Source organism: Centroberyx gerrardi, chromosome 9, assembly GCF_048128805.1.
Source record: "Centroberyx gerrardi isolate f3 chromosome 9, fCenGer3.hap1.cur.20231027, whole genome shotgun sequence".
In the NCBI taxonomy this organism is placed as follows: domain Eukaryota; kingdom Metazoa; phylum Chordata; class Actinopteri; order Beryciformes; family Berycidae; genus Centroberyx; species Centroberyx gerrardi.
In genome coordinates, this window is record NC_136005.1 from 12,940,700 (window position 1) to 13,012,637 (window position 71,938).

A 71,938-nucleotide genomic window follows, 5' to 3' on the forward strand; every position below is an offset into this window, starting at 1 on the left:
ATATTTTGATAGTCATTTTGTGCTAATTTATTACTGCCATATTGTTCCAGTGTAGTGTAAATAACGGTACAAACACATTGTACTCAGGAAATAACACAAAATCACAATAATGCATTTTTTTTCAGCATATTTATCAAATGGTAGCGCTCTGACACTTAGAGTATCACACTTTCCTCAGCATGGCTTGTTATTACCCACTGCCAAGTGGTAGATCTTGACAATGCGGAGGGGAGAGGACAGTAACCAACTGTGAGACGATGTGCAACTGAAAATAAACTTACATGTTCAGGGGAAAAAAGCACAGCTCTCATTCAGGTGCATAAAATCTCTTATTTACTTTTTGGCCTTGTGGCCTTCATCAGAATTATATAGATATAGGCAATGCAAAAATAAATTAACTCATGACTACTTGAAGGTTAACATTAGGAAGTATTTACATTACAGTATTTAAAAGTATTACATTTCATCATAGCATTTCTATGTAAATGCCTAGCAAATAACAAGCATTGAAATAAACTAGGGCAAGCCTTTTTGGCAACTGATTAGTAGCCACAAATTATCTAATTTTGTCCTGTTTAGGCTTATTTGAACTATTTTACAGTACAGTATACAGCCTCCACTCCACTTCACCAGGCTTAGATTGGAATTTCACAACTTCTCACAAAAGCCGTTTATTTTCAACAATGCTGCCAAGCTTTCAGTGTGTGTACTTACAAGAAGGTGGGGCTCTGAGGTTATGAAATGGGTCGAAGGGGATTCTCAATGAACATGCTTGTTCTTCTCTGTCACCCATAAAGCTGTACAGTGAAGTAGGCAGTCTGCATGTATGAGGTGGCATTGACACACTGACAGGCAGCAGTCCAAAACTCTGCTTTGGCATGCTGAAAAGTGAGAAAATAAGGCACAGACTGTGTCCAAATGTGCTCCGAATGATCTAGTTTTCAGAGAAGGGGAGAAAGAAAATGATGACAGAAATGAAAAAGATGCATTGTGGAAAAATGGAATCAGCAGGCCGGATGGGAACAATAAAAACAAATAAAGCTGCAGAGAGCAAGCAAAAAGTCCAAAGTGATCACAAGAGTATAGCACTGTCCATAAATTTCTTTGGCTATTTGTTGCAATATTCCTACCACTGGACAGTGTAACTGTTTGCACAGGGCAAAATTTGGCTTGGAGAAAGCCTGGCTCAGATGACATATTTGGCTACTAGTGAAGCCCAAACTCATCCATCATTAGCCTCCTCTTGTTCCTCAAAACATTGTCCTCAACCCAGCAACCACCCTCAAAAGTCTACTAACTCATCGGCCAAGGCTAGATGGAAGACCAGCTCTCCAGCCAATGTGGTTTTCATTAGCTCAGCAAATGCATCGGCCAAGCTCGGAATGCCACTACCTGCTCCGTCCACAAATCCCACTGCCTTGCTCCGAGCTCTGATAGCTGCTGTCATTCAAGCGCCGGTGTGAGAACGGCAGGATTTACAGCTCCCACTCTGTGATAACACTATTTTGATGTGTGTGATCGGTACTTGCTGTCCTCCAGAACTAAATATCCATCATGATGTTATGTCACTAATAATGCTAAGCCAGACTCAACCTCAATGTTCTGGGGATTGAACAGGAAACTGAACCCAGGACTGAACTCCTCCTGTAGCCAGTCTCCTGGTCCGCTGGAAACAGCAGCAGGTCCTCAGAGAGAGCATTGATTAGGGTTCAACTGCAGTCCACACAATAGTTTCCTGGTTTCAAAGTCTTAGGTACAGAGGTTGGACACAATAATAAAAACGGCTAACAAAATACGAACATCAAGTACCTAATAAGAAGGGCCACACTTTGCTTTCAGAACTGCTTCAGTCCTCATTGGGAGGCTGTTGTACAAGTCCTGACCTGTGTGTAGAAAGATATTGGACCATTACTCAAGGAAAAAGCATCCAGTTCTCTGACGGATGAAGGAGGTGGAAAGCTATTTCACACTCCAGAATGTCCCATAAAGGTTCAGGGATGTTTAGATCTGGTGATTGGGGAGGCCATGGAAGGCATTTTGTCATCCTGTGTTCATGAAACCACCCGTGAATTTGTTTAGCAGTGTGTTTGGAAGCATTATCATCTTGGAATATGGGAACATCATGAGCGAACAGTGTTTGCACCACATGGCCCTGTAAAATGCTTCATATTCCTTGGCTGTTATACGACCGTGCAGAGCAATCATCACACCTAATGACCATACCATTACAGATCCACCACATGTTTAACAGTGGGCAACAGACATTGTGGGCGTAAGGCATCCTTTGGCATTCTCCAAACATAAATCTGTCTGGACTCAGGAAAAAGGATGAAAGACGACTCATCAGACCATATAACTCTTTTCCATTGCACAGTGATCCAGGTTTTATGCTCCTTATACCAAGTTATTCATCTCTGTGTGTTGGCCTTGTATATAAGCAGGTTCGGAAAATAGCAGCCATGCGTTGTGAAGCTTAAAGCAGAGTTTTTGGGACTGTGCCACAGAAGTGTTGATTCAATTCTATGGTCATTTCTGAAGCGGTATTTTTGTTAAGTGTCTTATGTATTCCTTCTAGTGAGCCTCGATTTGCGACCACTGTTCCTCATTGACAACGCAATTTGTCCCATTTTGGCCATGATTTTCAAGACTGTTCCCCTCGCCACATTAAATAATGCTACAATTTTTGCAACCGATGCGCCTGCAATTCAGACATCGACTAGTCGGCCACTTAGGAACTCTTGGTTGGCTCACGCTGCTTTGAAAAATGTGCCTTTAAAGCTGAGGGTTGACAGACCTCTTTTTAAAGCAGACACATGCTGCTAATTGGCAATCAGCTTAATATGACTCACCTGTGTCGCTGCCTTTGTAATTGTGAATTAGTTACTTCAAAGTTAAAGTCATTTTTCACATGGCACTTTCTGTTATTTTTTCCACTGCCGTGTATCTCAAATAACAGCAAAGACTGGAAATTTGTGGATCGGTAATGAAGCAGAAGTGAAGAAAAAAAAAGCTTGAAATGTTGAATAATGGCCTCATGTTTGCCTCTCTCCTTAGTCATGCTAGAGGACTGGGCTTTGTCAGTTCAATCACATTGGTGCAATTGATGGTGTTGAAAAGCAAGTGAGCGCACGCACTTCCTATCTCCTCTCTCTGTCCACATCTCCTCCATCTACCTACTCAACCTGTCAACACACTTCTCTCCGCAAAATCACACTGACGTTCTAAATCTTCACTACCAGTGTAATTTCTCATGTGTAAATATTAGTGGTGAAATGTGGAGATACAGTAAGTTGTATTCCTGGACCTGTAACCTGACAGGATAAAATAATGCGATCTGAAGTGATGTTATACAGCATAATTGCCAAAGGCGTACTGCTAAGATATAGAGTCTGACAAGAGCAGTAGGTATGAGAGATTGAGAGCCAGATTCAGACCCATTCGCCCAGAAGTATTACTCAAGCTGAAACATTAAAGTGCACCTGACTTGACCTGCATGCCTGCTGCATCCTAAAACATATCACGCTCTTCTCTAACCACTCTGTAGAGGAAAGACATCATTTCATTGCACCTATGAGACAGAGAGGGCATGACGTCAAGCAACTGAGTCACTCTGCGTGAAGCCTGCTGTGATCTGTGTCCCCCTCTCCACCTTTACGGCACGCGGGTCTGCAGGAGAGATCAGACTATGCTACATTCCTGTCTTCATGTCTTCACTCCTCCTGATTGTATCCAGACACAATACGTCTTGTTCTCCAAGGTTCTGTGCGAGCCCAGCAGACGGACAGGGAGGGGAAATCGGGGCTGAGGAATCGACGAGGCAGGAATTCACCATCTGAAAACGCAGACGAGGACGAGGAGCGGGTGGAGGGATGGAGGGGTTGTACTTCTGTGTCTGTCTCTGATGATGGTTTTACGGTGTGCCATATGGATCATGTTGGGTGCTGTTGATATATTGTGGTGATTGGAGGAAAAATGATCAGGCATATACTGCTGATGATGCACTGTGTAGGTGTGTGATGAGGGGTTCTCAGGAAAAGTAATCTGTCGGCATAAGGCTAGACGGGCACTATACACCAGTGCTACTTCATGAATATTAGTACACTATATAACCGTAACCTGCAAAGTATGTCAATGAAAAGTTATAGAGCCACTAAATGCATGTAGCGCTGCCACACGCCATTTCATGGGCTTTATAATGGGCTCCAAATCACATGGTGCTCATGGAACGTCAACGTTCTCGTCTAAGCAACATTTGGCGGGCATGCGTGAAATTATTTCTTTCTGCTCCTCCTTAATTCATAAAACATGAAACTTGTCACTTTCCCCTGCTTAATGCCACTTTTCCTTGAGGAGCTGAAGGTTTCTGTGAAGTTCATTAAATGAAAGAGAAGGAGAAAGATAGAGAGAGTGAGAGAGAGGGATGGGGAGACAGGGAGAGAGACCTTCAAGAGAGACAGGGAGGAAGAGAGAGCTGGGTCTCTTGGCAGCAAGGCACCTGTTGTTGGAAGGTTGCATTTGAAAGTGGCCCATGGAGAGGTGTTAAGCCTGTTCCAGTCTGTTGCGACCAGCGAGTCTGACTGCTGCTGCTGCAGATTCCATCCCCGACTCAAACCAGTTCCTTGTCTTCCTCACAGGGCGACTTCACACATCTCTCAGGCTTGCTGCACCGTGTCAGGAGCTCCACAAATCAACAGCCCTCCATGCCTCAATAACCTGCATGTGTCCCATAACAGCACTCTTCAAGGGACATTAATACCTCCTGGCCCTTGAAGAAGAGAGAGGATATATTATAAAGGAATATTGCAGTCTGGAGCTAGATAGATGAGAGTCTGGATAAATGGAGGCCTATGGCTCTCTCACAAAGTAAACAAAAATTAACAATGAGCTCTGTGTGAATGTGTGTGTGTGTGTGTCTACCCTTGTTTGACACAGATTATAAAACAAGTATGTCCTCAGTACATTTGGTTGACTATTTTGCTCACGGGACCAACAGAAACAAAGAACAATGCACTCGGGCTGAATTACATTACAGTATCAACAGATCTCACATGTTCTCCAGTTTCCAGACGGCATAACGAAGCACACATAGCAGCCAGACCTCCATTAATATGGCCAGGAGAGAGGCGAGAGATAGGTAAAATCACTCCAGCATGGAGATGTCAGATCAATCTTGTATTTTAGCTGGTGACACTGAGAGTAAGGCTTCGAGGAGAGTAAGCTGAGCTGTACCGAGGGCCACTTGAGAGACCACGCAGGGGAGGATGAAATCTGCATTGGCCCACAGAGTCAAACCACATCACAGCACAGTGTCAAACAGCCTCTCCAGCCAGGCAGACTCAATGGGGATGAGAGCATGTTGGAGTCACGGGGGAGGGATAGGGGTTTGAGGGGGACCCCTCCATCTGGGAAAGTGAACATTCAGAAACAAAGGTCTCACGGAGTGAAACCCAGCATGTGGGCTGTTTTTGTACCAACCTCAGGCAGAGTGAGTAGCAAAGAAGCAATTTATTTTCTGCTCTAATATTAGCACTCAGTGTAAGAGAGATACGTGCTCCAGCAAAAAGAGACCAAGTGCTACCTTAAATGTAAAAATGCATGCTAGGATAGGAAGGCACAAATCTCTCTCAAAATCCAGAAATACTATCTCTATCTCTATTTCAAGGACCACAATGGAAATAAGTCTGTGACTTTACTGTGTTATTCTTGACAAACAAACTGTAAGGTTCTGCTGCTTCTTGTCTTTGTTGAATAAACTAAACTAAACTAAACTAAACTAAACTATTTATTAGTAAAGATGTATTAGAGATGTATTTCTGGATATTGAGAGAGTGCTGTACCTTCCTATCCTAATACTAGCACTCTATAGCACCAGCAGCACTATCCTTTACCAGCTGTAAACACTAATTGTGTTGCACCATGTTGTTTTCCCATCACAAAATATAACAACTGTTCAAACCTGTGGTACCGGGCTTCTGAGGTCTTGCTGCAATGCATGTCTTCATTGCAAAATGCACCAATCGGTAAGCAACTTGCTAGACTGCTTATCAGTCACATCTTGGCGTGATCGAGAAGCGGTCGTGAGATAGCAGAGCGTAACTGCCGGAGAAGTTCCCAGAAGACAAGCCACACAAGCAACCAAGATGTCTGATTGGGAAAGCTCGACTAAATGAAACACTGATGCTGTCAACAAATGATTCATCCTCATCAACACAGTTCAGCTTGTACTATTTACAGTATATGTAGAGTTCTTTTCACCCAATGACAAAAATACCACATGGATATTTTTAAGGGTTGCTGAATGGTAAATCTGGCACATGTGTACACATATCACTTCAGATCTGCCCGCTATAAGTTGTACTTGCTGAAACTAGGTCAGGGCCGGAGCTAGCTGGTTGGAAATAGCCAGCATATTGCCCGGAGAATCCTCCATGTCTACCTGACATTCCTCTAAAAGACCTTGGAGCAGCAGAGTCACATTGGCGCACTTAATGAGGTGCTGAGTGTCTTTCCAGGCTCAGATTTGGAGGGCCCAGGGTCCATGCAGGGCCCAGTTCATTACCTCCATAGGAAACTGTGGGGAATCGGATCCAATAATTCAGTCGCCCCATTGCCAGTGTTCAGAGCATCCCAATTTCTATCACTGTGTTAATGATCCCTCAAAGAACAAGAGATGATCAAGGAGAGATGTTCAGGCTGTTCACACCTTCTTAGGAGTTTTTATATTTTAATACTATTTTGAAATTATAATGATACTTGTTTTAAAGTATTTGTTTTGATGTCTTATGCATCTGTATTGCTGTGATGTCTTGTTTTTAACTTTGGATTGCTTAATCTCCCGTGTGCACAACAAATTTACCCTTGGGAACTAATAAAGAAACCTTGACCTTGATCTCAGGAAGAGGTAGTGGTTTATGATATGGATCTACGCTTCCTGTACTCCCTCCCCTACAAAGAAGATGAACCACGCAAGTGCAGCTACAGCCAAGGGACACCTTCTCAGGTTTTCATCTATTTTTGTTGCTCCAGGGCTCGGGTTGGACCACAGATAATTGCTGCAGCTGCTCTGACACTTAACATGGCCTCGTACTTTTTGCCTACACTTCTTTTTTTTTTCTCACATTTTTTTTTTGGGGGGGGGGGGGGGTTGGTAGGTTCTGGAAGAATGGAAAAGAAGAGCGAATGTGCAAAACACTGAAATGACTTAAACAAATGTGGATAATATGAAATTTCCACTTCCCCCAAGTTATAAATGAATTCCTATATGGGTTTGCTGAATCTGTACTTCTTACACACAGTTGTTTGAAATTACAACTGTGCATATTTTTTTTTAAAGAAATGCATTCAATAATATTCCTGGTATATATTTAACTGGTGTGTAGACAGCTGACCTAAGTTGTAACTGCATGTAGAGGACAAAGATCACAGATGCCTTCTCCTATCCTCCTTTGTGAAAACAAATATAAATCTGGAATTGGTTGCATAACTTTCAAACTGAAGACAGCAGTGAGCAAACAGCCTGATGGTCTGAACACAGTGGCTGAAACCAAACCCCTTAATCTTATCCCTGAAATGTGCTTAATTTCTCATTACATAAACATTAATTATCCATTAAAAATAACATATAAAAAGTAAGGTTAGTATCATGAGTTCATAAGGGATTTATTCATGGGTTGGTTCGTGGAGAAACTAGAAATTAAGGGATTTTTCATGCCATTTGTGCATGGTGAGTTATTAATGGAAAGCCCCAGTCTCCCTGAATTTTACATTAAATTAGAAAGTAAGTAGTCAAACATTAAGGGGTGTTTAAGGGGGTTTTGATGGGGTCTCCTCCATTAATAACTCCCTTCACTTCATTTTAAGAGGAGTAAATGTAAGGTTATTTTAAGGGATTACTGGTTCGTAGTGATATATAGCTCTAGAGGGCAGGAGTGCTTGTAACTAGCTAATTGTCTACTCATCAGCTGCTGAGATGCTTAACTGATCACTGGTGATGCTGTGATGATTAAATAATTAGTATGACTCATTTGGGTGTAATTGAAACTCACACCCTTAAAACGCCTCTTCAAAGAAGTTTCTATATCTGTCATACTGGAGGCAGCTGAAGGCCGCCCAGCTGATCATGATGGTGTTCCATCATCCTGGCAAGGAGTTAAAATCATCAGTGTCTGCAGTGTGAGATTACCGAACACAAGCTCTTTCTTCCCAAATACCATCCCTCAATCCTGACTGCTTTCTTATCTTTTCCACAGTTTGCCTTGTATGTGTGCAGCTACACCGCTCCTGCAGTAGTGATGAAAAATTGGGTTCTTCTTTAGGAATCAGCCCTTTCAAACTACTTATTTTTGTTTGTTTTTGTAATGTGCAAGAGCCGAACAGCGGTATTTGTGAGTCACAAACTCCCTAAAGAGATCTTTTGTAGTGAGGTACAGCTGTGTGTTTGCCTTGTGTGAGCTGGTAGAAAAACCATGAGTGACCTGTAAAACCATGACCATGAAAACCCCCTGTCCTGGATAGGCATATGGTACTGGGGCTGCTGCTGAAGGCCAGAAGTTTGAGACATGAATCATTGTGGCAAAACAGGTGGTTGTTCACCCCTTAACCTCTTAAGCATACGAAAATAAAACAATAAACAGGCTAAACAATGTTCTTTCTTTCCAAAGGTCATAGGTTTCGTTCTGAGCATGAGGCTTTTCTGTTTCAAAACAACATCAAATATGAATGGATACCGCTCAGAGAACATGTATTATTTGGTTACAGCCTTGGGCGTTAAATGGAAGAGAGGTCATGAACAAGGGGGATCAAAATTGAAATTGAAATTGAATCCTGGGTCATTTAAGCAAGACGCCAGTAGTGACGAGCCAAAATGACTCGCAACAATATGACTTCAGTTGATCCCCACTTCCACAAACAGCACTTGACGCGCAAGTCCATTTCCTCTCTGTCATAAAACTGCATTTACATTTTCAATTTGCTGACTGCACTGTGACAGCACTGTGGGTCTAGCCAATTATTTCAAGGAAATACTTCCACTGTGGCGGTTATTCTGGAACCAAATGAATATAGAACACCCTCAATTTCACTGAAATATTTCCATGAAAAAATGTAAATGCTTTTTATACCGTGTTACCTTGCCATTTCCATTTCACTTTGCCTAACCTTGTCACTGAGAACAAAATCAAATGATGTTGCATAGTTTCTCTGGAGTGGAAACTGATGAACATCTGTTTGGGCCGGTCTTAGTCAAAGAATGCACTGTCTTCAAGTTAAATTATAAGAGATGTCTATGTCGTAGTGGGAGAAGGTGAACAGGTAGCAGACCAGGGTACAGAGACTGCTGTTTCTTTCCAAAGAGAGTGAATGAAGTGAAATGCAACTGTGCAATATGTTCTTCATTCAGAAATCAGGAACACATCAGAAACAGCTTCCTGTGTGTTTGAAATGATGGGAATGAGATACCTATTATAAAGTCATCACCAGCACCTCAGGTATCCCATCCCCTCACACTTCCGTCTGCCATCCCATCATCCCGCTTTCCATCAACCGAAAGCCTCTATCCCACCATCTCCTCATACCCCCACCCATTCCTTTGCGGCTCCTTCTCCAATTCGTCTTCTCTATTTGTCCATTTCTTTTTTCAACAATCATTCTAAATGGCTCTGATTTACCCAGCCGGGTCAGAGCCGGGTCAGTAAACAGCATGTGTGGCAGTGAAAAATAGCAGTCATTATGAAAGCTACTGAACTGTTGATGTCACGTCATTCAATCACCAGATCACAAGGAGGAAGGGCGGGCTACAACAAAAAAAAATAAAAAATAAATAAGAACAATTGGCAGGCAAGTAACCAGAAAACCTATTGGCTACTCCTCAGCAAATAAACAACTGTGACTAATGAGTGTAGTACATTTCACTGGATTATTATGGTGCAGGGTCAGCTGTACAGAGCTTATTACAGTGTTATGGTAGTAACTGCTACCTTCAATCAAAAGCTAGCAGGAAGCTTAGAGCACATTTGCAGTAGTGAGGGAGGTCACACGCACACACACACACACACACACACACACACACACACACTGATCCACGTCCTCCCCTATCACAGCTGTTCGCTGAGGGAGTCTTCAGATAAAAACTGTTCATCTGTTTTCTCCATTGAAAAAGCTCCTATAATGACAAACACAGACTGTCTGACTCGTCTTCCACCCCAAGCAAGCGGTTTTAAAGATATACTGTCTATTGTTCTCTCTCTCATCCTCTCTATCCGCCTCCTGTCTGTCCGCTCTGTATCCAAATACCTCCAAATACCCACCTTTCATCTCTCAGTGGCTGCCAAATACCCAGAATACCAGTGTCTGCTTACTGAGTCCCTGGGACTGTTCTACTCAAGGTTTCATGTGTAAAGGTGAACCCGGGAGAATCGGCTGCTGAGAAGCTGAGCCTCAGTAAAAGACATCCACATTGCATTGCAGGCATTTTGATTTGCACGTAGAGATGATAGATATTTCTATATGGTATATATTTCTGTAAAAACCCCATATTGTACAATGCAGTGAGGAAACCTTGAGAGCAAAGTGGAGGAGGGGAAGTCATAAATGTGACACAATTCATATCTCCTCTTAGGAAATGAAAATAGATACATAGTCAAACTAATATTGAGGGGAACTTTTACATTCACACACATGCACACACACACACACACACACACACTTCACTCACACTTCACTTACTTGTCAAATGGATAACGCATAGTGAACATAGAAGGACATATTTCGATTAGATTTATCTGGAGGTAACGTTGGCAAAGCAACCAGAAGCAGAAATGAAAAATGTTGCAAAATGGTGGCAGTTGTCATCTTGTGAAATTCAATTTAGACCCTCAGAGCCTTGCAGGCGGGAAGGGTGTAACATGTCATGGCTACCTGTCTGCCTGCATGGCACCGGGGATCCTGTCTGTGTTAATGACGACTTTGCCAATCCTGCCCTTCTCGCTGCAAAGCTAGGTACCAAAAAAATAGATTTCTACTCACTAAGCCCGCCACAGAAATGAATCCTGCACTGAACAAGCTCATGGTGGATTCCATGACCCAATATGACATTGTCCAAACTGGGACTAACTACCACATCTGGATCTTCCATCATCCCCACTCAGCTCTACCGGGGATAACGGAAATGTCTAAATATAGGTATCAGCTTACAATACCTATTAATTACATCTGACCTTTATTTTGCCCTCCATGAAAAGGGCTGATGTATTAGAGTCTTATGTTGCCTACTTACAGACCTCCTTAGCACCAAGTGAAAACCTATACAATACCCCTTCAAAGGTCTGTTTTCGTTTCCACTCTGCTTTTTCTTTCAAAGCCCTTCGCTGTGGTCAGAACACTGGATCAGACGGGCTGACGAGGAGACACTGCACTCTGCAAAGGTATTCTGTGTGTGTGTGTGTGTGTGTGTGGTGTGTGTGTGTGTGTGTGTGTGTGTGAAGGAGTTTTCACCCTGGGTCTGTATCCCATGATTCCCTGAGGGTTTGTATCCTTCAGTCAGACCTGACATGAAAGAAGATTCTATTTCTGACCCGTTTATGTGGTGTGTGTGTGTGTGTGCGTGTGTGTGTGTGTGTGTGTGTGTGTGTGTGTGTTTGGTGATGAGGAATAAGAGCGAAGGCAGCTGTCCAGCCATAATCATTATCTTTGTGTGTGAACATGATGTTTAATTTAGCTTTTTTGCTTTATATCACGTCAAAGTGAAATCAAATCTTCACTGTTCGAATTTTTCTACATTCTCACTCAACAGGCTGTGAGTCTGCTAGAACAGTTCAGCACATAATTCCTGTGCGAACATGCTGTTTACATGGCTAATGAGAGGTGGTTTAATGCCATTTCCTGATTTGAAAGAGGTCATCTTCAGAAACCTGATCAATTGCAAGCGTTAAGACACACAAAGCCTTTAGCTACTGGTATCACTTTTCTCACAAAAAAATGAGGTCTAACTAGCTCGTTGGAAAAGTTTCATTCTTTAAAAAAAAATGAAAAAAGAAGAGAGAGAAGAAAATTCCCATCCTCTTATTATATTGGTGTAAACCTGATACATCTAAATATGAATTCCATGTCTAAAGCGGATAGACACCATATGTTTTTTGGATTGAAATGATTCAGGCAGAACAGAAAAACATCCATAGGGCTGACATAATTTATGTCCTTCAAGGCTCAGACGAATCATTTGTCCCTCTTTTCTCTCTGCTTTTAGCCTGGCACGTTACTTCAGTACAGACTCGATTTTGGCAGGAAGACTGCGGCTGTGGTTTTCTTAGTTAATTTTCTGTGATCGTTCATCCTCCGACTATTAATATTTCCATTGTTTAGGTCAATATTGTCATTGGGAATGATGCCGCTGGTTGCACGACCGCGCTGACCAGCTGTGATGTATGTAAGAACGGAGGCAGGAAATTGAAGATGTGCCCCTGATGTAGTTAGCTTGTGGTTCAGCTCTGCAGGAAGCCTGATTTTATGAAATGGAAACAAACAGAGCTCATAGTGATGGAGAGGAAGAGCCAGCTCGTGTGCTGTGCTGGAGTTCAGCTGCTTGAGGATGACATTCTTCACTGAAAGCAGTCAAACAAGCAGAGGCAAGAGAGTTCAAAAAATGACTTAAGGCCCCATATCTTCTATCCATCTCAATACAGCCTCCCAGTGCCAAAGGGTTGAATCATTTGGTGGAAGATCTGATTTTAATCCAATTGAAAACTCTCTCCGTTAAGTTTGGTTAGTGTGGCAGGACTGACAGATGAGACGCCAAGATCTGCAATCAGAAGTCTTTTCAGAAAGCAGTGAGTCCATCAGGAGAGAGCGAACTGTCTCAGATGCTGTTTCACCATCCAGTGTCAATGATATGTGAATTATAGGCCGACACTCTTTTACACGCACACACACACACACACACACACACACACACAAACCCTATTTCCTCAGAAGCGTTTTTTGCAAACAGATGCTTTCTTCATACAGCTATGTTTTCTTTGCCATGGAGATAAGTCTTTGGAAGTATGAAAACTTTCTCATAGAAAAGTTCACCAAAACATATTTTCCTGTGTGTTTCACAACATTACTGTTGCACATACACATAGTATCATATGAATTTCATTCCCAAAATGAGATATCCACCACTGAAAGTGTTGATGCCTACTCTTATAAAATTATTGCTGTCATTAAATTAAAGCACATGACAGGGTGCCATTGAAGTTATGAGCCATCCTAAGAGCTTTGCTTGCCAGATACTTACATTCATAAGGATAGAATAATCTGTTTTTAAAATATTGACTGAATGACTATTGAATTGTTGCATTTTTTCCAAAATGGATGCCTAGCATTTTTGAATGAAACGCTCATACTTAACAACTCACAGCAGTCTACAGATATATGAACAGAAACAGTGAGGTGCTAAAATTAAAATCTGTCAGTCATTACTTAAACTGAAAGCTGCACTGTGGAGACACACAAAAAAACACATTGACTGACAGGAGGCCTACTCACTTTAAGCTACTGTCCAAAAAAATTAAATTACTCTTCACTTCTATATCCTTTTCCAATTTATTTGATGTTTTCATTATGCACTGTCTGTCAGAGCTCATTTGAACGGCACGTACCTGAATTTAATTCAGTATAAACAGTCGAAGGCCTGACTTGGAAGGGATCGTTTTATTGAAATCACAGGTGCACCTGGGTCTGCTCTCCCCCTCCCTGTCTTCTTGTGGTATCTCTCAGTACATCAAGAGCCAGCCCGAGCTATCTGGGTAGCTCCACATTTCCAGCTGTGAAAATATCGCCCAGAGAACTTTAGCATGAATTGTTATTCATTCAGACTTAAAATAAGTAGCTGAAGCTGGAGGGCGTCATTTGATACGCTCTCAGCACCTTGGTAACCTCTGGCTGTTGTCTTGATGGCAGGCAGACATCTTGTGGACTCTGCTGGCAGGTGGATAAGGCTGATCACACACCTTTAGGAGACGTTGTTTTCCAGCCACTGTGTTAACACTATGAGAGGTAGGCCATGAAGCCATCATGATGAACGCTACAATGAGCTTGAGGTCAAATCTGTTGTTTTTTTTTGCATCTATTTAAGCACAAGATCTGATGGAGGGAAGAGCGTTTGAATTTTTCTCTCTGTCAGCAAAAAAAGCGTAGTAGCAGTGCGCCAAACCTCTTGATTGTGAGGAAGGAAATGTGCAAGTTATGATCAGATTAGGCCCTGAGTAACCACAAGCCTTAAAGCTAACATGATAAACATTGTAATAAGCCTTACTTCCTTAACAAGGCTGAGATATAATGAGGCCATAATAATGTGGTTCTGTAACCATCCGTAAAGACACAAACAAATTCTGAAAGGTACGACAAACTGCTGTATCTGTCTCCTTCATCAGTGTTATGCATATGCACATGTTCACTGATCCACTGCTTCTAACCTCTGTTTTTCCAGTAAAGGTTTTTTGGGCAACAGTCTGCTTTGCATTCAGACTGGTGAGCTGCCTAGTCTTCTGCTGTTGGCCACTGAGCTGCAGCAGGTGGGGATTAAGTGCCTTGCTTAAGGGCTCCTTGATAGTAGAAGTTGAGGAGGGAGAGAGCATTATTCTTTCACTTTCCCACCAACCGAACTGACAACCTTCCAGTCACAGGCTTGCTTCTCTAATGGCGCATATCTGAACTAAAGCACGTCCACCTTGAGTTCTTCATTCAGAGCTGAAATACCAATTTATGAGGTTCAATGCTAAATATTCACTGTGGAAATATGAAATTCACATCATTTTTTCCTAAATGTAGATGATTCGCTCCACAAAAACATTACTATTTTCTAAGTAAAAGTCTTAAGATGTCTCATAACTTCAGAAACTAACCAATAATAGGCTTCACTGTTATGTCATCAATCATTTTGTGAGAGTATGTGTTAGTTTTTTCAAACGGTGGATATCTCATTTTGGAATTAAACTCTTCATTCACTGAGGGAGTCCCAACACATCCAGTAGATATGTCTTTGTAGACCTATTCTGGCTGTAAATGATCTTAAATAATGACTGATATAGTATATTTGAAAATAAACCGCGTTATCTCAGTGTGAGGCAGAGGTGTGAATGCGTAAATGTGAAACATAGTTCAAATTTGCTTTGCCATATCTCTTTTCAAGTAAACGACAAAAATCTTGTACCGGGGAGGATAGAAGAACTTTCTGTTCCTGTGTCAGAACGACAGTGAAATAGTGTGACAACTCTCTTTATCTTGAGAAAGGAAATGTTCAAGTTGTGATCAGATATGAAGTTAATTCGTTAACCTAGGTTCGGGAGCAGGGCCACGCCTCAACCACACCTCTAATCACCTGCCCAGCCTACTTACACCTGGTCAACCCATCCTGCCCTGTTTGTCACAGATCTCTCGACCCACCCTCCCTTTCCCTTCCTTTCATCCATCCACCTTCCTACCTCGTCCCTACCCCATCCCTCCCTCCGCTCATCCCTACCCACATCCCTTCATCCTCTCTTACCTCCTCCCCTCATCCCTTCTTGCTCAATCCGGTGCATACCTCTCCCACGTGTCATTCTAGGTACAGTCTGGGGGCCTGTAATCAGCTCGGGTGGAAACGGATCCCTCCGCCCGGTCTCCAGTACGTCCTCCCAGACCAGCCCAACAGACGACATCCTCCTTCCACCTTCACCCCTCCCCTTTACATCCATTCACCTGTCCTCAACATCCAATACCTCCGAATTTCCATTAAACCTTTAAATGACATATTGTTGTGGCGTGGTCCCGGCTAGTGAAACCTGTCTTGTGTTCTGCAGTTTTCATTTGAGCAGGAGGCAAAAACATCAACATCATGATAGAGGTGAGGACAGGGGTTTTACCCAGCTTATATCTTAGCCTTGATGGGACACTGGGAACAGATAATCTACCAAACAACATTGCACAAGCATCCTCTTGGCAAATTTTTGTTTTGGTCTCTTGGGTCACAATGAAACTACTGATAAAAGTATCAGATGAGGTCATACATAAACAGAGGTTTGCCAAGCAGGTTTACAGCGTTTCTTTGGCATCATATTAAGCATTTGAAGAGTAATGATGCTGTCAATAAATAGAGATTACATATGAGTTCATGGAAGTAGATCATATCCATCTTGTGAGGCCAGCAATACTTCAGCCCTACTGTCTGAATGGTTTTGCAATAGCTAAGGTGTGTGTGTATGAGAAAGAGAGAGAATGTGTGTGTGTGTATGGAGACCATTTGGGAACACTGTCCTACTTTTTGTCTGAGCACAGTCTTTTTCCTCCTGACAGTGGTCACGTCTTCCCATGGCGGAGGCTGAGCCACAGTCTTGGAATCCAGACTTGTCCTCTCCTTTCCTGTGGACAGGAGCTTCTGTTTGGCAGAGTCCATCTCCAGACCGTTGGGCCACACCAGCCTTAGTGAGCTTTAATTCTGCAGAGCTCAGAGAGCAAAGGAACGGCAATGCATGGTTCTTGGACAAACACACACACTCACACATTCGTACCTGCATGTACACCACACACACACACACACACAAGCACACTGTACATATAGGTTCCTATCAAGTTCTCACAGTTACAGCTATTTGAACTGGAATTTGTATGTGCTTCTTGCTGACAGATATGACACTGCAGCATGCTAAACTGTGGTTTACTTTGCTGTGTTATGTATATACTGTATAATATGTTCTCTATATACTGAATATTACAGCCATAATTGTATTGTATGTAGTTGTAGTAATATTGACCTGCCAATAAAACCAACTTCAATTGAATTGAAATTGAATGCCATATTGCTTTATTTTGGAAAAAAAACAATATATTTACTCTTTTATACATTTCAGTCAGGCTGTGTTAAGGTCAGTGGATGCAACTGACTGGACCACTGACTTGATGAAACGACCTGAAAGAAAACCAGTTATGAGGGAACAACTTTTATACTAAAGGATAATGTGAGCATAAAGTTGAATGTATACAATTATTTCCAACCATATTTGTGCAAAATATATAGTTTGTGGGAAGATCACAGACATGAGTCACCTAATATGATGATAATTGTTGAACACAGACACTGACACATCAGTGTGGCTTAGGGATCATGAACCTCTGTTCCCATATGTGATTTCAGTTAAGGCCCATGGTCCGATCTATCGTGACTGCTCCAGGAATGTCCGTTTGCCTGTCCATTGGCTTTTATTGTTGTCATTTTCCTTTCTTCTTAATAAACATGTAATTTGCGCTGTGATTGATGGCCTTTTTATGACTGTTATTACTTTCCCTCTTTCCTTGTTGCCGTGTCCAATGGCTAAACCAGCCAGCGCTCTCAGCCCCCGAGGTCCCCATAAAAGTGATGGGCTAACGGTAAAGGCCCTCTTCCACCAGGCCAGCTCCTCTCTGCCTCTCCTCCTGTAATTCCCATTACAGCCTTGGGCTCCAGGAGCTCACATCCCAAAACCTGTTCTCTCTTTTCCTTCTCCTGCTCTCCCACCACCTCTTTTTCCTTCTTCAGCGACACACGAAAAAACCCTGTTGTCCGCCATTCAAAACAATTACAATAAAGTTTGTGGCTCAGGTATGAGAGGCGCATACTTGAGTCCAGACTCAGGAAGTGATGTAATAGACATACCTGTGCTGTGTGGTCAGTTTATTTGCATACCGTTAGGGTAGGCTATGCTGTGAGCAAAGGGAAATGACCACCATTATTTTTAACGGTGTAGATGGAGAGTTTTACATACTTTGCATAAAAAAGTTCTGTAATAGAGGTTTCAGTTTATCTTGCATTGATTTGTACCAGATGCTATTGATTTGCACTTTTCTTAAAAATTGGGTGAAATATCAATTTAAATCTTTTCAGGACGTAGCTACATTAAAGTGAGAACAATTTTGAGTATCTGATCCAGTCACTGGTCAGTGGGATACATTTAAACACAAATGTACTTTTCATCATCATCATTGCTAAAAAGCAATATACATATAATACATTACAGTAGCGAGGACCTCTTAAGTGAATTTTCCTTTATTTTTGCCAAACTAAAACAAATAGGCCTACAGAGCCTACAAGCTATGAACAGACCTTATGAACTGTGTTTGATTTATGCAATACATAAATATTTCTAATAGTGAAATAATTTTATTTTGGCTCCATACCTGAAGGAAAAAGAGTGACCAAACTATTCTTGAACCTCTGTAATGCAGGTTTATAAAGAAGAAGTCTGCTGATTGATCTCCTTTCCCTTCCAAGGGAATCTAATGACTTCTTCATACCTTTGGAAGCCCACTGGTCACATTTCACTTCAAGTTCAGTGAGCCACGCTTTCAAACAAATCCTATTTTTATTCACTGTCTTATGACGTGATAACATCAGAATACCGTAATGTTACCTCGGGGGCCAAGCGACAGACATAGAGGCTCCTCAGAGAAAGCCATGGCTTTGAACAAGGAATGCCAATAGAGATCTCCAAGGCTCTGCGCCGTTACCACAGAGGCATCAGTGGGAATTATTATTACCAATTTATGTGTATCACAGGCCACTAAATAAGTCTGATTTATGCTGAAGGGTGCACCAGTTGACTCAATTAGAAGTCAACCTGCGGTCACAGATCTTCTTCAGAAGTGGCTTCTCACATGATGAAAATTCATGGGAATATAAATCCAGAAAAGATATGTAAAGAGTGTCCACAGTTAACTACAGTCTAGACTTGCTCCTGATTGACGTCTCAGCAGAATTGCAAATGCACTTTATCAGTGTTTGCATCATGGTTACACACGGTCCCTCCATACATATGTTCATTCCAGCTGAAATTAAGAATGTAGTATAATGAAAAACTGGAATGTAAATACTCTATGAGGAGGCATTAAGACACTAAGTAAACACTATCTAAAATAGTCAGAAAAGACAGTTGCATCGTGTGACAAACAAGTTTTTTCTTCGTGCTCTGAGGGTGATGTTATCAGTGATGTTACTAGATCTTCCTCCTCACATGATTGTGGTTCCGAAGCCACATCTTATGCATATGTGATGAGTGCTTCCTTGTCTTGCTCTTTATAAGACTGAAAAGGTGAGTGGTGTGTGCCACTGATCTTCAGTAGCTCAACTGGACTCAGATCTCACCATGCACCTCCAACATACACTGGTAATGCTGGTACTTGTGCTGTGTCTTGATGGTCAAGGTAAGCTACAGCAGAACATTACAGCTGTATCTATGTTTTTTTTTTCACAGAAAACATGATTGCATGCAGTCGCAGTACACGAGGAACTGCAGTCCATTCTGTTTTTTGTGATATACAGTACAAGAGCATATGATGTCTGATCTTAGTCTTGTAGGTTGAAAGTATGACATGTTATTATTATGTTTCTTTCTAATATTTTATCACCAGTTCACACAGTGGAAATCATTGGAGGCCACGAGGCTGTCCCACATAGCAGACCATACATGGTGCTTTTGGTGCGGCGGTTTCATTCCACCATAAGACATTGTGATGGCTTTCTCCTGAATGAGGACTTTGTGATTACTGCCGCCCACTGCCAAGCCAGGTAAGTTCAGTTCAGTTTATGTTTACCTGCTGACAGGGGTGCTGCTAGGAATTCTGGGTCCCCTGATAAGATTTGAGACTGGGCCTCTCCCCACCCAGATGGTCTAACTTAGTACAATATCACCTCAACTCTCTGAGGGAGCACCTCCAGGTTGGGGCCCCCTGAAAGTTAGCTACTTTTTCCCTCTACTACTGCCTCCCTGCCTGCTGATGTAACAGCAGTATAAAAATACACAGCAAAAAGAATCAGCTGATTGTAAATTCCACATGTGTATTTGAGGTGCAACTGGTCCAAAGCAACTGTCTGTGCTATAAAATTATAATTTCCTTAATATATACCGCATTATGGCTTTTATTATCAGATAGAAAAATGGCTTCATATAGTGTAACATCTATTTTACAATACAATATTTCATTCAACATCATTTTGTGGATAGAATGCTCTAATATACAAACCAATCAGTTCAATACAATTACTGCACCCATTTAATTTTGCCGTTTCAGCTCCTATGAGGCCTTATTAGGAGTTCACAATTTTCACAAGCATGGACAGCAGAAGATATCCATTGAACAAGAATTTCCACATAAAGACTTCAACAAGACTGGAAGAATGACAAATGATATAATGCTACTTAAGGTAAAGGGAAAAAAGATGATTCACTTTAAAGTCCTTGTAGTTAGTAATGGAACGTTCTATATAGTCTTTGCAAGTGCTCTATTTGAATACATTCATAAAAAATAAGCCTAATATATAATAAACATCGCTGAACAATAATCAGGGAATATCTTAGGCATCTGAGCATTGGAGGAATCTGAATTGATATTTTGGCTTGATGTTTGTATTTTCTATCTCTCCCTCTTCCTCAAGTTGAGCTCAAAAGCAAATGTCACCGACTTTGTGAAACCCATCGGCCTTGCAGGCCCCGGCGATCGCATTCTACCACAACACTGTCTGGTCTCCGGCTGGGGCACTTCAAACAGCACAACAAACAAAATGACTACCAACCTCATGGAAGTGAACGTAACACTGGTAGACGAAACTATTTGCAATCGGGACCACTTGTACTGCTCTGAGGGAGACACTGGACCTGCCCCTGTAAGTATATTTGTCAGTTAACATGGAGAGCTAAACTAGACTCAGTCATGATACTAGACTGTTGTTGAAGCAATGTGTCAGTCACTGCGTATATGTGCTTCCAGGGAGACTCTGGCGGTCCACTGGTCTGTGGAGATGGCAAGGCGTACGGTGTGGTGTCCTTCACCTATAAACCACATCCACCCTCAAATCGCAAACCAATCCATGGTTTCACTAAGATTACTGACTACAAAGCCTGGATTGATTGGACCATCGCCTTTAAAGGAAAAATCAACCACAAATGAAATTAAGATTGACACTTCTGGTTGCTTGACCAACTCACAACATATCACTATTGTGAATTTGAATTAACTGTAGCAATTTTGCACTTTGACCCATCCCACGTAGCCACATCCAAATTCCCTTCTACTGGTTCTGATTCAAAGGCAAAATCCAAATTGAGAATTTAAATGTCAATTAGATGACTTATGCTTTATTTGAAATAAATTAATAGATAAAAATAAAAAGCATTACTTAGAAGTGGGACTGTCAAAAAAAAAAAAAAATTTAGACTTTTTGGCTTGCTGATGATCAATACGCTTTTCAACATATTTAGGCTAATTAAAAATCCAATGTTTACTTCATTGTTTACAAATGATACAAATGTAAATCACCCATTCACATTTGTATCATTCGAGCTTCACAGTTAAACCTCATATTTAGCAACTTGGGTCAAAAACTGAAAGTATGTCGATGAGTTGGTAATTTTGAGAAAAAAAAAAAAAATAACAGCGCTATGTCTTGGCTTTTCTGTGCTATAGGGCTGCTGTTTTATAGCTCTGTTAAATTGGAATTAAGTGTGCTATTAACTCTTTAAGTAGGCTTTCAATCTTAAACTTTCAGTCAATGTAATGATGGGCAAATTTAAAATATAGACCAAGAGTAAACAGGTTTTTCAAGGCTAGACCTACATAAGCTCTGTTGCCAGCCAGGACACACGTTTCAAATCAGGCCCATTGGTTAGAAACAAGTGTACGCACTCTTAGAAATAATCTTTTCTGAATTTATATTCTCATGATGACATGTCTTGTTATGTACTTATGAATTATACTCGAATATACTGAATGAATGAATTACTTATGAATTATACTGAATTTCTATTTGTCTCTAAAGGCTTTCCTGCTCTGTATACCCACTTTTAGATCTCATCATAACACAGGATCCTTTAAGTTTTCTTTACACCATCTCTTGACTGTATAATAAACTGTTGCTTTCTTATGTTGGCGTGATCAGTGCTCATGTACATTTTTCCTTTTACAATGTGGATTAAAGCAACAATTAAGGCAACACTGCCCCCTTGTGACGAAAATGCATTCAAACAGCGAAACAATGTTCAAAATGGACTTCTTGAGCTCAAATGGAGAACTCACATAATCTGTTATCTTTGACAGTTCAGAAGTTTCTAGCATGACAAAGTGTCTATCCAGCCAGAACCTAGACAGAACCTGGAGCTGCATCACTGACAAAAACACTGACAGCACCTGGGGTTGCTTTCCAAGGATATGAGCACATTATCTGGTTCAGAACCACACCTGTATGAGATAAGAGCTTATTTAGGTGTAAAAGCACCTTCCCTTTGCAAACAGCACATATGAGACAGCAGCTGGTATAGGGATTGAATGTGTGATCTCTTGGTTATGGGATGGGCCCTTTAACAACTAGGCCATCCTACCTCATTAATGCTTAAGGCGCCTCACCAATATTTAAACTCAAACTTATTCTACATGGCCATGAGTTTACTAATCTTAAATGTCATTTGATATCCTGAAAATAGTAATCATCATGCTCCCATTGATACACAAAAAAAGAGGGTGCAGTTAGTTGTTTTTCCTATCCTCTTTAAATCACAGCCTCATTTAGCATATTGGGACAAGAGGGTGAGGATTTGTAGTTTCCTTGAAACATATTGTACTGGATTGGAAGACATTCGCCAGTGAACCACATACCCAAAAGCCAACTATTATAAAGACGGCTCGGAAAAATCTTTCAGGAGTAAAGCTGTACCTGTAGGAGTGACAATAATATTCATTTATTCTGGTTGAAAGGCCCCTTAATAGTTTAGTCTTAAATTACTGCAACTACTTGGATTATTTTACGACATTCTGAGTAAAATGTGTACAGTATATGAAGGCTATTAACTAAAACCGGGGATTTGTAAAGACTTTTTTTATTTCAGAAAAATACAAACATGAAATTATAGCATGCTTTAAAAAACAAAAACATACAAAATCAATATGATGCTTTTAATGAGAACTCCATTTGTATTGTCAGAACACTTTTGCCGAGAAAAACTTGAGGACAGATCTGGCCTGCTTTACAGTCATCTATCACAGTGCTTAAAACGTGGGTAGCATCTAATTTCAAAACCAAAAGTACCATTTCTTGATGTCCAGATGATTAAGCAAACAAAGTCTCTGTTGAAACCAAATGGCTTGAGGAGGAAGCATTGTGTTTATCGCTTGAAGAGGCTTAAGATAATTAACGGCCTATGATCCATTGAACAATGACTGTATATTTATTTAGCAGAATATCAACTGTGTATTTACTCCTTATCCTATTTTCCTTTACACAGAATGCTCAAACAAGAACGGCAATATGCTCCCTTCGCATCAGAATCACCACTGCACAGGGTACAGCGGCTTCAAACTTCAAAAGGTGTATCCATTTTCTAGTTATACATTCCCTGCCTTCTTGGCCCTGTCTGAATGTGTGTGTGCAGAGCTCAAAGTGAGACAAAGTGCACTTAGTGTAGCGGAAATCAAAATTTGTTCTCTTCAGATCAATTACAAAATGAGAAGGCTTGATGGAAAACAAAAGCTAAATCAAAAATAAAACTTGGAAAAAGACCAGCGAAGACGGCTTGGCGTGCAAGCCGGCCCTCCCCTGAACTTATCCAGGACTGCTCTTATCTATATAAATGGTTTAACATAATGATTTTTCAACGTTTGGTGCAGTAGGTTCTGCACTACAATGAATTCCAGCGAGGTCTGCTGTCATCACAATGGGCTGCGTATCAGGGGGGTAATAAGGGTGCTGCCTGGATAACAGACATCCACCAAGCCAGGCTACCAACCACCGTCGTCGCCTATGGGGAAGAAATTGGAGAGATGCAATAGGTTACTTGGACTCCATGGAAAGGTGGGGAGTTTCTCGAAGAGGCCTTGCTATTAAAAACACTTTGTCACTTCAGATGGTCACTTCTTTTTGGTAGCAAGTCGCCTGGATAATTTGAAGTCAAAGTGAGAACTACTCCATGATACAAATACCAATGTTAGAGAAATTGATGAAAATCAATTGCTCAAAGGATCCAAATCATTTCTACTAAGCTAGCACTAATGTTTAGAGACTCTTTACACACTTATGTGTGGAAATTGAGACTTTCAGTGCTGCGAGACTAACATTTACAAAGAAGTATTTTTGTAATGCATCTGACATAACAGTCAACTATAGACTATCAGAAACAAATATTTAAATCAATAAGGTGATGTGGTTCCATTGTGTGCACATGTTCTTGTCTTGTAATAGTAAAAAGCAAATTGTTCCTAGTTAGACAACCAAGCCCCAAAAGAGAAGGAAAAAAAAACATACCGGCTTCAGGGCAACACTGCCACCAGTGCCAAGAATGAGCTTCTATGGTCGATCGTAAAAATTGAGCACAATTGGCTAAACAATGTTATTTTGATTATTTACACTACATGTAGTACATTTACCAACAACCAAGCTTGACCGCACTGGTTAGGGAGAAAAAAAAAATAAAGGCACCACTACACACCATTTCCCATGATGATACCAAAAGCTTTTGGATTTGGTTATCCATCACCATAGGGGGAACCTGGGGAAAGGCTCAACATGGAGTTTTTGCAGACTGTAGTCAGCCTACCTTTGAACCCACACTGCAGTAGAGTGCTAAACTGGACTATCAACATATTGTTTCGTCCAACATATTTCAACTACAGGGGGCCTTACTGGGCGTCAATGAGCACATCACCACCTCCTGTTCAAAGAAGAAAAAGCCCTTTGATTAATCAGGTCCCATGCAGGCTCTGCACCCAGGCACAGGGTGGAGGAAGGAGGTCCAACATCACCCAGCATGGGATAAATAAAAATCCTGCAAAACCTGCCCTAGTTTGAGGCAATTGTTTGGATGCCGATACCGTTTTTAGAACTCAATATTGACCAACTTGCAAGAGACTGTTGATTAAAATATGCCCCGTCAAGGCAGATGAACCCTAGATCTTTCACTTAGTGCAACCACGCTCAAGACCATGCATGGGGGGAAAGCTGGCCTGATGATGAAGCCACTCCAATTAAAATACTGAGAGAGCCGTCTCTGGACTGAAAACAATGCATGGGCTGAATCCAATCAGCAGGATGTGGCTTGACACGCACCAGGTTAGCTGCCTATTGCTAACTAATGGTGTTCATGCTCAATTAAGAAGCCTCACCATAACTACCATGGCTGTCTCTGTACGAACCTCCTGAACGCTCTCCATATCCTGTTCCTTGGGTTCTGTAAAGCCAAAAAAGAGAAAAGGGCTCAGTAAAGGAAATAAAGACTCAAGTGAGTCAACTACAATTTATGAACAATTAAAACAACTATTTATGCTTTGTAGAACAAGCTAGCAACTTATTGGTCTTATCAAAATACATTAATTGATGACGAATCTTGCAACTTGAGCCTGAGTGACCACAGGAATTATTTTGAGATTCAGTATTCACCTGTCTCTGTTGTAGTAACCTCGGTCCTGGTAGCCACCTCCACTTCTGTTGTCATACCTTCCCCCACCACCTGAAATCACAAATATTCCCAATAAGTACACAATTACATGAGACAAATTCGTACCCTTACGTTCATTTTACAATGTTACAAGAAAAGCCAACAATAACTTGCCTTGTGAGAAGCCACGGCCTCTTCCACCACCGCCTCGTCCCCTGCCGCCAAAATATCCACCTCCTCCGCCTCCACTGGAACCTCCTCGGAAGCCTCCACCAGAACGACCCCCACCGCTCGACTTGCCGGCCTGGTCCACACGGATCTGCCTGCCATCGAGAGACTATAGAAAAGACAGGGGATTAAATGAGCAGGGAAAACGCAGGGGGAACATGTATGCGGGGTTTCTGTCAGACATTTTTTATTTGCCACAGGATTCCAGACAAGTAGAACATTTGCCTGACATGTTTTAAATTGGCTAGAATACATTTAAATGGTAATAAACAATGCAAACCAAATGCAATGAGCCAACAAGTGCATTTTATTAACAGTGGAGTCAACAGAAAGGGAACTGTATTGTTTGTGGGCCTTTTGGTTTATAGTAGGCTATGAATGATTTGCAATTTAGAAAAACAGGTTTGCAATTGCATATTAACTTAGGCAAAATTAATATATTTGTATTCCAGGGCCATCAGAAAAAGCTATGTTCTATTAACTGAAAATTAATAAAATAGCAATTATGAAAAAAAAATGAGGCTAAATGATCAATAGGTCCAAAACTGATGCTAAATTCCCCTCTTATTTTCACTGTGACTTCATATGATGACGTCCTACAGCAATCTGGTGGAGTCTTGCTGCCTTCATGTGTTCCTTGTAGCTTGTACTTACAAGTTTGACATTTCATTCAAGTACTTTTTACTGAGGTAAACTACATTGTGCTCAAGTACTTTTAAGTCAGGAAAAAAAAAAAAAAAAAAAAAAAAAAAAAGGACACTGAAACAAAAGTAGGTTTTTAGTGACTATTTTAGAAACCAAGTACTACAGAGCTACTTTGTGCTGTAACAGCATAACGAAGAAGAGAATATTCACATCCATTTTGTAATTGATAATTTAATACATTTATTGGCTAAAAGTTGTTGTATGAGTATGACCTAAATGTTCAACAAAGTGAGAATGGGTATCATGTAAAATTCAATTTTCCCTGTTTGTATTTACCACTTTTCTGGGTTGTTCAAGCATGCTCTACCCGTGATCACAATATTTCTGATAGCATCTGAAGGCAGCATCTGCTTGCTATCCATGTGCCGGTCTGCATGGTGCAGAACACGTGCACTTCTGGACCCATAGTGCAATTGTTTGACTAAAGTACACTTAAGATTATGCTGCATAGCTGATTGGAATAATTTTATGACCTTTTTCCCCCCTCTTCAGAGCAGCCTTGATCAGACAGGATGCGTGTTGTAGGCTTGAAAACTCGAGCAGCACCGCTCTGCCTTGATTTTGTGAGGCCTGCACATAAACGGCATAGGCGCTGGATGCGTCCTTTTCCTATCACTGGGCAACCGCAAAGTCAGCTACGTTAATTAGATAATGCAGATAATAGCATTAGCTAATGTCGCTAGCTAACTAAAGAAGAAAAAACAAAAAAAACTTACCATCCATTTCAATCGCGGTACTAATTTGTCTCCAAGCCTGGTGGCGTTTATTTCATCATGATTATGCTCGTGAAAACGTGTGATTCAGGGTGGGCAAAAACAGCTACTACAAACTTGTCCTCCATTTTCTGAGATTACAACGGACCTAACGGCAGAATCAAGACCCCTCCTCTTTTTTCCTCCGATTGGACAGCAGAGAAAAAAGCGACAGTGACGTAGGCGCTTTTCTGTTCGGAGCGCATCAAAATAGCATCCTTTTCAAATCGGAGCAGCACACTACCCGCTTCCTCCAAAAAAAAAAAAAAAAAAAAAAAAAAAAAAAAGCGAGCCGCGTGTAGCGCAAACGCTTCAAACACATTGAAAACAATTAGGGAATGGCGCCCCTTCTTGCCAAAAGTGCGGCCCGTTTCGTCAACGCATAAACCCATGTTTTATAGGTTACGCATTGATGTGTCACATTTCCCGCCCGACATTTTGGCCGACTATATCTTTATTTGTCGGACAACGGTTTACCAGCCAAAAATAGGCATATACCGGCTAACGGAGACCCTGCATGTACCATCAAAACCAAAATTTCAGGGTTTCACCATTTCCCCACACCGTAGAAAAATAGGAGGCATTATATTCACAATTTATTTAGGGTTATACCAATGATTTACCTTGCCATTCATAGCCATCATGGCATCCTTGGCTTCATCTGGATTCTCGAAGGTGACGAAACCAAAGCCGCGGGACCTCTGGGTCTCCCTGTCTTTGATAACGACAACTGAAGAAGAAACTTTAGTGAGTGTGTGAACTCGTTAACAGTAACTTAAGACCTACGCAGTGATAATTACATACATTTTTCCAATGAGCCAAAAATTATTCAACTTGCCTTCAGATATCTGCCCATATTTGGAGAACACATCCTCCAGAGACTGTTCAGTGGTGTCAAAGCTGAGGCCACCCACAAATAACTTCCCCTCGTCAGAAGACATGATTAATTTCACCTGTAGAAAGAAAGGGAAAAAATAAGAGTATAATGCAAGGAAGATGGCTAGCAGGCCTACTTATCAGCAGGCAGGATTAGCTCCTCGCGCTCTCGTTACGTGCTAGGCCGAGATTCAACCCCCTTTGTTCCCATATTATCTATCTTCACCACGGCGAATAACGATGCTAACGACGATCCATCCTATCATCATTCCTGGTTGAATTAACTTTAGTTCCAAAACAGTAACAAGAAGCTAAATGAAATATTTACTTAACTAACGATATAGACGATGCGGTCCGTTACAGCTAGTCACGAGGTAGCTAGCTAGCTCTAGCCGCCAGGACGGTCCCGTTACAAGGATGCTATGTTAGCTAGCACCTGGCCTTCTCTAGGCTTCCCGCGGGTTCTAACCAACCGCTTACATCTCCAAAGACTTTGTGCATTTTTCTTTTACCATTGAGAATTATATAGCTAAGAAAATATTCTAGCAACATAAATGTAATGTAAAGCTCAAAATTACCCCCGGGAAAACTCCGTTGAAATTACTCGGCGCACACTACCTGACTGAGGCCAGAGCGCAGACAGGAAGAAGACCCTTATCCGAGGCCGTTTCCGATCTCCAGACACGCCTACCAGATTGGATTTGAGCAGATTCAAAAAAATAAAAGCCTCTGGTTAATGCTGTGAGTTTGAATTTAAAAGCCGGCTAACTCGAAGTTGTATCGAATTTTTAATATCTCTTGTAACATCACGGACAGAAACTAACGTTAGACTTAGTGACGTTGCCAAAAATATACAATTACGCTTGTGGTAGGCCTAGTACTGCAATTCATATCCCACCATGTGCACGAGCCACAATAAAACAAATGCAAATAAGTCAACCAACAGTCTGAATTCATATTTTACTTTATTGATCACTGGTACAATTTACAATTCATTTTGATCAGTTTATTAATCAGTAGCACCATGTGTACCATTTCCGTTACAGTGCCTAATATAACCCGCAACATTATATTGTCAGGGAGTAATTTGGCACAGTGAATGGGACTACGACATTAAGGCATCTGCAGCCTACAGTTTTATTCCATTTATTTTCACACTGAAGTGATACTACAAGGCTTTATCCAACACAAACCATATACAATCATTTGGTTTAGACATTCATTAGAGCTAAGAGCTTTTTTGTCAGACAAAATTTAAAATCTGAGTTTGAGTTTAAAAAGGTTTGACTATGAAAAGTTGTAAAAGACACACCGAATTACAAATTTAGTTCAGGTGACTGCACACAAGATGAGCATCTTGCCATATCCAAGGAAGACCTCCAGTTCCAGCTCCAGACTTAATTTCATCACCTACCAGACTCGTGGACGGACCAAAGAAAGATTTGACTGTAAAAGGTTGTAAAAGGAAGTGCTCTCTCTAATTGAATGACAGGTCACTCCTTTTGATTTGCTGCTGAACTACTTATGATTTTAATGCAATTTTAATGCCTCATTACCCTCCACAGTAGTTCACAACAGTTTCATCTGATGCAGAATTAAGCCTATCTGATGCAATTAGATTTACCCATATACAAATAAAGACAACCACACAGATGATCTTCTCAAGTGTTTGCCTCTTCGCTTTGCAAGCCTTGACTGATGAATCTGAGCAGTCCCTCTTCCATTCTTTAGGCCTAGCCATCCTTTGCAGAATCTGTAGGAGAGATATCAAATTAGTGACAATCAATTCTTCTGGTAAATTGGTTATTCTGCAACACTTTATCGCCCTGCAACCAATACGGCCTATCAACATCTGCGTTCTGCATTAGGTTTGAATACTATCAAAACCAGACTAGACACTCAAATGGGTGAGATCAACTCAATCTCCGCTGGCACCAGTTTGAGGACTCGTACTAACCTGGTCCTGGATGTAAAAGGATCAAGGGCACTGAAGTAACCCTGCAGACCCAAGGGAGAATCATCCTCATCCAAGTCTTGGTTTCAACCTGAGTAAGTGACAGGAAAGAGCAGTTAGTTTTAAACACACCAACTCAGGTGAATGAAATGGCACAAAACAGGCATGCAGTTGAATATCAGTATTAATCTACAGTATCAAGACAAAGTATAGAGTAATGGTCAAGAGTTTGTTTTAAGGATAAAAAGACCAAAACAAGTATTCTTCCAAATTATTTTTTTTAAAGCTAAAACACTTTGAAACCAAACAAATTACAGTGCACCAAAGGGATACATTTGACACGCAAAGCAAAAAAAAATGTGAGATCATTCTACACGTTACGATGAAGACAACTTTGGAATCAATAGGACAACCATTAAGTTAGGTGAGTTTCAGAGATGAGGTGGGGTCAAAAGTTGTGGAAGATAGCAGGTTTTACACTATGGGTATTTGAGCAAATTGCAGATAGTGGAATTTTCCAAAGCTCCTTGTCATTTTTAAAGGCTCCTGCCTTGTTTTATTTATGAGAACAGGCCCCAAGACAGGATGTGCTACTGGACGACATCATTCATTTCTTTAGGAATTGGGCGGCAACAGCCAAGGCCTGGCAAGAAGTGACAGCACTGTTTGGGCATAGTGGAAAGAGGTAGATAGGAGATAAAATGGGACATCAAAATGAGAACTATTTGAGGGATGCGAACAGGAGAGCAAAAATCGTTACCTCACATTACTGGCCTATCTCCAATTATGAACTAGCCAAGAGCAGCTTTCGCCAGAGACCAGAGGATTCACGTGTCGGTAGGCCCAACACTTCATTCTCCAAGGACTTTGTTGATTTCCAAAACGATAGCGGCCAGAGCTCTTGGGTGTAATGAAGCATTATGACAGAACCAGCAACAGCAGCACCAGTAGAACATTTCAGTTTCTAGTCTAATTGTCGCATTAACACATCCCAGCTGCCCACCCCGACTACCCAATCTAGCCTTAGCAGCCCAACTACCTTGGGAGATCATTTTACAGTCTCCAAATAACCAATCCCAAAGATGCTATCTTTTCCTCCAGGAAACTATACCCAGCCACCCTTACGAGATCCCACACTTGATGGCCACCAGTCCTTCGCTAAAATAAAGACTCATTATGTCACTACATTCTGAGCAGATTTATACTGTCAGAGCATCACATTTCAACTGGGCTTTTTTCTTTTGAAGGCACAAGAAATCAGAACAATTTCATCTGGCAGTTTTAATAGGGCTTCATGAAGCCAGAATAAACAATAAAAAAAAAAAAATACTGGTTACACAAAACAGAGCACATTGCTTGAAGTGACATTTTTCTTGAAGTGGTGGTCTTGAAAGATCAGTCCAAATGTTGCCAACTGCAGAAGACTGCAATCAGCATCTTCTATAAGCATTTTAAATATATTTTTAAAGGGGCTAGAAAGCACTTTCATTTGACTTAATGATACACTTATTTCCATAAGATCTTTGTGTCATCTTTGTATATAGTTTACTGGTTTTCGAAGCACTTACAGTCGTGTCTTTCCCATGATAACATGATTTTGGGCCGACATGGCCTAACTACCTTTCTGAGTGGCAAATATATCATTGCCTTGCTGGCTAAATAAATCATTCTCCAACGTTTTACATCTATAAAAGTTGTAATACTGAGGGATCTAAACCTTAAAGCCTCTAGTTATTTAGTTTCATTTCCACACATAAGATTTTGTTGCTAACCAATATTATCCAAAACTCTGCCAACTGACTGGAGTTGTGTGTGAAATGCCTGCTATTATGAGCATGACAACTCTATCCGCAAGTGCAAGTATCTTGCTGATGTCATCTGTATAGCTTTCTAGATAGAGGACAAAAACATTCATTATCAAATGGTCAAAAAGCAAATGATGGTTTGTCTAATGGAGCCAAAATCAAAACTAACAATGCCAATAAAATTACATTTATTTTGTTATTTTGTTGACAGGGTATATAAACCTATATTATTTTCTGAATAAGGAAGTGTTATGCTTGAAAATAATAGTTGAGGATTTCAAATGTAAGCCAGCTGAGCGCATCATCTGACTGCCCATTTTGGCCACCAGAGCTGGCTATGAGTTGAAACAACCCAACATGACCCATATCAACCAAATGCATGAAGTATTCCATGAATTGCCAACCAATCTCTGTATAAGGTTGTTTCAGTTTTGCGGGAAAGCTTTCAGGACAGCTGCATCTCAAAAACCGATGTTACGGTAACAAAAGTAAGAAAAAGGTATTGACCAATGAAGATGTGTTTCGATGACAGTTTTTATTTACTCTCTCTTCACTATCTAGCCCCTTTAACAAGTCAGAGATAATTTGATTGTATAGCGAGTGTTTACACATCTTGAGCAACATCATGCAAAATATTCTGATAGAAATCAGTGCTCCCAGCAAGCATTCAATCCTTGCTTCTCTAAAGGAATGAATTACAGAGCTGAAGGGACATTGGCATAGACCTTGAGGGTATAATCACAGCTTGTCAAGCTTCAAGAGCAGGTTTAATGGTTGTTGTTTTTGTGAAAGGACCATAATTCGCTACTACTCTAATCAAAAGCAAAGGTTTAACGAACAATTTCATGACTGATATTTTGAGGCTTCAATTTATCATCATAGACTGAATTTCAGGTTGAAGCTATCAGGCTGTGTTGAATAGAGTCAGAGATCTCACCAAGCAGTTCAGCAAACACTTTCAGCAAAAATAAAGGCCTTTCTATTTTAAATCAATTTTGAGTCCTTGTCCAGGGTGTAGTCACATTTAAACCAAAAGGGAAAAAAGAAGAAAAAAATATATTATGACCCTTACGCAGCATAAAGACTAAAACTAATTCATATCCTACAGGATTCTAAACTACTCTCTTGAGAGGATACAGAAAAACTTCCAACACTTAAACAAGGGATTCATGGTACTGCAAAGTCTGTTGAACCATGTAGCCTACCACAAACAAACAAAAAAAAAAACCCTCTCCCAAAAATCAATCAAAAAAGGTCTTCGAGGAACATCTTTTAAAAAACAGCCAGGGGTAGTGATGATCTTGCAATCACGAAGTTTTTTGTGTTTTTACTCGCGTGAGGCTGAGGACAAGAAGTAGGCACAAGTGTAAAGACACTGAAGCAGCATTCGGACATTTTTTTTCCACACAGAACAGTCAAAGCTTAGAGCCTAAAATGTTTTGCATCACAGCTCTATCAAATCGTTCTCTCATAGCAGTAAGGAAGTATCACGTTGACGGACAATATAAGCGTGCTTTTGACTCTCTAAAAAGGCAAAACTTGAGATTTTTTGCACCAACAAATGAAAATGGCCGCTGGATAATCCTGATTCTACTTGGATAGATGGATAGATGGATAGATGGAAATCTTTGAGGGGATGTTGACTACTTTTAACATACTAATCCACGAGGGTAAGTGCTTTTGGGTTTTCAGCAGCAGTCTTACTGAGGCGTGATGAGGACTTTTCATATTTCAACATGGCTGCACAATAATGGTGAAAAAACTACATAAGAACCTACTTTAGTTACATCACTGATACTCACCATAGCTGTCATAGCTGTTTCTGTATGATCCACCAGAGCTCTCTCCATATGACTGACTTCTGAAATGTAGGAGGAACAGGAACATTAGGCAGTGAGAAGAGATTTATAATACAATGATTACTTAGAAATAAGAGGGGACTTAGTCACCTCATAAATCATAGCTTAAAGCTCATTAATTGTGGTGTTAATGTTCAACCATGGATCTGTGCTGCTTTTAAGTGATGACCAATTGGATACTGCATAACAATCGTCTTTACTGATTCATGAAGGATAAATTCTCTTTTCGGTTGCCCCAGGGTTTCTGCAGGTTTCAGAAAGCCAAATTTAAGACTTTTTTTCTTTTAAATGCTACCTGTAATTGAATTTAAGACAAATTAAAAAATACTAAAGAAACAAAGCTGGCAAAACCAGCAGATTTCTGATTGAACATAGCTAATGAAAGTCATGAAACTATAAATGGGCAGTATAAGAGAAAGGACATCAGGAATTAATTGTTAAGGGATATGATGTCCAACTGTGCTTAGCTTAGCAGATATGATGCACATTGTACTACTAACCCTATTCTGTATTAATTTAAAGTGGACATGCAGCAGAAATAAACATGTCATTACATGGTAAAGACAATAATACCTCCAATTACTGGATTTAAGGCATTTTAATACTTTACTATTACTTTAATACTTTTTAAAGGCCTTAAATTTCAATAATTTATTTTGAAACTTTTTAAAAGGACCAACGGACACCCTGTGCCCCTTTCCACGGGGAAGGGTGCAGGGTCAGCTACAAAACAGCACCTCTGGGGCTGGAAGGGATTCAGTGTTTTGCTCCCTGCCTCCGCACTTGTTACACCACCCTGCTGCCTAACACTGCACTGTTGCCACCAACTGTATCTACAACCAATTGATTGCCTGCTGTAATCAACCAAGCTTGTCAGTGATACCACCTATAATTTTCACCTGTTATCTCTGTATCCACCGTTTCCTGAGTATCCACCACCACCACCACTCTTGTATCCACTCCCGTAGCTCCTCTCTTCACCGCTTCCATAGCTCCTGTCTCTGCCATAGCCTCTGTCGCCACCAAAGCTTCTGTCTCTGCCATAACTGTTATCCGCTACATAGTTGCGGTCTCCATAACTCCTGTCACAAAATCCTGTGGAAAAAAAACCAAAAAAAAAAACAGTCAAAATACAGTTACAGCACACTTTTCATGAGATAAATAGCCAAATATGAGACATTCTTAAACAGAGCCTACTGGAACTGATCTTTTAATGAGCCCAGGAACAAACCTGGCCCTCGGAGCCAAAATAACCCCCATCCACCCAATCTACATTTTTTTTTTTTTTAAGAAGAAAACACTGAATCATTTCACTTAAAAGGTAACACATTAGAAAATAAACATGTTAATTCTGCATTCTTGTAAAACCATACTCGTATTACAGTACAACCATTTAGAACACATGTTAATGACAAGACAGGGCATGGACTTCAAGCAAATAGGGTTTGAACCGCATTGCAAGGCCAGCCCTTACCTCCCAAATAACCTCACCCACCTCTTCCTCTACCCCCTCTGGGGAATCCACCACCACGGCCCCCAGGGCCGCCACGGAACCCCCCGCCGGATCGTCCTCTAGGCTTCCCTGCTTCATCCACACGGATCTGTCTCCCATCAATAGTCTGTGAGGATAAGAGAATCAAAAAACATGCAAATGAGAGGTACAGATGATACCAACATTATTGTTATTAAGGCCAGTCTTGGAAGTACAAAAAAAAAAAAAACAGTCATGCTCAACCTGCCTTGTCTACCTCTACTTCAGTTAGTGATTTCCTACATTTCCCTGAGTTCCTTACAACAACCCCAAGAATGTGCCTGAACTTGTTCCATTTAGCTGTGGGTTATGCACGTAGGTGGAGAGAGCAAAGGCGGTAACGGCAGCAAGACAGCAAGTTTGTCCAGTTTTTCCAGTTCCAAAAAGTGAGAGCTACGCCTCTACTCAAAATGTAATGGCTTGTGGCTGCATTGGATTCTGCTTTTAAACTCCATTGTAACAGCTCTGCAAATATCTCAGTGTGACCTCACATTGTCCAGGGGTCCATTCCAGAAAGCAGGTTCAACAAACTCTGAGTCTAACCCTGAACTCTGAGTTGATTAACCCCGAGATAGGAAACTCCATGTTTTCGGTTCCAGAACAGCTGATCTGAGTTAGTTCAATCAACTCTGAGTATGTTCACTCTGAAGGCCCTGACACACCAAACCGACTTCAAAGAACCAGCGGCGACGAAGGCCGACTGTTGCGTCGCCTCACGTCGCCTGCGTCTGGTCCAAAAAGTTGCACTTGAACACAAAGACTACAGCCGACGGCCAACTAGCACGTACGTTCTGCGCCTGCGTGAGGGGAAATAACTCTCCATACCTTATGTCTGATAAGAAGTTGCAAATGGCACTGGCGTTGTCAGCCCTTGGTCTTTTGGTTGTGGAAGAAGAAAGGAAGAGGCGGAGGCGAAAAATAAGGAGAAACCGCACTAAATGGGTGAAATCATGAATAACGTTACTCCAGCGACAGGCTCAAGGGGCTTTCCCGAACCTGTGTCGAGAGCTGGAGATAAATGAAACCTCCGATTTTAAAAATTTCGCTCGGCTCTTTCCTGTTCAGTTCCACATGTTGAAGGAATTTATCAGTCCAATCATCCAGAGGCAAAACACGAACTACCAATCAGAGTGATCTCTCTCACCGACGGCTCCGACGCCGATTCAACATGCTCAATCGGCCGGGACACACCGCAAAAACTAGGGACACCGACGCTTACCAACGGCCCGACATTGCCCGAAGGCCGACCGTCGGCCTGGTGTGTCAGGGCCTTGAGTTAATCTCATGCGTGGTGAATGAAAAAAGCCATCATCAATGGAGCTCTGATACTACGATTCACCATGGCAACAGGTAAATAAAGGCAGAGCCTCCATTTTAATCCAGTGGACGTAGAGATATTAATGCATGTGTATGCGGACGGTGCACATTTATCTTTAAAAAAAGAGCCTGAGTCAGAGTGGGGAAAAGTGTCAATAAGTTAACACAATAAAGTTTTATTCAGTGTTGTCCATTAATTCATTTTTTACCAGACTTACATTTCCTTAATGGATGATAAAGTGGTGGAATCTGACTGTGTATTAGGCTATAGCCTACATTACATTTTAAATATATTTGTTCAGCTTTAATCTGACGGGGACAAAACACAGGGGTCAGCAACTGAAGATGAAAAATATAGTTAAAGATTTAAAAAATATATAGATCAGAGACAGAGAGACATGATTGTAAGCTCACAATCTGATCCAGTAATAATGCATTTGATGATTTGCACTTGAAAAGGCGTCAAGGTTAAAATACAGTAGATTTTAAATTTTTAGACATCTATTTGTATCTTGGCTCAACAGCATTCAGTGACTTTATTTCAGCTACTTCAACAAATGTAGTAAATTTAAACATTGTCACTGAAATGCTGTTAAAACATGTTAAGACTATGCACCCTATTTAAAAAACTCACTTTCAAACTACATTCTGCAGCTGCACCACGATCCTGCTCACTCAGAAATATTAACATATAATCTCCAATATTATAGGAATGATGTTCCATCAGTGCGACCAATCACATCATGAGTGATAAGAGATAATTATTCATTGATCCTATGTCTAAAGCTTCATACCGATTTTGTAAATTTAAACTGATATTACACATTATGTGCAATAAACATTTCAGTGCAGGAACTGTTCTAACAAACTGACAGCTGTCTTGTGTGCACAGAGTCACAGTGTTATAAAAAAAAAAAAAAAACTTCCACTTGCAAAAAGGACATGCAAAGGTTTTATTCTGAGCTGAGGGTGAATTCACGCTGTGTAGGCTAATATTTGAATGTGAAGGCAAAAACCGCTGTTCAAAGAAATGACTGATGCCCATAAAAGCGGTAACTTTAGATAGTCCTTGAGTAACAAACTAATATCCAACCAGGATTTTGATTCTGACATACAGTAAACCTCCGCTAATTAATGCGCTTTGATACGGATTGAATGAATGAGGAAATGAAACAGCGTGTCTGGCTCTGTAAGAGGGAGGAGACAGAGAGAAACTCAGGGTTTGTTGAAGAAAACCTGCCAGCGAGCAGGTTAGGTTCAACCCAGAGTTTAAGTTACCTCTCTTTCTGGAACTGAAAACCCGGAGTTTCCCTCATCTCAGGGTTAACAAACTCAGAGTTGTCACTAAACCCGCTTTCTGGAATACCACCCAGGTCTAGCCAGTCGTCCAGGGGAATAATAAAAATACACCACAAAACAGAAATGGAAGGTAAATCGCCAATACCTGTTTATTAACAGTGTTGAAGTGTTCTAGGGTGTGTTTTATTTAAGTGTTGATGATACCTCTCATATCAACTTCATTCAATACATACATTCTTAGGTCCAATCACAAGAATAAACTTGTCCAACCACTCACCCTTCCATTCATGGCAGTCAACGCGTCTTTCGCATCTTGAGGGTTCTCAAACGTAACAAAGCCAAATCCCCTCGACTTCCTTGTGTCACGATCTTTAACGACGTCAACTGAAAAGATGAGTAAAGTCAACCAGATTAGGCAGTGTAGATTCAGAGAGTTTTTCAACCACATTTACTTGTGTCTTGAGTCTGAAAACAGGTGTGTACCATGCAAGCACCAACATGTTCAAAACCCAGGAAAGACTGGGAGCGAGAGAGGGTGTCTTCCCCCTGATTCTGACATACAGAGTAAACTTTCCTCAGGGGAAACATAGAGTTCATGCATTCAACATGAAAGCTACATTTAAACTCGACACGATGACTACCAAGCTTTCCTTTATTCCTGTCAGAGCCATCATGCTGGTACTTCTGCAAGTAAATACAATTGAATTGCAGTGAGATTTTGAGGCAGTTGGGGTTCGAGCATCATACCTTTGACAATGTTTCCATACTTGGAAAATGCATCTTCGAGTGAAGTCTCATCTGTGTCGAAGCTCAGTCCACCGACAAACAACTTGCCTTCGTCAGACATCTTGGGTGATTCTTTGAAAACAATAACAACATTACTAAAGACAGACTCAAATGAAAATGCAAAACATAAGGGAGCTCCTACAATTTGACTGTTGACTTAACACTAATCAATTTAAGTTAATGCTAAATTCGCCCACTGAAATTCGGTCCGATTTCCATAGCCGTGGTTTGAGCCAACTTGCTTGCTTGCTTAACCCAGTTATTTTTGTACACTACCCCACCCTGTACGGCTGACACACAGACTGTAAAAAATGAAGGCTGACGACTAGAATGCCAACTACTCTGCTACTGGATAATCACGTTAGCTTAGGGCAATATTAACTGAACTAGCGAAAATTGTTTCCTGCTCAGCTCGAGTTACGCCGTCAGTGCTCTTTACACCTGGTCAATTTCCAACACGGATGAACTGAAAGTCGTTTTTATTCTGCAGTGCTAAGTCAAGTAGGCACCACACTACTTATTAACGTACTAGGTTAGCTGACGTTACCTTAGAGGACTAGCCTTAACGTTAGCTTCAGGTAACGTGTTAGCGACACAGTAAACGAATACAGTTTTTGTTGATTTAACAACGATGATTGGGTTATCTGAAATTATCAGGTAACAAGGTCAATTATGTCAAAAACTGCGCAACAATAACTTTAGTTACCTACTTTGTGGTTTGGCTTCGTCTGATATGAAAACGCTGCTTGCTAAAATGGCCTCTGCTGCAGCTCTTCCGCTTAGCTGAGAATTGTGACTGACTTCCTGGAAGGGAAAACAAACATGCTAATTCTCCCCTAGTCCACTACGTGGCAGCATAACACTTGGTCCAGTCCTATTTCACTGAGGAGGGGTTTTGAGTGCAAGATTAAAATACGAATGACGTTTTGCATTAGGGCAAGAATGAAAATCCATGTAAAAACCATACAGAGGCATATCATAAAAACAAGCATGCTCTAAATTTCGGTCCTTATCTCTGATATCAGCACTCTCACAGAATGAAAACCAGACATGGAAAAAAAAACACTTTTTTCCACTGCAGTTAAAACTATTAGTTAAGACTGTAGGCTAATAAACAGAGGTCCTCCAAAATCAAGAATTAAAGGAAGATGAGAGCCATCAACAATTAAATGAATAGGCTCTTTTGTAACTGCGATCATGGACTGTTTCAAGACCAATGTTGTTGCTGTAGATAATTAAGATTAAGTTTAGACCACAGTCGGGTTAAAAATAGCAGCAGATACTGCTGCAGTTAGCATTCTGACTTCTGAGCTACCTTTTTTTTTTTTTTCACCTCAGCACCTCCTACACACAAGCGCACCTCATAGCTTCCTGTACAAGACCACAGTTTTCCACTCTGGTAGACTCAGCCTATTAGGCTTTATTGACAACTTTAACTGAGGCAACTGAGTACCTGTAAAATTGGTCCACCGAGACATTTTAAACATATTGAGGAAGTAGGTGGATGTTTGTTTTCAGAGGCTACAGTGGTGACTTAATTGTGTCATTCTGATGGCTTTAATGCTGCATGCTTGTTGAAATGTACTGAATATATCAAATAAATTCAACTAACAAACCAGTCAATCAATCAATCAATCAATCAATCAATCAATCAATTTCAGGACAGGAATGTTGTCTATAGGCACTGCTTCTCCCATAAGTCTCCCAAATTATGAACATTACTGTGCCATTTACTCACTCTGACACAACTGTAGTTTCACTTGTTGTGACAGATGGGGGTGCTCTAAGCAAATTTATCGCAGGCTTCCTCATGCAAGTCGGAGCCTGGACCAGTACCTCCTCAGAGAGGCTCATTGACTGCAGCCTACAAGTGCTGTGTCCTGCACTTGACTCTCTGTTTGATGTTGATTGCTATTCTGGAGCCGCGGCTTTGCAGAGGCTGGGTGTGTGAGTGCTCCAGTGCTCAGATGTGCTGCAGTTTGGCTGTGATGCCCGCTATGTTTATCTCAGATGATTATCCCACACACAGCTGTTCAGCCTGCTCACTGGACCAACTGGACAAACCCATATAGTCCAAAACAACAGTCTATAAAAATATATTTTGCAAAGATATATTTTAAATACCACCAGGATATTGCATGTTCATAAGAAATACGTGTATCTACATGGAGTGATTGTATGACTGGCTGGTTTTTATCTATTAAGCCAACATCAATGTTATGAAGAACACACGAACCGTAGCTACAAAGGCATGAAGTGAAAGACAAAAGCTGCCTGTGTGCCTTTAAGAGGTAAGATCACATTGTTATTCTGGGTTTGTCCACAAGCTGACTGTGGAGGTGGACAGATAGTGGTGGTGAGGATGGTGTGTGTGTGGGGGAGAGAGAAGGTGTGGGAGGGGCGTGTGTAGGAGTCTCCTAATATGTGTCTCCGGGGGCCAGTATGGATTAGAGAGAGAGGGGGGAAGAGAGAGAGAGAGAGAGAGAGAGAGAGAGCCTGAGATGTGGATAAGATGTCCTTTGGATGCATCCCGTGTTTTACAGCACGTCCATAGCAGAGATTGATCCTGTTTTCCCCTGTTCTCCGGAATGGCGTTGCGGGCTGAACACTCAAGGCTAAGCTGCCCATTAACGAGCCAATAATTTCTGTCATTATGTGAAGACTGCAGCTGGTGCCACTGATGCACTGCTTCTCACATGTCAGGCCTGAAGACTGAAAGGAGTCTTTTGCAGTGCTCATTATAAAGACGGCCTCTCATCCCAGCTTCCATCCTTTGTCTTGGACGCATGCATGGCAGAAAAGACTAGGCCTGCGTAGCTTATTTATTTCCTCCCCAGCTCCCTCTTTGAAACACAGCATGCTCAATATAAAATCAATGTATTAAGTGTTCTCGAGTATGCAGAGTGACGTGCTGCCATTCCCACTCTAAGCCTTTGGCTGTGATTACAGCTAATTTGAATGATTGAAATGCTTCCATAGTGGAGCTGGAGTGAGTGAAGTGAAGGGCTCACACAGATGAAGGGGGTGGAGGCGAGAGAGGCTTGGCTCTACTCCAGGTGGAGGAGGTGAGTCATTCCCAACACAGATAGACAGTCTATCAGTGTGTGTTCATATGTGTCTGTTGTATTGTGTGTGTGTGTGTGTGTGTGTGTGTGTGTGTGTCTGCATGCCCAAATTGTGTGTGTGTGAGAGAGAATGAGAGACAGTGCTGTAAGCAAGAGAGTGTTGAAGAATAAATACCACTGTATGCATTGTGTGCCTGTGTGTGCTTGTGTGTGTGTGTGTGTGTGTGTGTGTGTGTGCGTGTGTGTGTGTGTAGGTGTGTGTGTGTGTGCGTATCACTGTGTATATCAGCGGGTGAATCTGTGTATGTTGCAGATGCATGTTCTGTAGGCCAGCTCACTCCAGTGCCCAAGGTGGGCGTCGGATTCATGTGGCTCAGCATCAAACTAAATGGGGGCAGAGAGGAGTTTCAGAAGAATACGGAAAGTTCCTTTATGTTCTACAGCAGGCAAGATGAGTTGGTGAGTCACCATATTATGCACGTTTGTGTCATCTGAAGCATGCATACATTCATACATACGCACACATACGTATATGTGCACACAAACATGCAAAGACGACGTTGAGGAACACGTGATTTACTCTTGAGAGGCATCCTTGCTGCTTATCAGATGGTATAGACACAAACGAATTTCTGCGGCACAGTGTTCATAAGGTATTTATGGATGACTGCGAGCAAGTTGTTGGTTAGTTGTCATCCGACAAGGGAGGGGTGTATACAAAGAGGACATTCTGTTCTAGACAAAGCAAGCAAGCAGGCATACAACTCTGCTGCCTTCTTCCACCCCCGCCTGCCCATGCACCCCAGCCCACTAGCCTGTCTCTGCCTAATAACTCTGCCAGACTCTCTCTCTCTCTGTCTCTCTGTCTCTCTCTCGCTCTCTCTCTGTCTCTCTCTCTCTCTCTCTCTCTCTCCTCCACCAACGCCATTGAGGAAGCGCAAATAAAAAGTTGTTGTCATGGAAACCTGCCGTGCCTTTCCTACTCTCCCCTCATCACCCCCTCTGCACACTCAAACTCACTCACACGCACACACGCACACACACACACATACACACACACACACACACACACACACACACTGAGCTATCTTGCATCTATTCTATCAGCACTCAAGAGACACGGAGGACATCAAGAGGCAGTGCAGAAAAAAAGATCTCCAGCTCTTGTGGAGACAGAATGAGAGTGAGAGTGAGAATGCTCACTCTCATTCTGAGATACAAAAAAGTGCAAAGCACAGCACTGCGGCCTACACACACTGTGCATGGCTTTATGCTGTGTAAGTATCCTACCTTGTACCTATATTCCTGTATTATATAACATGGAATACTACTCAGTTTAAGAAGTCAAATTTGTTATGGCCTAGGACTGTCTGACAATGAATGGAACTTTTCCGGCTCATATAATGATCTTTTTCATCCAAATTACCACTTTGTTGTTGTGGTATCAGTCCAGAAACCATAACCGTGATACATTATATCATGGCACAAAGAGATTATGTAGAAAATCATCACAGATACTATCTGTCAACTTTTCTATGTTTCTCCAATTGATTCTCTATAGAGCTGTAGGCTACATTTGTCCCATGCCGCCAACCACATCACAGGTTGGCGGCATGGGACAAACTCTTCTGTTATTTCTGGTTGTGGGAGGCCACAGTGAATGTCAATATAATTGCATATATCACACAGATGTACACCAATACATTATACATTTTTTCTGTCCTAAGGCAATGCAACATGTTTAAAAACTCAGTGATGATACCCTCAAAGACGTGTATCCATGTTCTTGTAGGCCTAGGCGTCTGAGTACATTTAACCTGACAGTGAGATGGTTCCGTGATAAGGAAGAACAGGTATGGCCCTCCTTGGCAGGTCGCCAACTGAAGAGGAGGTTTCAGATGGAGGAGCAGCTGGTCTACTGCTGCTGCTGCTGCTGCTGTTGCTGTTGTTGTCGTCGTCCCTGTGGTGGCAACGTTGTCCTGAGGAAAGCAGCATCACTTGTCATTTCCTAGCAAAGCAGAGACACACACACAGACACACACACACACATTCACATGCGCGTGCACACATACACACACGCACACACACACACAAATACAAACACTGGTTGCTGTGGGTGTGTCCCCAGCTGCTCAAAGGGCTGACGCACTTCCACTCCGCCCCCGTGCACGCTCCCGGGGGAGTGCACGTGTCCCACAGGTTTCCATTCATTCAAGGTGAGACGCAGCTGACATGACAAGTTGCTGCCATGACAACGGTTGGTTGGGTAAAGCCGAGCGACGTGCGCCTACATGTCGGCTGATAATGAAGTCGCCCCTCCTTTCTTCTTTTCTCCCTCTCCCATTGGAATAAAAGAAAGACAGACTAACGCTCACGATACGCATTCTGTTGCAAAATGTGTTGTATCTTTCAAATTCAACAAGAGTTGGGGGTCAGTGTTTTTTATGACAGCGCTGCTGGGTTGTAGGCCTGCATGTTGTGTTGTAGTGTGGGTGTTTAGGATCTGAAGATTCTGGTCAGGTGTCTGTCTACCCTCAATCAATATCTAATCAATTTAATTCACTTGATGTAATTGTTGAGGCGTTGATTGCTTCTCGACTTCAAAAAGGTGTTTCAAATGAATTGTGGTTTCTACCACCCTGGTCAGCTAATTTTTTTGGGGTTCGGTGCATTATTGCTTTCAGGATCAGACACAGTGTAATTTGGATGTGGAGCCTGCCAGAGATGGATGAGCCTGCACTTCCCAACTCCGTCCTGATGCATTGAGCATGATTGGCATGTGGGGAGAGAAAATAAGCCAAAAGAAAACAGAAGAACAAAGTGTTTGTCAAATTAGTCTATCATCCCCCCAACAGCTAATGTATTTGATATGATAATTATGTTTATTTATTTTCCAGCTACTTGTTACAGTAATTAGATTTTAACAAGCCTATTAGGCAGAGGTTTGCATGGGAGAGGCACTCCTTGTTTTTACACTGACTGCCTTTCATGTTCATGTTGTTGCAAGCTGAATCACATTTTTTTGCATCAGAATCCAACCCGCAATCATAAATAGGGCATTGAACATCTCAAAGATGTCTGTTTAGATGTCCTGATAAATTTAATGCTGCGTGCTTATGAACACTCTATAACCAACATACAAACCACTTAGACTGATCTTAATCAAATCAGTAGACTTGACTCTAAGCTGGCAAAAATGTCTGAGCCCTCTGCTACTGGATGGACTATGTCTAAAAAGATCAATACTCTTAGGTGGTGATGGAGTCTCTGTGCCCCCTCATCTGACAATCATTGTGTCAAAGCCAATGTCTTATAAAAGAAGCTTTCTCCCCCTCTCTCTTCCACTCCTTTCACCCTGCTCTAAATATTGCATTCAGCAGGACCGCCACCACAACAGCCTGTAGATAAGAAGATACATTGCTGGTGACATTTAAAAGGAGTCACTACCCCCTCATCTGCCTGTCTATTGTCAGCATCCTCCATGGCCTATAATGAGAATGTGCACGCCCAGGCCATTATAAATAGTCTGTGTCCTGGTTAAATGCAACACCTCTCCTTGGGTGCTATAATTGGGCTGCATGATTCACTGTGATTCATGCCCGTGTGTGTTCTCTCTGTTCTCACAGATGAGCTGGATGACCAGGGGGGAGGAGATGAGGACTGCGATGGGAACATGGATCATGTGTATGTGTGTGTGTGCATGTGCATGTGTGTGTAGGCTGTGCCACGTGTGTAAGTGGTAAATTGAACAAAGGGAGAAAGAGATGGAGAGATTGAAAGTGCACAGTTTGAAGTGCCAAATTTGTCAGCCCACTTTTGAGCGCACTTTCACAGAAATCAGGACAACTTGAAGGAGAGAGGAAAAAATAGCATACAGAACAGGACAGTAATTTCCAACACACCAAATTGCAATTTTATATGTGAAATGTGTGTGTGTGTGTGTGTGTGTGTCTATACAGGCTTGTACACGTGCCTGTTTGTTTGTAGGGGCAGGTGCAGCTACTCAAAGACTGGCAAACCTTATTATCACGGTGTTGGTATTTTCCTACAGTGCATGCCTACTGCATATCCCCTCTCCCCTTGGCTGTGATAGACATCGTGATTGAGTGATGGACACCTATTTAATTGCACCCTGCTGTCTGTTGTCTATGTGCCAGCGAGGTAGGAGGGGGAGGTAAGAGCTAATGGATTGGATTAATACGAGAGCCCTCTACGAAGGCACATACTGTACACTTTGCATGGCTTTCTGTGCAGCCTGATATGCTGCCTGCTTGTTAAGCTGATATCACTCGGCATCTGCTGGTGTGACTGTATGTACGTTTGTTTTCGTGCATGTACGTGTCTGTGTGCGTGCTGGTGTGTGCGTGTGTGTTTGTGTCAGCAATCACGCGTGTGTGTCTGTTTCTGTGATTGCCAGTGCGCACCATGCTCCCAGTGGCCACGTGGGTGTGTGGTGGGTAGCTCAGAGTTACATTAATAACCAAAGGGCAGGCAGGGAGGGAGGGAGGACATAGACAGGAAGGGGAAATACAGTTTGCTTGTCGCCCACCACTTCCTGTGTCTCTCCTACACTCACAGCCCACGGGCCAGAGCTGCTTCTACAACCAGTTTGTTTGCTTGCAGTGCGATGAGATAAGACAGAACCAAAGGTAAACAGTGAAACAAAGGTGAGGAATGCCACTTAGAAAATCGTGACAGGTTTGTCACTGCAGGAGGGTTATGCAAGAGATACTGCAAATGACCTTCCCGCACTGCCCTCCCCTTTCGGTTTCTACTTGACGAGTGTTGACGCGAACAACACAGGATAACAGATCTTCTTCAAAATATGATCAGCACTGTTTGATTCCATCCTTCAGTTTCATTCTGTCACCTCACGACGAAATATGGATGATAAACCCCATGAGCATTCAAGTCCAGTATTCACATAAGGTTGACATAAAGTTCATACTGACCAGTACTCAACAAAAATCTAAGCAAGCCTCACTCTCAAACTTAAAATGTTGTCAACAAAGCAAACAATCATTCCTTACTTCCAGATACCAGGAGGACTGCAGTATCAGCACACCTCCAGCAGAGGTCCCCCTCTCATTAACTGTTGTCCCTGTCTGTCCCTAGTCCATCTTGAGGTGGCGAACAGCAATGGATCAGCGTTGAAGCTGAACCACAACAATTCAGGAACCCCGATGTTCCAGCCGTAAAAATGTAACTATGATTATTGAAGTCAGTGGGAACTAGAAGCTTAAATGATCGCAGTGTACATTCACAGTGCATAAGGTTTGACCTATTTGTCCTAAATCTGTAGTCCAACATCTAAGTTGCAGCAGTTCCTCACGTCAGCAGTTGCTCCGCTATGTAGCAACTATCTGGGGCACATTCTGGACCTTTGAACCCCCTCAAGGGACTTCACACCACCAACCAGTCACCCACCACTGCTGACACTGTGTAGGAGCAAGGGGGCTGCGGCTGAGCTGGAGCCATGCATGGGGGGAGATGGGAATGGCCGATAAGAAGCCCCTGGTTTGCACACATTCTGTGCTCTGGTAGAGGCAAACCCCCTGCCCTTCTGGGCTCCCACATCCCCATTGAACTTTCCACCCACTCACCGAGGAATGCGGAGAGAGGGAGGGAAAGGGGGGGAGAGAGGGCTGTGAGCAGCAGAGATGGAGGATATAAAGGGGAGGGGAGGGCAGAGGCTAGGGGAAGGCGAGTGGAGGGAGCTGGATAAGGGAAGAAAGAAAAAGATGAGAAAAGACCGAGGGGTAAAGAGAGTAAGAATAATTTCGAAACGTGTTGGTATTAACCTGCCCTCATTATAATAGTCAGAGTCATCTCATTAGGCTGTTTGTGTGGTAATAAGGTAATGTGAGAACAGGGCAGGGAATGTAAATGACAAAGCCAGTGATGACACATCGTGCGAGTCCTAGCAGAGGAGGCCATCAAAGGGGATTGCAGGGTTGAGAGTTTTCCACTCTGTGTTGTACTGAACAGGTGGGGATTGACATGGACAAGAAAGGGCATGGGAACAAAACAATGACAGACACACTTGTACGCACACATGTACAGACACACACACACACACATGCACACATGGACATACAACTATCTATCTAATGATGCAGAATGTTGTGTCAGTGTCTAATTGTCATTGATAAAATATAATTTGGGAAATATATTGGTGTTTGTCGGTGTGTGTATGTGTGTGTGTGTAACATGCCATGCAACAGCCTTATTGGTTTTGTCCTCTGTGTTTTGTTATTGCCTGCACAATAAAAAGCTGTTTATGACACATGGCATCATGAGCCCTTAGGTGCTTGTTTCATTTTGGTTTTGACACCTCTGTTTTGTCAACAAGTTGCTAATGCCCCCCTTCGTCCTCTTTCTCTCTCTCCACCGACTTTCTCAGAGGACCTTAGGACTGATGAAAGCAGGTGCCTTGGTACGCCTCTCATTGAATTAGGAATTCCACAGCGTAAAGTGGCAGCATTGTTGATGAAAGGTTAGAGCTGTTTCAAATTCTCCCCCCAAATGAAAAGGGCCTCTCTCCAGCGGTTGTACAAAAAGAGGGATGACATTTTGGTTGCATCAGCTGTATATCTAAAGTGTCTGCAGCAAAATGCCAAAACGATCAAAGCCAAATAGGGAGGATAATACACACAGAGAGCACCTAGGCACTCTTTGTTAGGTTATCTACCCACAAACCTCAGTCAAACCTCATAAAAAGTCATTACGCCCCTCAGTGATAATTCCCTGAATACTCTCCATTTAATGATAAACATTTACATGGCGGCAGTGAAAGGCATTTATCAGGTCTTTACATTAGGGATTAGATTCGGTGGTTTGAATTAGTGTCTGTTCAAGGGCAGAATGGAGGAGTGGAAACTCAGTGGGTGGAACATGAAGAGATTTCACAAGAGGAGGCAGGTGGTGGTGACACAGGACATTAAAGCTCTCTCTCCCTCTCAGGATCAGTCTCTGTGTCTTGCTCTCTTTTTCTACCATGCCTACACACACACATACACACACACACACACATACACGCACACAGGATGTGAGAGGGTGGACCCTTGACCTTCATTGTCATTGCCAGTCATACGGGTCAGCCATGTACAGGTCATCACCTCTCTCTATTGTTGTATTGTTATAAAGAGCAGACATGTTCTCTCCTTACCTTATCAACCTGCCGCCACTGCCGACGCTTGCTATCCTACAGTGACTCACTAGGGCTCAAGCATTCCATATTTGCTCCTCTTTTCAACTGGCGGCACCCCACAGAAAGGGAGTCGCCAGACTTGAGGTTCAGTCATATCTGAGCATTATCAAAGGAACATGATGTCGAAAGGTAAACTTCAACTCTGCGCCCGCCCAACAGGCAGACAGGGCTGGGAGGCAGCGCAAACAGAATGGATGTATTTGCTTTTCATGTGAAAATCAATGGGCCCAGACAGATGGCGGTTTGTTTCCTCACTATTTACTCCCCGGCTCCATGACAAATGTCCTCGCCTCCCCTCCTGGGCTGACGGCGCACAGGTAAGCAGAAAGCCATCCCTTCCTTTCCCACCCCAAATGGATGACAGATGTGCCAGCTACCGCCCTCTCTCCCTCTCTCTCTCTCTCTCTAACCGCCCCATCATTCCTCTGCTGTTGACCTAGCTACCACAAATAGCCTTGAACTCGTTTCAAAAACACAGGAAGAGAAGGTTTGCTTGTCTGATAAGCTATTCCATCAGATCAAGCTTTATCAGAAACATTAGCCAAATGGCACTTTTTAAAAAATCCAATTGGAAATGTTCTGGCTGCCAAGAATCACAAGGTTTTTATTCATATGGTTCGGTGACTCATAAAGTGGAACAGTAGACAGACAGCGTCTACAGTCCAGTCCTTAGCACCAGACAAAGATGGTGACGTATAGGGTGATGAGTACTTCATGCCAGCTGTGCCTGAGGTGTCTGAGTTTAGAGGGCAGGACAACTTGACCTGGCTCATGTAAGAGCACGAGGTGCTGAAAGGAGTGGACTGATAAGAAATGCATTATCATTCTGTTCTGAATCGTAAAGAGAATAGCTCCTCTATGACTCAGAGACATGACAATGAATTGGCTAGGTATTCATGTAAGAGCGATAACATCTCTTATTCATTTGAGGCTAAAAAGTAATAATTCCTAGATCAGCACGCCTACTCTGAGACCATTTTCCCCGGACACAAATTTACACAAATTGCTTTCACTGGAATCTGCCTTGACAGAGATTCTGTGTGAATATTTTTCCTGGTTTCAATCAGTATAAGCTCCAGCTCTAGAGGCAGGAATGATCCTCTCTGGAATCAGACTGGGGCCTGTACTGCTGAGTCTGTGGGTTTTAATAGAGCCTCCTGTGGAATCAGACTTTCCTCCTGCTGCTAAGAGAGATATTTTTAGTCCGTCACTGGCACTTCTGCTGAAGTACAGAAGTACAGAAGGTAAATTCCTCTGATTCAGAAGTTTTTGTGTGACTTTTGATACAAGAGTTATTCAAGTTCACAGGCAGAGTGGTGGTCACACACAGCCACGGCTTGGAACGGGCGCCGCCGCTTCCCCTTTATTTCTCCCCTTTTTCTAAGGAAGCGAGTGCTGAGAGAGAGAGAGAGAGAGAGAGAGAGAGAAAGGGTTGGGGAGAGGGTGGGGGTGAAAGTCGGCATTCCAGTCCGACCGGAGTGGAGCAGAGGTCGTGTGGGTGGAGGGTGTGGGTGGAGGTGTGGGTGTTGCGGTGGCGGCAGTGCAGGGGCGTAGCAGAGCAAAGAGCAGCGTCTCCCTGGAAGCTCCTGATTCCACAGCCCTGAGCTCACCACCTTTGAGCCTGCCGCCGGCCACTCCTTTTCTCCTTCACACCATCCTCCTCCTCCTCCTCCCACTCCTCCCCCCCCCCCCCCCCCCCCCGCCTCTCTGTCTCTCCATCTGAGGTGTTAACTCCTTATTGGGCAGTTCCAGGACGTTTGGCATAATTGGTACTGTCCGTTTTCATAGCAGCTTGTCGAAGAGGCGGGCATGCAGCTATGGATGTTTACGGGAAGTGAAGGCATGTATGCCAGTAAAGTACAGATGATTCACTCCACAAATGTTTCCTCCATTAGCAACACTATATACCGTAATCCACCCGGCAATTAACTGTGACCTGGCATGATGGACATGTCAACACACACACACACACACACACACTCAAGCGCACACAGATATACTACAGGATGTATGTCAGTCAGTCAGGCAGGAGACAGACAGGACAGGACAGGGAAGGGCGAGGCGCAGCCTTAGATTGGTCACTCCTCTGTTTAACCGATAAACACAGGGTTTACTGAAGCTGCAATGAATCCTGAATGGTGGCTACAAACAATATGCAAGTATTACCAACAATAGGAGATTAGTGATAAAGCCAACCGTTATTGTGTCATCCCATTGAATGTCTAAGACTTGTCCACAATGGAGCATTATTACGGTGAATACTAAGACTCATTAAGCCAGATTGGCAAGTGAATGCAGGCACAGCACAGCACAGGAAATGGTGACACACATGTCATGGTGGAGAAATGACAAAGTAATATGGAAGGGGTTTAGGAGAGGAGACTGGGGTGGATGGGGTAGGAACGCCTTGCACAACACGGTATCTGGAATGGACTGGGCTGGGCTGGGCTCGGCAGGTGCGTGAGAGCACTGCATGCTGCTTTTACATGACATGTAAGCGCGCATGTGTGTGTGTGTGTGTGTGTGAGGGAGGAGTTGCACAACAGAAGCAGCAGACAATGACATTTGAATGTGCTGACTGTCCTTTGGTGGGCAACGCACAGGTGACGTGGTTGGAGCGGAAAAAGATGACCTTATGATAGATGAACTGTTAATGCTCTCTCCCCTTCTATCTCTCTCTCTCTCTCTCTCTCTCTCTCTCACTCTCTGTCTCTCTCTAGCCCTCTCACTGTCCTTTGTCCTCTCGACTCCTGCCCCCCCCCCCCCGTCTCTCTCTCTTGTTCTCTCTCTCTCACTTTGTTTCCTTAATAAAATAAACATAGCTCACGTAGCCACAGATTGTCCTCTGGCTGCTGGAGCTATAAAAAGATCCACTTTGGCTGCATTTATTTATCAATGAATATGGGCTACGCCACCCCTGCTTTCACTTTGCAGGATCAGGTGGCATATGATTAAGGGGCGCTATTACAGTTTGGCAGCTCTCGACTTCCCTCTGTAACCTCCACTGGCATAATGTACTCTAATGCGTTTGAGTTCCATTTGAACTTCCAACTATCCTGCCCTCCCTAGCATGTTAGTGAAAAATGTCCACCTTTAGAGAGCACACTATATATTATACCATGCGTGCGCAAGTGTAATTAGTGGGGAAGAAGTCAAGGGGTCCTAGAAAGTAGAGACATATAGCATTGGCACATACTTACTCTCTGGTAGTTCTAGCAAAGTACGCCACACTTTCTATTGATTTCATTATGTTATTCACTCCCATTCCTTTTCTTTGGAGAGTGAGAGAAGGGGGTTAATGAACTTGGTGTGTGTGTGTGTGTGTGTGTGCGTGCGTGCGTGGGTGTTTGTGCATGTGTGTGTGTACATCTGTACTGTTGGGTTGGCGGCGCTGCGGTCCACACACAGAATAGAGGATGTCAATGTAAACACAGCCAGTCAGCGCAAAGGAATGTGTGAGGCACGCAAAAACCCTGGGGACAAAGTCCAAGGGAGGAAGGGAGGAGTGAAGAAGGGAAGGAAGGGAAAAAGGGGGGGAGGAAAATGGAACAGAGAACAAGAGAGTGGGTAGAGTAGAGAAGGAGGAGAAGAGGAGAGTGATGCGAGGCAGGGAAGACAAATCGAGGGCAAGGGCATGGGAGAAGGGGAGAAAGGGAGGAGTGGGATGGGACACAGAAATGGAAGCCTGGGTGGAGAAGAGAGGAGAGAGAGAGATGAGGAGGGGGTGCAAAGAAAAGCGGACTGGAGGACAAAGGGATGGAGATGGAGACAGGAGGGAGGCCGGCAGGAGACAGGAGAGGAGAGACAAAGCAAAGAGGAATGAAGACTAAAGTAAGATGAGGCGAGGGGAAGAAGGTACGAAGAGCCATTCCAAGGCAGAAAACAAAAGTGGAGGAGGGGAGGAAAGAGGAATGGAGGCCAGGGGAGTGGGAGGAAGTCGAGGGAGGGAACGAAACAGCAGGGGAAGGGGGAAGGGGGGTGGGGGGTTGGGGGGGACCTCACCCTGGAGGCAGAGAGATGGAGAGAGGGATAAGGAGGAGTGGTGAGGTATCAGAAAAGAGGAGTGAGAGCATGAGGGAGGATGGGTGAAGGGCAGAGGTGGGGGTCGCGCATTCATTCAGGAGTGGGGTGGCGTGAGGAAGGAAAAGTCATGAGCGACTTCAAAGGCCCGGGGAGGCCTTGATAGAGAGGAGGGTTAGGGTTCTGTAATCCAGAGAGAGGTTAGGGGCCTGGAACTCAGGTTCCCGGTGCTGCTGCAACTAATTTAGCCAGCGGGCCCCAGAGGCCTCGAGAGGGGCCAGGTCGTAACCAGAGGAGCTGTGAGTGACAAAGTGCAGGGGGCTGCAGGCAGGGAAAAGCCTGAGAACACACACAACAGAACAGAATACATTTGGCTGACCCTGGATAGCCTACAGTGCATATACACACAGATACACACAGGTATGTCACACACACGTTCACACATGCTTACATACACAGTTGAAAATGTGCAGGATCACACACATGAATATTCACAGATGTTCTCCCTCTGTTTCAGGTGAAATCGGTTCTGTTGTCAATTTGCGTTGAGCATTTATGTTATCAGTCCTATAAAAATATCTTCATGATCTGTCTACCTATCAATGCCTATTAAAATCGTGCTTTCCACCCCATGAAGAAGCATGTCTGGGTGGGTCTTATATTGCTAGGCTACTGCAAGAAGATTGAAATGTCCAAAACAGATGCCTTTCCATCCTAACTAAGTCTAATTGACGTGAGGGGGAGAAGGGAGGAGCATGTCACGTTTCAAATCATCCAGTAACACACCATTCACATTCAGGAAAAGATGAGGTTTTATGTTCAAGCAATTATGTTTTACAGTCACCCACACTGAATTCCTTCGTTGCTGACACATATGGAATTACTGTACAGACTCTAAACCACCCAAAATGACCGTAAAAAATATGGGCAAGCTCTGTGAAAGGAGACACTCTTGTGACAAAGCCTCAAGACCTCATGCTATTCTTTGAATGGGCTGAATGTCAATTGCAGAGTCCAAACTGTAGTCAGATTGAATAAAAACTTAAATAGCCAGCGCCTACATTCAAAAAACTTTCATAAAGCATCTGACATCTGGGAACAAGCTCTATATAATTATGAGAGAATTGAGATGAGTGGGTGTGGGTGTCTCTACGATGAATACATACATGTATGTCTTTTATGTGCTTAGTGGTGTGCATGTTCTTGCGTGCATGTGTGTGTGTGTGTGTGTGTGTGTGTGTGATGGCAAGCCATTGTGAATGAGTCATCCCCGGGATCCTGTATTAGTCATACAGAGAGATGCTTGGATCTCATCCACGGCCTTGCCTGACCACCCATATGGAACTGGCCCTATACTGTGTGTATGTAAACAGGTTGGAGATGGGGCACACGGCCTCGAGATAATAAAACCAAGACGAAAGGGAACGTAATGAGTTGACTCACCGGTGTAGTCATGGGAAATGCGGCTGCACGGTGTCTTAGAGGAGAGAAAGGGGATTATAAACAAGGTAGGCAGCAAAGAGGCTGTGGGTGTCTGGAGTTTTGTGGAATAAGTACACAGGAAGCACAATTAAAAGCTGCAGGTAAGTATTTAGAGCTATGTGGGATCTGAGGTGTGTATGTGTGAGAGAGAGAGAAAGAGAAAGAGATAGAGAGTGTTTGTGTGTGTGTGTGTGTGTGTGTGTGTGTATGTGTGCCGAGTCTGTGTGTGTAGGTGTGTGTGCACGTGTGCATGCGCGTGGGCGGCCGGCCTCCTCTGCTTTGTGTGGGTTTTGGGTGTTGGTTTGATTACAGCCTCTCCGAGCCAAGAACTTTAAGTACTTCTGTCTGTCACAACAACGAGCCAAAGCACAGCAGATGTGTACACACAGATATGAAAGCACGAGTCATATGATCACACACACACACGCACACATGCACACACACGCTCACATCCACGCACACATGCTGTGCTCCTTTGCCCACCTTTTGTCGCAATCATTTTATAATCTCTCCTCTTCTCTCTTTCTCTCTCTCCTCCGGGTATGACACTGATCACATGTACAGCCTCCCACGGGTACAACAGGTAGTCACAAACATGTTTTATAAACCTTGCCCCTCTTTTGCCTTTTGGGCTCCATCAGACTATGTTATCTACTGTATATCGTGTGAGCAACAGCATTCTTGCCCTATCTTTTCAACCACTGTGTCATTGTGTATATGGCTTGGCCTTATCCCCATCTTGGCTGTAGAGAGCTACAGAAAATGCCAAGAACATTGTGTACCTCAGCTCACATTCCTCATAATTGCTAAAGAGCATTGAATGCTTGTGATTACAGTACATGATGCACATACAATGTGAAGTATGTAATAGCATTATTTGAAAATAACCTTGAAATGCTGAATCATGAGTCTGAATGTGCTGAAAGGTATTGCCAAAGAAGTTGGAGTTATTCATTTGAAAAGGGTTTCATCTGAAAACACTATCTATTCTGAAAAAAATCCCTTGATGTTAATTACACAATATTTCTGAAAAGATGCAGATGATTTATTTTGTCCTCAAAAATGTTACTGGCTTGTAAGAAAAGGTGTTAAGATATCTATTAACTTCAACAATCTTTTATAATGAGTTTTTCCTCACATGCTGGCAATCTTTTTGTCAGTCAGTGGCACATTTTTCAGAGTGGATATTCCATTTTAGAGTGAAACTCTTTCTTTTTAATCCATATTTGTGATAGTGTTTCATGAGTCTGTAATCTGATTGCTTGACTGATGACTTACTGTACATTTTTCACCAATACAGGTTACTTCAGCTTAAACAGACCTTAAAAGAAACAATATAATGAATCTTAGAGAGCCAGAAGTACACCTTTGAAAGGAATCAATAGAGATACGTCGACCTCATTTTAGTGATGCACACACAGCACAAAAGACCAGCCTGAGGTGAAAATAAGTGTTTACCTAGGGAAATGGAAATGCTAAAAAATGATCAGAGAGGCAGATAGGACATAATGAGCATTCCCCCGGTGGAGATTAAGGTGGACATGATAGATCCAAAACTCCTCTATTCCACCTTAATGGAGAGAAGTTGGCCTCTCTTTAAAAAGTGCAGTGCTCACCCAGACACCCAAAGGTCCTGGGTGACCTAGTTAGTGGGTCCCTGTGGTGGGTTTTAGTAGTTCTTCTGACAGGCTCGCCTCGCATGTGAGCTCTGATTTTAGCTACTTCTCTTCCTATCTCACTCTCGCTGTTCACTCTCCTTTGTATCTCTGGCCTCTACCTCCTACTACTGCATTAACTGTCCTTTTTCAGTATTCAGGTGAGAGGGGTTGCATGTGCAAAGATCAGTCCAGTGCACCTTTCTCCTGCAGTCTTTATGTGTGTGTGTGTTTGTGTGTGTGTGTGTGTGTGTGTTTGCGTTTATGTGTGGGCTCCTCTTACACATACATTCATACCAGGTTTCTGCTTAAGGTAAACATGATTCTCAGAATTGTCTATTCAGGAAGAGCATTGAGGTCATGACTGGGCAGGTGTATGAGTGCGTGTATGTGGGTGTGTGTGTGTGCTTGTATGTATGTTTGTGTGTGTGTGTGTGTGTAGCCGATGAGATCATCACATGACAGCTGTGGGGGCCTGAATGTCACAGCGGTGAAGTGTCACGAAGAAGAACAGCATCCCTCTCAATAAAACATGATGTTTTGAATCCGTCTCTTCTGTCTGCTCTCTCCCTTGTTGTCTCTCTGTGTGATCATGCAAATACACACTGCTCTCACTTTACACATGTTGAAACCTGCTCATCCCAGCCAGTCACTGAACACATCTTGGCTGACTGAGATGGCGAGAAGAAACGAAGAGGGAAGGAGACTCTCATTCTTTCTTTCTTTCTTTCTTTCTTTCTTTCTTTCTGTCTTTCTTTCTTTCTTTCTGTCTTTCTTTCTGTCTTTCTTTCTTTCCCTCACCCCCTCCCTCCCTTTCTCACCGGTCCACGTCAGGAAGATAGAAAGCCTGTGCTATCTCAGCAGATTCCATTGTCCCTATGTTGGTGCAATTAACTACGATGAGGTTCCTAATTAAGGACTCTATGTTGAATAATGGTGAGGGTCTGTGTCTCCACCTCCCTCCTCTCTCTTTTTCTGTCACACACGCACACACACACACACACACACACACACACACACACACACACACACACACACACACACACACGGATATAAACGGATATACACATTAGGCGTTGTGGTCGAGATATCCACTTGGCTCCACATGGTAACCATGGAGATCAACCAACAGACATGATCACCTCTTCTGAGATAATGTGCTTGAGCACACGCACACACACACACACTTCGTACTCCCATTTCAGCATTGTATCAACTCCTAAAACATTATAGCACAAATGCATTTTGCCTTGTTGGCTCCACAGTTCATCAGTGGTTTGGCTGCAGCAGAGTATATTGTAAGAGCTATAATATACTGAGACTACGGCATTATTAGCATTTTGGAGGCGGGTTTTGGAGGCTGTTATTCCACCCGCTAACGATGTTGACCGGGCAGTGAGATGAGACGAGCCAGTCTGACTGTGTGTGTGAACAGGATTTCAGATGAGGGGGTCAGATTGGCAGGTTTGTACTAGACAGAGGGCCAGAACAATGTTTATCATGCTGTGTGTGTGTGTGTGTGTGTGTGTGTGTGTGTGCATGTGTGTGTCCATGTCCCAACCATGGAATAAAGCAAAACGTTCTGGGAGGGAGCTATGCTCATGATCCAATTATAATAATGATTGTAATAATACATGCCAACACATCCTCATGCAGGCATGTATCAACATCTGCGTTCACACACACATACACAGACACACACACAGTTAAATTCCACATATCCTTTTATATTTGTAAATATAAACATCAGATGTGAAAAATTAAAATATGCCTTTAACACCACAGACAAATCGGCTATGGCTTGTATCCTGAAGGACAGAAAGTTATTTATGCACATGCATTGCGGCGGATATAGCAAAACCTGTTGAAGCTGAGGAAATTTAAATAGTCTTTAACAAATCGACATATTGCTATATCACCTCCACATGCAACACATTGTCTTCCATGAGAAATGCAGAGGTGAAAGTGTGAGTGGGTAGAGGCAGCTGTCAATTGTGGGAAGTGATGAATGACAGATAGGAGGGGGGGGGGGGGGGTTCATCCCAGAGCCTGTCGTGACTCCCATCCTGACCTATGCAATGACCAGCAGAGTGGGAGGAAGAGAGAGAAAGGAAGACAGACAGACATGGAGAGATGACCCGATGTGGAGGAAGGAAAAAGGGAAGGGAGAAAGAGGGGAAAAAAAAAAAACGTGGGTCGACCTGTTTTATTTTTTTCTCGGCAGAGAAGCGAAGGACACGGCAGGAGGGGTAGGTGGGTGTCAGAGTGGGATTGGAGCATCATCTATTTGTCATCTATCTTTCTTGCTCTCATCCTGCTCTCTTCTTTTTTCTCTATTTCCCTCTTTCCACGCCTCTGTCCTGCTGTTTCTGGCTTCTCGTGGGAGTGTAGCGAAGGCAAATAAACAGAGGAGATTGTTTACTTGTGCCGGTGGGGAATAACAGTGCATTATTAACCTTGTATTACCTTGCCTTGGGTTACCTCAACCCACTAATTTATTACGGCGAACATAGTGTAATGATTTCTTCTACTCTGGATATGTCTGCATGACACAGTGGCTGTCTCAGAGGAGCAGAACCTCCTCCATCCCTCACAACATGCCAAACACACAGTTGGAACAAATGCGCACACACACACGCACAAACTTTCGTGTTGTGCATGCGTGGGCACAGACACACACAAACACATACATCACTGGGTACAAACACACACAAACACAAATAAATGCATACGTACTAATACACACGCTTAGATGCAAACAGGTAGATACACATGCATCCATACAAACATGGAAAATTATAGAAATGCATGCGCGTGCACACACACGCACACACACACACACACACACACACACACACACACACACACTCACACACTCACACACACACACAGACAGATTTTTAGCTCCCAATGCCAGATGTGCCACCCACACTCAAAGGCACAAGGCCTCATCGTTTGTCCTCGACAATCACAGGAAGTTAGTCCGCGTCGCTTCTTATCTCCCCTAGGAGGATGTGTTCCACCAAATAAGGACGTTCACCACCAAATAAATAAACCAACAACCTTCATCTGTCACCATGGCTGTTCGTAGCATCAAACGTCTTCCTTCATCAACTGCATCTGAAGAACAATGGCAAAACAGAAAATAAAATTCTGCATTCTGCATAAACCATTCAGCATGGTGCATGAGTGTGTAGGCAGTTTCTGATATGAAATATGCGATACAATACAATATGATACGATGCGCTACGTTAGAATATGATACGTTACGTTACGTTGCGTTGCGTTGCGTTGCGTTGCGTTGCGTTGCGTTGCGTTGCGTTACGTTGCGTTACGTTACGTTGCGTTACGTTGCGTTACGTTGCGTTACGTTGCGTTACGATACAATGCAATATGATACAATGCTACGTAAGCTACTGCTACTTTCAACGTAAGCACAGCAAAATCTACTCCTCAGAGTTCATATAATGAAACTATTATTTTGGAGCATCACCATTTTGTACCAGCTAAAATAAAATTCCCACATGCTGCGCAGCGCTGTTCTTTTCGAATGTGAATACATAGTTTTCCAAAGATATAAAGAGAAGACACACAAGCCATCCTCCAATTTATGCCTCCGATCTGCATCTCCTCCTCCTTGTCACGTCAGAGCCAAAAATATCCCAACCAACTAACCTCAGGAGTTCAAGTGTTTCTAAAAACATTTGTAAACTCCCATGCCCACACAGTCTTGTTGTATCCTCTGTTTACACTCCCATACTTAAAATTACTGTGGAAGACAACTGACAAGCCAGCCGTCGATGCCCGTGGGACCACAGAGCAAAGACAGAGAGAGAGACAGAGAGACAGAGAGAGAGAGAGAGACATTGATGACAGATTTTAAGTATTCTTTTTATATTTAGGTCTCTGTGGGTTAAGTGGGAGAGGCAGCATAGTTAGAAACTTTGGTGGCGTTCTGGAGAGATATAAAAAAAGACAACACCAAGCCGAGAAACAGCGGTGTGTCTGACATTCAGACACGCATGAACGCACACACTCACACACACCTACACACACACACACAAACCTACACACACACACACACCTACACACATACTGGGTGTGTTCCTGTCTGTGTCTCTTCTCCCGACAGCTTCATACAGAGGTGATAATTATCTCATGCTGTATGCTGGTTGACTCAACACATCAGCCTCACAATAGACGCACGGCCACATCGCTAAAACGGTTTTGTTCAATAGCATGAGCAGCCTGTTTGTCTCACAGCATGGTCTTTTGTCGAGTGCGTGCATGTGCGTGCGTGTGTGTGTGTGTGTGTGTGTTTACGTGTGCTCCGACGGCCGTATGCATGCATGTGTTTGTGCATGTGCGCCTATTTTCCCCCGGCCCCGCTGAGATTTGCACCTCCCTGTGCGTGGTGTCTCCTCTCCGCTGACCCAGTCTGGAGGTGGCGAGGCTGAAGCGGCGCTCCTTCCTCCGGGGGATCCGCTGAGTAACAGCACAGGCCGCTGGGCACAAAGCTGAGGTCCACCCTACACTGGAAAACAAACACAGACAGAGGCACGCAGAGCGCACCGACATCAGCTCCCACACAGGCGCATGCATAGGCCGCAAACAAAGAGACATCCATCCATCCATATACACTGATCCACAGTAAAAACACACACATATACACACACACATACACACCACCCCCTCTCCTTTTCTCTTCCATGCATGCATGAAGAGATAGAGAGGGGGGGGGAGTGAGAGAGACAGAAAGAGAGGAGAGGCAGCATTGATTTTTGCTTTATCGTTCCAGAAAACCCGTTTTCTTGGTGAAAACTGAGGCTGAATTATTAATATCTTCATTCAATTTTGATGCCGTTCCCTTGTTGGAAAACTAGAGCTTCCTGAGTGAGGCCCGGCATAACCTTCTGAACACATGCTGACCCTGCTGCAGCTCCTCCACCCGAATCCACACAGCCATGTCCTTCTGTCTTTCACCTCCTCGCGCTCCCTCCATCCTCTCTGGCCTGTGTGGGAGTGTGTGTGTGTGTGTGTGTGTGTGTGTGCATGTATGTGTGGGTGCTGCAGGAGAAATAGGAGGGGAAGAGAGATAGAGAGAGAATTAGATCATGTAATGAGAGCTGCTGGCAGTGTGGCTAAATTGGCTAACTATAGCTAACAACATTACACACTGTCCATCTGGGGCCTGGCCTGTCCTCCCTCTGCTCTTCCTCGTATCCTAGTCAGACTAAAACCAGCCATGGAAGAAGGAGTCCCCACCCCCTGCCAGGGCCCAACCTCCTGAGGACAAAATGTAGGAGGAGGAGAAAATGAGTGAGGAGAAGTTGTGTATGTTGTAAAAGGTTGGATGGTTACAAGGTTGGCAGCATAGCACAGAAAATAAATGAAGGAATACTAAATGCTTGTGAGAATTACAGGTTCAGTGCTCCTGTCAATATCTCCATGGTAGCTAAAATGTCAAATTTAAATTTTAATGATAATTGAATGATTCCCATCCAACAATCCAATGCCCATGCGGCAATTCCCATCCATGTATAGATCTGGCAAGACAACTCAGGCTTTCCTTCGTTTTGATCAGTTGTCAGGAAAGGAAGAATTCGAGAAAGCACACAGCCAACACACTGCACTATATAAAGTCTGTTAAATCCTCTTCCCACCGCAGTGCCTCCCTGCTGTCTCTGTGTCCACAACTGGCAGCTAGCCTGGGTAGGAGGCCAGCGCCAGCCAATCTGTGCTCCAGCACCTATGCTGACCCGGCAGCTGCTGGACACCATGTGTGCCCAAGAATGTGGGCACTGGGCAGATGCTATGAAGGAGGCAAGGATGGAGGGATGTTGCAGGATAGAAAGACAGAGGTAGAAATTGAAACAGAAGGAGGGCAGTTGCTTTCTGGCTGACCTGCAAAACTGGAACCTCATGATAGTGTTCACCTGAAAAGTTGCTCGGAAACTGAACCTTAACTTCATTGGAGCCGTTATTTAGAACCTCACATAGAGTCAAAAAAGTAGTTTTGTGTGCATTGTCAAAGGTATAGTTGTGTGTCAATTTTCAAAAGTGTAGTTATTTTTTACTGTGCAGGTAGAGGCACAGGAGGAGGAATGAATGGATGTAATGCTAGAGAGACTGAAGGATGATGTTGTTGAGAGACGGAGGATTTGGAAGACCAAAGCATGGATGGAGGTATAACGGGTCGATACGCGCATGGATGGATAGTGGAAGGGAGGGAGGCATGATAGCAAAGAAGACAGCAAAAGAAGAGAAAGAAAGTAAAAGAAGAGAGAGAATGAAAGAAAGGGGATAATGGCCAAGGAGTAATAGCACAAGGCTCCTAGGCAAAGATGAAATATTTGCAATTCCACTGGGTCCCTGGGCTGCAGGCTCTCACTCCATTTGTATGGAAATGAGTTTGTCTTTCTTTTTCTGAGCGCAGAGGAGACCAAAGGGAGGGAGGGAGGGATGGAGACGGAGGGGAGGTGGGCAAACTGACTGACTGTCAAGGATATTGCGATTCCTGCCAATGCTGTTGGAAGGCTTGGGCCCTGGTTGTTTCTCTGCGGCACATATGGATAAAATAAATCTATGTGTTTATGACAGACTGATCTATGCGCCAGTCGCACTGGGAGCCAGTTTGCTTTTTATAAAGCCCTTTGTCTGTTATTGACAATTTTCCACACTACTCTGTCTCTCTCTCTGTCTCTCTCTCTCTCTCTCTCTCTCCCTCTTCTCTCTCTCTCTCCCTCTTCTCTCTCTCTCTCTCTCTCTCTCTCTCTATTTCTATCAGTGCCATCCTCCCATCCAGGCCCACAGCTGGGACTACTCTGATCCTGGGCCCAGGCCTGCTTTCTGCCAGATAATTAGCAGATGTTGTGGAAGGCCTCTGTTTCGCTATTTTCAGCTGCTCCTGTATGTGTGTGTGTGTGTGTGTCTGTGTGTGTGTGTGTGTGTGTGTGTGTATGTGTGTATGTGTCTGTGGGTGTCTGTGAATGCATGTGTGAATGTATGTGTGCTTGTGTGTGTTGGGGCGATGGATGATGCTGCCACTCATGTATTCATGGCCAGCTGCTCATCTCTGCTACCCTGGGTGAGTGGGGAGAAGGCATGCCATCTCTGACACCCTCCACTTCTCTCTATTTCTACCACCCCCCACCCCCCCACCTCTCCCTCCCTCCTTCCCTCACTCCTTGCCTTTCCCTCTCCCCTCCCTTTCCTTTCCTTTCTGAGTCACAGCCGCCAGCCACAAGTCTGCGTAGGTCTGAGTCATGCCTCAGCTCTCGTGAGATGGGCCCTGCTGTCTGTGAAACCACAGACATGAGATATGAGAAATGGGAAATGAGAGAACAAACACACACACGCTCACATACACACAAACACTCACACATACACACCCACACACGCACACAGGGTTATACAGTTATATTCTTGTACCGGCAACCTTCTGGGATGAATAAACTCAGAGCCAGAATGGAGCACCTGTCTCTCACATTGAATGCTGGCTGCTGCAGTTAAGTAGCTGTGGCTTTTGTGAGGTTATGTGACAAAATAGTTATGAAGTCTATACTCTCCACAACTGTAACGGTCAAATGATCAATAGTGACTGTGTTTAGATTTTTTTAAATTGCAATCTTTTGATGAGAAAATAGAAAACAATCATTTAATTCTTTACTGTTATCAACCTGAAGTTTACATGTTGCATGCAGCACATTTACACAGTTCTTGTTAATTTCTTTTTTTGTGTCCTCTGTCACAAGTATCTAGACAGGATGCGTTCAGAAAACAGCATTGCACATCTTCTGTTGTGATATGTTGCTGAATGACTCACTGCTGTTGTAACACCCTCAGCGTTGCTCTTTGATCCTCGCTGAGACCCACTGTGTGTGTGTGTGTGTGTGTGTGAGTGTGTGTTGTGTGTAAAAATCCAGTGGTTCATCCCTAACGTCTGAACGAAGCTGGGAATTGTCAGATGGGAATAAGGATTGGAATGGCTGTTAGTGTAAGTAGCCTAATACCGGAGTCTGCGGCACAGCAAAGCAAACACTAGAGGGGTTTTAGAATATAAAGCCTCTACCATACACAGTATCATCTCTAAAGCAGAAACTGAGGAAGCTTTTCCAACTCAAGATCAAAGCGCTCCACCTTGCTGATTAGAATGCAGGGCAGCTCAACTTTCAGATGCCGCTACACCATTCCAACATAAGAGGATTAGGGAACTGACTTGTTAAACTACACAACAAAACCACAATAACTAAGGATCAAAATAAGGAAACCGAGTTTGAACTGAAGAGAGGTATCCATGCATGACATAAATAGATTGGGATAGCTTGAAAAGACTCCTCTCAATGAAGTTTCTAGGTGGAGGTTTTGAAGTCTGTGGAATTTCACCCTTGTGTTTTGAGTATGTAGAATTAAAAGTTCAGAAAAGGAAATTGTTTTACTTTGGCGATTTTAAATCTACATGCCCATATACTCCCTCTCCCCTCATCAAGACCCATTTGGATATAAATCTCCCACATCATCACTGGTCAGTGGCCTTGCCCTTTGAGGTCAGCTCTTTCTACCAGCCTGCACCCCACTTCCACAGTCCTATGCAGTCCCTCCCTACCCCTCAGCACTCTGGCCAAAGGCCCGAGGCGATGGTCAAGAGCTATTGATCCTGGGAGGTGAGAGTTCACACTGGGGCAGCTTTGCCAGGGGTCAGGGGTCAAAGCTGAGTGGGTCAAGTGAGATTGAATGTGCCCGCCTTGTTGCCAGGAGCCATGAAGGTCAGCTGGGCCCAGTTCATTCTGTGACCCGGCTGGTCAATAGCGCCTCACGTCCATCAATTCAACTGTGATTCGTCATTAGATTTTTTAATTCGTAGTCTGCGCATATTATTCCCATGAAGATAGAGGACTGGCTGTACAGATGCACGCGTTACTCCCTGGGATTGATTTTGGATGGCAATCATCTTGACCTGCAGGCAGGGGGCCAGCTAGGGATTGGTCTTAGTCAATAGTGAACAATGGTTGCTGATTTGGTGTTGTTTTCAATGTATCCCCCCTACCAACTCAACTACGTAGCTCATCAGCTGGGTCAGAAGGCCAATTGCAGCTTTGCATGGATAGACACTTTTCATCAAAACCTTTGCCTTTTCATCCAGCATAGAAGCATAGCTCAGCTTAATGAAATTCTTCCCCCATAACCACGCTTTTCCCCTGCTTTGCGTGGAAGGAAGGATGTTAGAAATACTGACTACTACTAGAATTTAGTTTGTTGCTGTCTTCAATCTGGAGTTCCTGCAGTTTCAGCTGAACTCCGATCAGATTTAGGATTTTGAGCACGTCTGGATTCGGAGCTAAAGTAGACAGGTGTCCGTTCTCCGGGCCGATCGACACAGGCAGCCCGGACTCGCTCGGAAAAGCTGGGATGTCATTCGTATTCTGTAGGAATTCTCTGACTGTTGGAGAAGACTCCATGTACTGCAGACACACACACACACACACACACACACACACACGCCCAAACACACATGCACACACACATACACACACACACACACACACACACAGAAGAGTGGGGGATGCTCACACAGGGCTGTTAGCTTTGGCACGGACTGAGGGAAGAGAGGCCGGAAGGAGGAGGAGGGGATGGGGGTGGGTATATTTGGGAGAAAAAGACAGACATACAAAAGGGAGGAAAAAGGGGTTGCAACAAATTGTATGAAGGGATATTTGAAAACAAAGACAGGAGAAAAAGTGGTGTGCCATTGATTTGGAAGGAGAATAGAAACCAAATGGGGACCTTTTAAAATACAGGGTTTCAGAGTGGTTATTGTTATTTTTACCCGAGACACACTGCAGTGAGAAAATAAGCTTCCTGCATCTATATTATCGATAATAACAGCAATATAATATTTGGTACTTCTGGCTTGTACCCTCAGACACACATACGGACTTCCCCCTCCTTTCTCTCCACTCTCCTCTCTCCACTCTTCTTTTTTTTTTCATTTCTACTTGTGGCCCCCCTCTTTTCTCTCTCTCTCTCTCTCTCTCTCCTCTCTCTCTCTCTCTTTCGCTCTGCCTGTCACTGCGAGGTGTGTGTAGGCAGCATTGTGATAGGAATAGATGTTCCCCCTAAGCGAGACCTGCAAAAGCCATTTGAAAAAATCAGCTTAATGGAGAACAGTAGGTAAGGAGTGGGCAGCTTGTGTTTTTTTTTTTCCGAGCCTTTTTCTTCTATTCTTTCCCTATACGGCTCCCACTGTCTGTCATTTGCTCCCGATCTCTGTCTTTTGCTCCCTCTCTCTATCTCTCCCTCTCTCCATTTGCCTCCCCTCTCCCCATGCCCCCTCTTTCACCCCCCCTCCCCTTTTCCCGTCTTCAACTCTGCGCTTGTCTTCCTCCACTCCAAATGTTTCTCTCTCAGGTGGCACCCCCCCCCACCCCCCCTCCCACCCCCCCTCCACTTCCCTCCACCTCCCTCTCTTGTCTCTCCTCCTCGCCCGCCCCACTCCCCCTGCCTGCCCTCTCTCTGTCTATCTGTGTCTATCTCTCGCACTCTCCACCCCCTCTCTCCGCTCTGTTTTTCTTTCACTTTCTTTCTTTTATCTGGGCGCACATTCCTCTCCTCCCACACTCGAAATTCTCACTAAATGATTCCAAGTGTCTGGGCCCCGTGCCTCCCTGAGCAGGCAGCACAGCCACCATACACACACATACACATGGGTGCACGCACGCACACACACACACACACACACACACACACACACACACACGGGTGCGTGCACAAACAGACACTCACAGACAGATATACATAAGCACACCACAAGTACAGTTCTGTGTGCTGCAGAAAGGGGATGACAAAGTAAACAAAAGGAGACACACACAGAGAGAGAGAGAGAGAGAGAGAGAGAGAGAGAGAGAGAGAGAGAGAGAGAGAGAGAGAGCGAGAGAGAGAGAGATGGGAGTGGGTCTCTAGTAGTTTGTTTGTTCCACTCAGCAATGAGACCGACGGACTTCTAGCAGACTCCATCCATCCATCCATCCATCCATCCATCCATTTGTCCATCTGTCCAATCAGCTAGCAGAGTTACTCTTTATTTGATGTCCGTGTCTGCTGTACTTCTCCATGGCAGAGGGCCACTATTTCATTCTGCTTGTTCAGACACACTAGCTTCTCCAGTCTCAGTGAGCCTCATATCTCTCTGTAATTGAAGAATTTCATCCCAGAATGCTACATATCTATTTTGGAAAACAAAAAAAAAAAGTTACCAGATTCATTGCTCAATATTTGCACAATTACACTGTCTAAAATGTTATTGTTTTGTAAATAAAGGGCTACAGCCAGCTAATAACTTTAATAATATTTAATTGCGAGTTTCATTTCCGCGCGAGCAATCATTTTTATCAGATTAAGTGTCACACTTTTCAATTGGCGAATATCTAATTTTGTAATGAAACTGTAAATAACTCTGAAATAATGATGAAACAATAATTCTTTTCTCCATCTTGCATCATGCTCCTTCCCTCTAGACTGCTGTTTTCTGCTGCCTGTTTCTGTATTCTTTGAGACATCAATAATTCAGGCCTGAAGTTGAGAATGAATTATTCACATGCTGATGTCAGACATAAGTGCACTGTGCTCATGTTACGGGCCTGCACCCCACTTCGAAATGTACTTAAGAAGATGGGGTACCTGGGTCCCACCGAGTGAAGTTATATTTAAGCCATCCTCCCACAGTCTTTCTTTCCAACTCCACTTCTCTGCCTTTCACCTCCCTGCATTCTTCTCCCCATCAGCCGTCCCATTTTCAGTCCCTTCACACACATTCAATTCTCTTTTCATTCTTTCTTGTCACCTAGATTACATGCATGTAGAGCGAGGCGCTTCTGTTTGAAAGAGACAACACAGGGACAAGGATAAGTAGTGGTGGCTGAAAAAGGGATTTCACTGCCTATCCTCTCAGCACACAATGCAAGCCAACAATCCTACAAACTAATCCCATCGCCGCTTAAAACTCAGGGTGTAAAAACATTGGGGGAGCCAGGCAGGCAGGCAGGCAGGCGGGCAGACAGGCACTAACGGTGGAGCAGTACACAACATGCTGTCAGTCCACATTGACTCTCATATTCCTCTTTCTCTGTTTCTCTGCCTCATTCTATCTCTCTCTCTCAGTCTATCTGTCTGTCTCTCTTTCTCCTTCTCATTAAAACAGTGCTAGTGTGTGAGTCATAGGCTATTACTGTATTATCTAGCCTCTGGGTCTATTTAGACACACACTGCCTCCTTAACGACTGTTCACATAAATCATTTGATTCAGCATGACGCTAATTAGGATTTGTCAATACTATTAATCTGCTCATCCTGCCCTCATGTGGATCTGAATATCTCAATGATTATGTAGACCAGAAGCTGATAAAGTATTACCTGCCCCCTGGCCAAGTCAAACACATGAGCAGCAGGATGGCATGGAGAGTAGGGAGACTTCAACCGAACGTCCCGTGTTCAAGCTCCTGTGTCTCCTGCTGAAGTGTCCTCGAGCAAGACATTGACTACATTTACATGGACAGCAATAATCCGATATTAACCCGATTAAGACAATAGTCTGAATAAGAGATTGCCATATAAACGTCCTTTTCTGATTACCTTAACCCGAATAAGATCATAGGCGGAGTAAGCATAATCCCATTGAGACGTGGAGTATTCACATTTTTTGTGACACAAGTGGCAATCCAACTGCTTAATGATTGACACCAGAAAAAAGAAGTCCCAACATTTTTGGGGTGAGGCTCAAACTGTCACCATGCTCAGGAATCTATTTGCACCTTCAATAAAGGCTTAAACTGTCCGTGTGCTCCAGTGATTCTCCTTTGTCCTATTAATTGGACTATGCATGTAAACAGGAATATGAATGGAATAGTTCTATAAGCAACCCATGTAAACAGCTTAATCTGAATATTGTTTTATTTAGAATAAGGGCATTAGTCAGATTATTGCTGTCCATGTAAACATGGTCATTGAATCCCTACCAGCTCCAAGGGTGCTGCTCTGCAGCCGACCCTGACCTCTGACCTCTCTGTGGAGGGGGAAAGCGAAAAGAGAATTTCTTTCCAGGGATGAATAAAGCATCACATTGTTACTTTACTTTATGATATGGCAGAGCATGTGTGAATATTAGGATGGAATATATTAGCAGGTGGATGGATGGACAAACGGACTGAGCCAACGTGATATTAGCATTGTACTACCTGGAAAAACAGAGACAAAAAGAGACAAACAGAGCTGGAGAGAAACAACTGAAACAGAGCCAAAGATGCAGCAGAGCAGAAACTGCCTGAGACACAAAAAGCCCAACAATCTGTCTATAGTCCAGGTTAGATGCTTCTCTGGCGTGTTTGAGTTTTCTCATTTGGAGAACTAGGTTGAAATGTACTTTCCGCTACAGACATGTGCAGATCTCCAGGGAGTGGGCCGAGGTGTGACAGAGCCAGACATTAAACAGCAGCTAGGCCAGGTTAGAGGGGCCAGGCGTGGGAGACAGGAGAGAGCCTGTGGGATAGCGGCCTGTGTAGGCACCAACTTAACCTGCCCCCCTCCCCCTCATCTCCAGTCCTATCCGCTCACCCACGCACTCTCCTCCATCCCCACTCCCCCTCTCTCCTCTCCTCTATTTTCTCTCCATTGTATTCATCACCCTCTGCCCACACTGCAAACTCCATGCGGAGACAGAGAGAAAGAGCTCTGCTTGTGTGTGTTTTGCTAAAAAGTGACATGTAAGAATGCACCGCAGCGCTCCCCCTGATTGCTGGCGTTTCCATTCCACGCCGAGGCCAATTTGAAGCGGCCTGTACTCCTCTAAACACCATCAGTAGACATATACACAGACAGCCAGGGAGGAGGGAGGGCTGGTAATCAATCCCAGGCCAGTGTTTAGTAAATGCACACAGCTAGAGGTGAGAAGAGGCAGCCCTGTCAAAGCCAGGGGGATGTGGCGCGGTGCTGAAGAGGCTGGAGTGAGAGGGTCCATTTTAATGTGACCTCGTACCTTCGGAGGAAGAGTAAATTACCTTGGGTGTCTCTGAATTTTCAATACCAGTGTTCAATTGAGCAGGTCTTTTATCCCTCGCTGCTGTAATGACCAAATTTCTCCATGGGGATCATTAAAGATTAATTTTATCTAATCTATACCTCAGCGCTGATCGAAATTAGTTTCAATTTGACATCTAAATCATTAAAATACTGTCAAATTATCCCGATAATAAAAAAAAACCCACACATAAAACCATTACTTTGCCATGCATCAATAAACTAAATTCGAATTCAATTTGAGCGCCAATAACACATAAAGGCAGTCAGTTAGGAGAAGTTTTGGTTGACTGGCCAGTAGATAGGATGAAGACAAGCACTTGGCTTTTCTTTATTCAGTCACGGTTTATCGCTCTGTGGCGCTGAATAGACGACCTCTTCCCAAATCCCCAGGACAAAGCCACCAAAGTCAACACACAAGACAGAAGAGCAGGAGTGACTTAAAGAGCAGAGAACAGGGGGGTCTTATATTTTTTTCTATTTTACTGAACTCCAGACATCGGTGTGAGCCCACTCTAACGTGAAGGTCATGCAGAAAGTGCTTGCGCTGTGAGTTAAAGGCCTGTGGTTGATGTGGTCAGCAGTTACTCCTCCTCTTCTAGACCAAACACAAAGGGCAGCGAGCGCTCCGTACCGAGGGGACAGCACCTCTTTCTCTCTCTCTGCTCTGCTGCGTTCACAACACACGGGTTTTATCACAGCCATCACCTCAAAAGAGCATTGTTCACAGCCCTGACACTTCCTCAGCCTCACTCTCTCTCCTTTCTGTTGCTTCTTCACTCTTAATCTGATGGTTTTACTATTTATAGACTTTCGATTCTTTCATGTGCCCTCACTGGTGGTTGGTGATTAATAGAGGCCTGTTAAACTAGTATCTCTCTCTCTCCCTCTCTCTCTCTCTGTCTTCTGCTCTCTCTGTGTGGATGCGTCAGCACAACGGCTCCACAGATTATCATCTCCGGTAGCCAAAGAGAGAGAAAGAGGGAAGCAGAGGAGGAGAAAAGGTCAGAGCCAACAGGAAATGGCCCTGAGCCACAGGTTGGTCGGGTTTGGGTGAGACCTGCTTTGCTGTTACCAAGTCCAAATTTAGCACAAGGCTCGGAAATAACCTGAAGAGCAAATGTTTATCTGGAGTATTTCTGACTGGCTCCCCTGTCGTGTGTGATTGCGTATTGGATCCTCAGCAGTACGTCACGTCTGCTCCCAGCGCCCTCTGCCCTGCCAGGCAGCCGCTCATGTGTGCTGTAATCCCCAGACTTCAGGCCCAAGGCTGTTTCAACTCTGCAGGTTGTCTCTACTTGGCCTAAATACGTGTGTGTGTGTGTGTGTGTGTGTGTGTGTGTGTGTGCGCGCGCGTGTGTGTGTGTGTGTGTATGCGTGTTTTGTGGCCAGTGTCCAGTCCTGCCCCCAGCATCCCGCTGTATAGCCAATGGCACTACACTGCACTTCCTTGACCGTTAACAGTTCCCACAGCACAAACACCGAGCCAGGAGGGAGAGACAGGGCGCACGCATTATTCACATTTGATACCAGGCACATTAACTCACGTGTGAGTGTGTCTGCTTGTGTGTGTGTGTGTGTATGTCTGCTTGTGTGTGTCTGCATGTGTGTGTGTGCCCCAGTGCGAACGCTGCTGTGCCACTCTGATCCCTGTCAGGGCTTCTAGCCAAGCCTGCGGCAGGTCCAGCAGGAAAACTCATAAAACTCTAGAAGTCGTTCCCGGCCGTCAGACATGGACTGGCACAGAGAGAGAGAGAGAGAGAGAGAGAGAGAGAGAGAGAGAGAGAGAGAGAGAGAGAGAGGGCTGGCAGTGCCTTCCCTCGCTGTTAGCGTTAATATTTTTCTCCAGTCAGGAGGCAGCGGGCCGGCTGTCAGCACAGGACTCTCCGGTCACAATCTGGGTTCATAAACAAGAAGGCAG

General features: G+C 43.3%; 3 protein-coding genes across 6 annotated transcripts; 1 reads left to right on the forward strand and 2 right to left on the reverse strand.

Moving 5' to 3' along the window:
* The first annotated feature begins 19,075 nt into the window (after positions 1-19,075).
* LOC139932303 (granzyme B(G,H)) lies at positions 19,076-21,893 on the forward strand. The gene is made up of 5 exons (XM_071926027.2): positions 19,076-19,191; positions 19,399-19,555; positions 20,059-20,191; positions 20,423-20,650; positions 20,755-21,893. Exons 1-5 carry the CDS (start codon positions 19,134-19,136, stop codon positions 20,932-20,934), a joined length of 756 nt encoding a protein of 251 aa, XP_071782128.1. The 5' UTR covers positions 19,076-19,133; the 3' UTR covers positions 20,935-21,893.
* A 947-nt stretch (positions 21,894-22,840) lies between these two features.
* On the reverse strand, positions 22,841-28,638 carry LOC139932291 (cold-inducible RNA-binding protein-like). 2 transcript variants are annotated; one of them, XM_071926014.2, is made up of 7 exons: positions 28,546-28,638; positions 27,930-28,044; positions 27,715-27,821; positions 25,581-25,743; positions 25,409-25,478; positions 25,165-25,199; positions 22,841-23,774 (listed from the first exon to the last, which is right to left on the reverse strand). In XM_071926014.2, exons 2-7 carry the CDS (start codon positions 28,030-28,032, stop codon positions 23,755-23,757), a joined length of 498 nt encoding a protein of 165 aa, XP_071782115.1. In that variant the 5' UTR covers positions 28,033-28,044; positions 28,546-28,638; the 3' UTR covers positions 22,841-23,754. The 2 variants fall into 2 exon arrangements, with proteins under 2 accessions (XP_071782115.1, XP_071782114.1); XM_071926013.2 differs by having other exon boundaries at positions 25,135-25,199.
* A 275-nt stretch (positions 28,639-28,913) lies between these two features.
* On the reverse strand, positions 28,914-39,279 carry LOC139932262 (cold-inducible RNA-binding protein A-like). 3 transcript variants are annotated; one of them, XR_013505089.1, is made up of 8 exons: positions 38,716-38,752; positions 38,480-38,590; positions 38,010-38,116; positions 35,081-35,204; positions 34,485-34,680; positions 33,529-33,587; positions 29,925-30,012; positions 28,914-29,720 (listed from the first exon to the last, which is right to left on the reverse strand). XR_013505089.1 is itself a non-coding variant. In XM_078285560.1 (7 exons), the coding sequence occupies exons 2-7, from the start codon at positions 38,577-38,579 to the stop codon at positions 33,054-33,056; spliced, it is 600 nt and encodes a 199-aa protein (XP_078141686.1). In that variant the 5' UTR covers positions 38,580-38,590; positions 39,229-39,279; the 3' UTR covers positions 31,188-33,053. The 3 variants fall into 3 exon arrangements, 2 of the variants coding, with proteins under 2 accessions (XP_078141686.1, XP_078141685.1); XM_078285560.1 differs by lacking the exons at positions 28,914-29,720; positions 29,925-30,012; positions 38,716-38,752 and adding exons at positions 31,188-33,067; positions 39,229-39,279; XM_078285559.1 differs by lacking the exons at positions 28,914-29,720; positions 29,925-30,012 and adding an exon at positions 31,188-33,067.
* Between the last annotated feature and the right edge of the window lie 32,659 nt (positions 39,280-71,938).

Coding starts and splice junctions, on each gene's coding strand:
- LOC139932262 (XM_078285559.1), bottom strand. CDS start 38,737: ATGGAAATCGGACCGAATTTCA. Junction 38,591..38,715: donor GGAAATCGGACCGAATTTCA/GTGGGCGAATTT, acceptor TTGTTTTCAAAG/AATCACCCAAGATGTCTGAC. Junction 38,117..38,479: donor GTATGGAAACATTGTCAAAG/GTATGATGCTCG, acceptor TCATCTTTTCAG/TTGACGTCGTTAAAGATCGT.
- LOC139932303 (XM_071926027.2), top strand. CDS start 19,134: ATGCACCTCCAACATACACTGGTAATGCTGGTACTTGTGCTGTGTCTT. Junction 19,192..19,398: donor GCTGTGTCTTGATGGTCAAG/GTAAGCTACAGC, acceptor TTTTATCACCAG/TTCACACAGTGGAAATCATT. Junction 20,192..20,422: donor ATGATATAATGCTACTTAAG/GTAAAGGGAAAA, acceptor CTCTTCCTCAAG/TTGAGCTCAAAAGCAAATGT.
- LOC139932291 (XM_071926013.2), bottom strand. CDS start 28,032: ATGTCTTCTGACGAGGGGAAGTTATTTGTGGGTGGCCTCAGCTTTGAC. Junction 27,822..27,929: donor ATATGGGCAGATATCTGAAG/GCAAGTTGAATA, acceptor TTTCTTCTTCAG/TTGTCGTTATCAAAGACAGG. Junction 23,775..25,134: donor AGACAGCCATGGTAGTTATG/GTGAGGCTTCTT, acceptor TCTTCCCCATAG/GCGACGACGGTGGTTGGTAG.